The sequence below is a fragment of the Bactrocera tryoni genome, chromosome 1 (assembly GCF_016617805.1).
Source record: "Bactrocera tryoni isolate S06 chromosome 1, CSIRO_BtryS06_freeze2, whole genome shotgun sequence".
Lineage (NCBI taxonomy): Eukaryota > Metazoa > Arthropoda > Insecta > Diptera > Tephritidae > Bactrocera > Bactrocera tryoni.
Window position 1 is genome coordinate 36,198,421 of NC_052499.1, and position 72,089 is coordinate 36,270,509.

Genomic DNA, 72,089 nt, shown 5'->3' on the forward strand with positions numbered 1-72,089 from the left:
GGCGTAGACACCGCTTACGCGATTATAGCCGAGTTAACAACAGCGCGCCAGTCGTTTCTTCTTTTCGCTACGTGGCGCCAATTGGATATTCCAAGCGAAGCCAGGTCCTTCTCCACTTGGTCCTTCCAACGGAGTGGAGGTCTTCCTCTTCCTCTGCTTCCCCGGCGGGTACTGCGTCGAATACTTTCAGAGCTGGAGTGTTTTCATCCATCCGGACAACATGACCTAGCCAGCGTAGCCGCTGTCTTTTAATTCGCTGAACTATGTCAATGTCGCCATATATCTCGTACAGCTCATCGTTCCATCGAATGCGATATTCGCCGTGGCCAACGCGCAAAGGACCATAAATCTCTCGCAGAATTTTTCTCTCGAAAACTCGTAACGTTGACTCATCGGTTGTTGTCATCGCCCAAGCCTCTGCACCATACAGCAGGACGGGAATTATGAGCGACTTATAGAGTTTGGCTTTTGTTCATCGAGAGAGGACTTTACTTTTCAATTGCCTACTCAGTCCGAAGTAGCACCTGTTGGCAAGAGCAATCCTGCGTTGGATTTCCAGGCTGACATTATTGGTGGTGTTAATGCTGGTTCCTAAATAGACGAAATTATCTACAACTTCAAAGTTATGACTGTCAACAGTGACGTGAGAGCCAAGTCGCGAGTGCGACAACTGTTTGTTTGATGACAGGAGATATTTCGTCTTGCCCTCGTTCACTACCAGACCCATTTTCTGTGCTTCCTTGTCCAGCCTGGAGAAAGCAGAACTAACGGCGCGGGTGTTGAGGCCGATGATGTCAATATCGTCGGCATACGCCAGCAGCTGTACACCCTTATAGAAGATGGTACCTTCTCTGTTTAGTTCTGCAGCTCGAACTATTTTCTCCAGAAGCAGCTTGAAGAAGTCGCACGATAGGGAGTCGCCTTGTCTGAAACCTCGTTTGGTATCGAACGGCTCGGAGAGGTCCTTCCCGATCGGAGTCAGTATTAGTTTTGCGGGGATACCAAATTCAGACATCGCGGCATAAAGGCAGCTCCTTTTCGTGCTGTCGAAAGCAGCTTTGAAATCGACGAAGAGGTGGTGTGTCGATTCTCCTTTCACGGGTCTTTTCCAAGATTTGGCGCATGGTGAATATCTGGTCGGTTGTTGATTTTCCAGGTCTGAAGCCACACTGATAAGGTCCAATCAGTTTGTTGACGGTGGCTTTAATCTTTCACACAATACGCTCGATAGAACCTTATATGCGATGTTGAGGAGGCTAATCCCACGGTAGTTGGCGCAGATTGTGGGGTCTCCTTTTTTATGGATTGGGCATAGCACACTCAAATTCTGTCACTTCTCTCGGTATCTATCCCATCCCGCACGTGTAGTGGTCGATCGTAACGTTGCGAGGTAGGCAGCCTGTTTTCTCTCCGCTGCGACACGGCACTCCTCGTCGTACCAGCTGTTCTTTTGCTCTTTCCGAAAACCAGTGGTTTCGGTTGCAGCTGTACGTAAGGAATTTGAAATGCCGTCCCACAATTCCCTTATACCGAGTTGTTGACTAGTGCTCTCAGAGAGCAGTGGAGTGCAAGCCGAGTAGAAAACTTTTCATTGGTATTGTTTTTTACGTGGCGGGTCCCAAGCCCAGCGCACAACCCTATGTAGGGAATGTTTCGCCTTCTCACATTAGCTCGCCTTCGAACGGATGTTCTTAGGCTACCCAGGGGATACTTGGTCAAAGACCGGAAGTAGTGAGCTGCTTGAGCCATGTGTAAAAAATCCTTTCTAGCCACTCCCAAGTGATCAGAGAACTTTCCTCACTTGCATGAACTTCTACACATGACTCCATCCTCCAGAACCTCCAGAGAACGTGTTTACGGTGTATCATTGTGCCTAAAATATGTAGATAATTTGAGCGAAAACTTGACCTAGCCGCTATATAATTAATCTCAGGATTTTCGAACATCCGGCTGACTTCACTCTATACGATTGGATTTACACTTTAAAGTATTTCCCTGGCTTTGATTCTTGCAAGTTGCAAGAGTATAAAATGTTTGGTTACACCCGAACTTAGCCCTTACTTTTTTTTTTTTTTATTTTAAGTGTATATCGTACAAAAAGTATACTCATACTGAACCCCGCCGTAAATATAAATATAATAGGTTGTCAAAAAAGTCTTGCGGTATTTTCGCTAGTTGACGCTGAAAGTGCGAAGCTAGTAGTTCTAGTTTAATATCTGATTTTTCGCATAGAGAGCAAAATAAAGAGAAAATACGGCATATTTTACAGTACTACTACGGTAAAGGCAAAAAATGCATCTCAAGCCGCCAATAAAATTTGTGCAGTTTATGGACCTGATACAGTTTCCATTTCTACCGCACAACGATGGTTTCAACGTTTTCGTTCTGGTGTAGAGGTGGTCGAAGATACGCTACGCTCCGGAAGGCCTGTCGTCGAAAATTGCGATAAAATCACTGAATTGGTCGAAAGAGACCGGCATAGTAGCAGCCGTAGCATCGGTCAAGAGCTGGGCATGAGTCATCAAAAATTCATTTCAATTTCAAAAAAAAAAAGATGCAATAAAAGTATCGCAAGACTTTTTTGACAACCCATTATATTAATTACATTTGTTCTCACAAATTGCTCCCTTAAAAGCCCAGCGCGTCGTAGCTTCTCTCAGAAACCTCGTTCGCACACGAATGTATTGTTGCGGATGCATTTCAGTAACGGTAAACGGCAATTTTTGCCCGACAGTTTTTTGTGCTCTTTTTTACCGGCGTATCCACTCAACAATGCCATCAAGTTAAGTATTAAATTGATTATATGGAACAACAAAATTTTCATCGGCTTTCGCAAATAAAACTCTCTTAAAACGAACTTCAACTCTTTTTACTGCGTGTATGTCAATAACAGTTTAACTTGATCATATTCTGGTATCCTGGTTGTCTATGAATAAATATTTGCCCAAATAAGCTCAATAGACATGCCGGTAAATAACACCACTGCTTTGAGCTGGACTAATTCCGATTGGAAGCGTTTACTCAAAAGACGAAAGTGATTGCAGATATTTTAAACAGCAAGTTGCAAAAAGATAAAAGGCCGTGACACTACATACATATAACTGAAAAGACACGTGTATTTATCACAGCTGGTAATTGATGGCTGCCACATTTCTGACAGCTTGTAATAACCGCAATTTTCGGCGCTCTGTTGTTAAACAAGCATTAAAAACCCTACAGAAAAATGAATAAAACAAGTTGAACACAAACGTAAAAACAGATAAAACCAGAAGTGAAACACATATGAAGAAAATATTGGGATCATGCAGTGCAATCGTAACAACAAGGCAGTACAAAAATTTAAACTGTTGCATAAAACTCATGCAATACATCAAGTGTATTTTGCCTGTAGCAATCCTTTACTTCAGAAAACACTTTCACTTGAAAGTAATTCAAAAGTGCATAAAATCTGTCATTTACCTAAGTATGAATTTAAAATTCTGTAAATTGCTTTATAGTGATTTTCCTCTGTACTGTAAATGCAAGGATGGAAAGAATAATACTATATTTTATTTCTAGTTTCATTCCCACTATATTTAAGTCTATTTATTGTTACCAAAAAACACAAATGTAGAATAATTTTATTTTAAATCTCTCTTGATTTATTTACTTAAACTACTGAAATGATTTTAGTAAAATTTAACCCACTAGTTTACATCTCAATTATTTTAAAAGTCAAAACAATTCATGAATAAAAAAAAAAGTTCCCAAGAAAAGAATTTTAAAACACATACAACAAAAAATATTAATACAAAAAGTATAACTTTGAACCAAATCCGAGAAAAAAGTGGTCAAACCTCAACAAACGGCACAGTGGATACTCAATAGTCAAACGTCGTTGAATAGATTTTTAGAGGGTGGACCATATATAATGTGAAAGGCTATTGGAAGAACAACAGCGCCTAGTAATCCACGCATAACTAGTGTCGCTCAGTAGCGCGTACATTATACAAATGTATGTACGGAAGTATGCAAAATTTCAGATCGATATCTCAAAAACTTTGCGTGTATTCATAATTTATATACTTTGTAGGTTCTCTGACGTTAACTTTTGGGTGTTACAAACGATGTGACAAAATTAGGGGTATAATTATAAATATTATTGGTAAAAGTTAAGAATGTTCATATTATGTTATTAGCTAATAGCTTTATAATTTCATTTTAAAATTTCAAATAAAGGTCAAATTTCAATCCAGTTGACTTTAACGTCATCTTGATTCATATACAAAGCCAGATAATGAAAACTCAAATCGATTCAATTTCATTATATCACTCCAATTCCCTGATATAAACGGTTTAAAATAAAGTGGAAAGTCGAGAAAGAAGAACATTTTCCACGTAATTTTATAGCGGATGTATTCACTCGATTTTTAGAAGTCAATAGAGATGCTATCCTGAAAGCACTATTTGCATTTCGTCCGTTTTCACAGCATAACATCAGAAGTTTATAATAATGTTATCCACCAGATTTTGTTCAAATTGGCTACTTTCAACCAAATTTGGTGCATCGATAAGATTTATAAAATACGTACAGGTGTATGTAAAGTTGAATTAAGTAATGTATGGTACTGTATGGTTGCAATAACAAGAGATACGCCAAATAAAGTTTGATAAATATTTTTAGCGATTATCATTATATTACAATTGTAAATCTCTGAATTTTGAAACGCAAACCTACCGTAAAACTATTTCTACTATCTGTTAAAAATTACTAAGAATATTTATCTAATTGCACTAATATGATTTGGTCTTAGAAGGATTGAGTTCCTTAAACTATACACCTTTTACTTATAATTCATTAGAATAGACACAGAACCCAGTATTAAGCATTTTTGATGGATAATATTGGGTAGTCAAAAAAATCTTTTCGTATTTCTAATCAAACTTTAACTTATTTTTTTATATTTATAATAATAAATAAATAAACAAATAGATATGTACCATTCTATAATTATAAAACTTTCAGTGTAAATCAAAATTTCGAAATTTCCGGAATACAGCGTCGTTTCATTTGTGGTTTGTGCGGCATTCTTCTCTTTTTATACTCTCGCAACAAAGTTGCTAAGGAGAGTATTATAGTTTTGTTCACATAACGGTTGTTTGTAAGTCCTAAAACCAAAAGAGTCCGATATAGGGTTATATATACCAAAGTGATCAGGGTGACGAGTAGAGTTGAAATCCGGATGTCTGTCTGTCCGTCCGTCCGTCCGTCCGTCCGTCCGTGCAAGCTGTAACTTGAGTAAAAACTGAGATATCATGATGAAACTTGGTACACGTATTTCTTGGCTCCATAAGAAGGTTATGTTCGAAGATGGGCAAAATCGCCCCACTACCACGCCCACAAAATGGCGAAATTTGGCACAAAGGATCGCATTAGAGAGGGGCATATGTTGACGCAATTTTTTTGGAAAAGTGGGCGTGGCCCCGCCCCCTACTAAGTTTTTTGTACATATCCCGGAAACTACTATAGCTATGTCAACCAAACTCTATAGAGTCGTGTCCTTCAGGCATTTCTATATACAGTTCAAAAATGGAAGAAATCGGATAATAACCACGCCCACCTCCCATAAAAAGTTGAAAATCACTAAAAGTGATTAAAGCCCACTTATGGACCAAAAACCATATCTCGGAAACTACTCCACCAATTTCAATGAAATTCGGTATGTAATATTTTCTTAATACCCTGATGACATGTACAAAATATGGGTGAAATCGGTTCACAACCACGCCTTCTTCCAATATAACGCTATTTTAAATTCCATCTGATGCCTTCTCTGTATAATATATACATTAGGAACCAATGATGATAGCGGAATAAAACTTTACACAAATACGGTATTTGAAAAATATGTAAACGACTGATAATGAAATCTCGATTATCACTTTATCGTGCGAGAGCATAAAATGTTCGGTGACACCCGAACTTAGCCTTCCTTACTTGTTTATACATAAATTTCAAAATATAGCGAATTTCTTCATTATTTTCACTCACTTTTGAACAGCTGTAATTTTTTTTAAATTTTGCCGAATTTAGTTCGTTTTATGGTTTATGTGATTGGTAGCACTGGAGATATATGTACGACTGCAACGACATACAGTAGCGGATAGTGAAATCCGGACAACTAAAAAATCATAGTTTTTCCTTATTATTTTAGGGGAATGTTAAAATTTTTTATTTTAAAACAATAATTTATATTTAGTACATTAGTATTAAGCGTAAAAAAGTCAATGTTGTGGATTGCACTTATAAAAATTTTTTTATATTATTTTTAGATATTGTATCGTTTTGGTAGCTAGCATTATAAACAGTGATAAATTTGTTTTATTTACATTAGAGAAATGATTTTATAGTTTTAGTTAAAGGAATCATTAATCTATACAAATACACTCTTTTACTATTTTGTCAAACCTCCTTTGCTTTTAATAACGGCTTTTATACTCTCGGGCATTGAATTTATCCTGTTTTTAATTGTTCCTGCTCCAATACCGTTATACCATGCTTCTTGAAGAATTTCATCCAATTCTGCTAAATTCTTTAATCTCTTCTGTGATACCTGAGCCTTCATTATAAATGGGATTGAGATACGGACTGCTACCTGGCCACTCCAAAGTCGCGACCCCGATTTTTGATAAATAATTCTTCACCTTGAAGAAAGAAAAAAAGACAAGTATAAAATTTGTAATTAAAATTGTAGTAATAAACTCTAGTTGTACAAAATAACTGATACTTACTAATTTGAATTGAAGATATTAAATTTGTCTCAAGTCTTAGTCCCATTGACGGTTCTTTCTAGATATTAGGGCTAGTTGCCCAAGGCCATAGTAAAAAAAGCAACCCCAGACTATTCGGCCTCCACCCTGTTTAACAGTTCTTTACGCACATTCGTCATTGAACCGCTCAGCAGTTCTCCTTCTCTCGTAAGACATACCGTCGCTGCAAAAAATGTTAAATTTGGACAATCAAATTGAGTCCAATTTTAGTGTCCTTTGTCCATCGTAAACGGTTTTGACACATTTTTGACATTAAAAGTGGTTCTTTTGCGGCCCGACGAGCGTTCAAACCAACCTCTTGAAGCCTTTGACGGACAGTTCTTGCGCTAACTTCCATACCATTCAAATAACTCCACTATAATGTCTTCAGAAATTTTGAAGCGATCCCTCAAGTTAACGTTCTATCACCCGATCTTCCCTAGAACTTGTCTTTTGCTTTGCTCCAGAGCCAGTTTTTTCCTTAATAGACCTGGTTTCATCGAATTTTTTTAGAAATTCTACCATGGAAGGTTTTCTGAAGCCAACTCTAACACTAATTTCCCGAATCGTCAGATTTTCTTCTCGCAAAATCAAAATATTACCTTTTTTGCAATTGGGACATTTTTTTTTTTTAATTTTGGCATATTTAAGCTTTAACGAAGCACGAGCACGAAATAAACTTTTAACTATTGAAAACAAACTAAAAGTTGTTACAAAACGTGTACAGAGAACAAATTTATGTGAAAGAATAATCCTTTCGGCAGAAAATTACACTTGTCGGTTACAACCGTGTTTTAAATACAAGCCCAAGGTTATCCGGATTTCACTGTCAGCTACTGTATATTGACAAAATACGAAACTACTTTTTCGACTACCCAATATTAAAAAAAGTCAAGGAAGAAATTCAAATAAAAACTTTTACAGATCAAACCTCAAAATAGATTTCACTCTCGAAAAACTGGGCGTGCTCTCCCGAAACATCAAGTAGCTCTAAAATCAATGTTCCACATGCACAACAAAGGTGCAATCATAATGCGTTGCATAGGGCAAAGTACTGCAAGCGAAAAAAATTAAACTGAAAGACAACAAACGGATTAAGCAATGCGCTTCCGCTTACAATTGCCAACAAACTGAACCTGTTCGTATTTACAATAAATATATTTGCGCCCTTCATTTAAGCTTGTTTCTGAAGTATTTCGTCTCGGTGGATGCAATCGAAAAGAAAAGTTTGAAAGCTTACTCCAGCACGTACGGTGAATTGTTTCATTCGCCATTACTCATATTTAGCTTGTTTCTGCAGGTTATATTCACCTTACGATTGGCTGTGTGTCAGGTTGACCTTGAAAGTGTTTCCTGGTTCGGCTTTTGTATCTTTAATAAAATAACATTGCACGCGTCACGACGACGTTGCGGTGAAGAATGTGATTCAGAGAGAACGAGTTTCTTTTATTTTCGCTTAGTATTTTTATGCTTTAGTTCTTAAAGGTGTCTCATCTCCTCACTCAGCGCTCGCAGCTTAATCGATATTTCTTTTTATTTTCGCCGCACACCCAAAATGATTACTGCGAATTTTAATGAAGATCTTGTAGTTTCGTCATTCTTGCGCACATTCTCCGCTTCGAAATCTGCTTGTCTGACAATCTCGGGGTAATATTCATAGCTTGCTTGGGCCTGTGGCTCCTTCAAGAGTTACTTTGTTGTAAGCTATGCGACAACTCTAAAATTGAGTACCGCTTATCATACTTTCGTTACTAGTTGCTACAGAGTGTTATAGTTTTGTCACCTAACGGTTTTACGTATCACCTAAAACTAATCTAGGTAGATATAGGGTTATATATATAGAAATGATCAGGATGACAAGAAAAGTTGAAATCCGGGTGAACGCCTGTTTGCCCGTCGATCCGTGAGTAAAAATTTAGATATCTTGATGTAACTCGGTATGTGGTTCCTTAGTACAATAAAAATTTTGAGTTCGTAGATAGGTTTAGTCGGACTACTGCCACACCCCCCCCATCGCCATTAATCAAAAACTTATAAAAAGCCATAACTAAGCACTAAATGAGGATATGAAATTGTAATTTGGCACAGGGCATCATAGTAGCAAGAGGCACCTGCGGGTAAAAAATTTTGAAAAAGTGGGCGTGGCCACGTCCTCTAATATGTTGAGTGAAACCATTAAAGCTAAGACCACCAAATTTGCTGAGTACAAATCTTATAAGAACAACTACCGATAGTGTGAAATTGGATGAAATCTTCATATAACGGTACTGTTCTAAATTACTAAAAGCGCAATAAATCCAAAACTAATTACGCCAGAGACATAAAATCCTCCAAGATGGTATGATGACACTTTTTGGTGAAATACTATATCTTGCGATTCGACCAACCGCTTTCGACTAAATACAGTGTGAAAATGGCCAAAATTGGACTACAACCATATAACCCAGTTTAAAATTCCATTTGATTGTTTCACTTTCTAGTACACAAATGAGGAAGTAATTAATATAACGGAAGGAAATTTGCAGTAATAATAACTTTAAAGTATTTTGACCAAAAATTGTTTAAGTCCAATCAAAACTGTTCAAGACCCTAGGTAAAGAATATGTGGACCCCAGTATCTATAGTTGACTATTGTTATTTCCTCTTTTTTAGTGGAGAAGTTTACATTAATGAGGAAATTAAGAAATTGTTTAAAATTTCTTTAAACGCAAATATAGTATTTTTTATACTCTCGCAATATGTTGAACCAGGGGATATATAGTATATTGATTGATAGTAGGTGGTATTGCACATTAGCGAAATCGGACCATTACCACCCTCATAATGACCTAATCGAATACCCATAAAGTTCTGTAAGAAATTGTTCAGATCGGCCACTATAGCAAATAGCTGCCATACAAACCGAACGATCGGAACCAAGGGCTTGGATGGAAAACTTTCGCATTTTACGTGGTATCTTCACGAGATTTGATATGGATTACTACTTAAGATAACAATATAATCTCCAAAAAAATTGTTCGGAACGGATTACTATAGCATATAGCTTCCTTACAAACTGGACGCATAGTTACTATAAGAAATGCACTTGTGAAGGGTATATTAGCTTCGGTGCAGCCGAAGTTAACGTTTTTTTTATTGTTTTGCTTTAAAAATGGTAAAACTTTTACCGAAACGTTTCAATTGATGAACCCGTAGCAGAGTGCACGGGTGGTTTCAATGTTTTCAAAGGTCGTGAGGACATAAATGACGATCAACATGTGGGTCAATCAAAATCCGTGATAACCGGAAATTCCATCGAATCTGTGCGTGAATTCATCAAAAATCAGCCAATCTCATCATTGAAATTCATGGAAATGGAATAAACATCTCCAAAACATCGATTTATCGCATTTTTACCGAACATTTGGGCTTACCAAAGTGTGCACGGTTTCTTCAGCACAAATATTGTTGCACGATAATGTGCCGTCTCATCGATCGACGCTTGTGAGCGATTATTTGATCGAAAATCACATTTTAACTATTAACCACTCCCCGTATTCATTTGATAAGGCACCGTGCGGCTTTTTCCTTTTCGGAAAAATGCAGTTGCCCATGAAAGGAAAGCGTTATGCAGACGCAGAGGCCATTCAAAAGGCTTACACCGGCATACTGGCGGCCATACCGGCCAACGAACTAAAACACTCGTTCGTCATGCTTTTGGACCGTACAAAAAGTTATGTTGAAGCAGAAGAAGACTATCTTGAACAAAATAAACTGATTTAGCCGAAAAAACCATATGTTTTTTTTTTTTAAGTCCACCACATACTGTCTTGACTTGTCTCCAATTCGTGTCAAAAATATTCTGTTATCATTTGAGCGGCAGCGATTCTTATGCACAGCAACGTGCAGGTCTTGATCATCACGGTAGAAGTACGGCTCATTGACGCCGCCGGCCCATAAACCAAAACCTTAATTTTTTCGGGATGCAACGGTGACTTATGAACGAATGTACTTTCACAGAAATGAAGAATTATTTTCGAAAAATCCTGGAATTTCCTATTTTCATGTATGGCGTTGTATATTCTTAGGCATAAGTGTTAGGCTGGCTTGGGTGGATCACTGCTTAGGCCATCAAATAATTCATAAATTTTGCAAACAATAAAGCGTGTTATTTTGTATTTGCTGTGCTAATGGAGCGTCTCTTTGGTAATTGGACTTCCATATATGTACGTGTGTCGTGTGAAATATACTGAGCGTCACACACACGCTGTTGAGCTATGCAATGATTATGACTGTTTAATTCTCAATAGATAAGCAGCTGTTTAAAGTTAGAGAATGAAGCGTCACAGCAATCAGGCATTTCGATTAGCTCAACGTTTGCATCTTCGATTTCTCCGCTCATTGCGTGCACCTTACCGAGCATACATACATACATACATATGTACCATAAGCGTAGTTTATTTCGCTTATGTGCTGTTCGTCGCACGATTTACGCCGATTGAAATATCAATGTTTAACAATCAATTGATTCAATATTTTCTTTTCCTCCGCCGCGCGGGCTCTGTCTTTGAGTCACACGTGTAGCCTAAGGGTATATATACATGTACATATGTACGTATAAATACATACGTTTTCATAATTGTCAGACCTACCTGTGGGTGACACTCGACTTATAATACCATTCAAAATATGCAAGACGTGCATAATGCGCAGGCGCACTATCTTTAGCAATTGCTCTTTCCCTCCGTTCGTATAAACTCACGTGACGCGTGTATGCGCATAAGCTGAGCTTATAGAGTCGAATGTAGGCCAAAGAGTGAAATTGGAAATTCGAGGATTTAATTTGGTTGGCTTGTGTAGGGATTTGCTATAAATTGCAGGTCATTGTTATGATGACTTTTGTATTATTTTTCGTGGCTTTGCTCTCTCTCTCCCTTTTCATGTCGCTGTCATTGGCAACTTAATTGGGGTCTTCTCTGCACCAGTGGCTGCTGAACTTGCTGCTTGTTTATGATATTGCAGAGCTTACGCTTTGTATGTGAAAACGAGACTTTTATTACATTTAAGCAGTCAATAAATGACACATGCGATTAATAAATTTTTCAATTTTATATGCCTATGAGAATGTTACATTTATCATTTCCATTTCAAGGTGTCGTGGGCTTGGCGGAAACAGGAGAATATAAATTCAAATAGGAAAGTGCGCGAAAATCATTATCTTCAATATATGGGTGCTTGGAAAAGGTTTCACCCATCAAAAAACTCTCCCCATCTTAAAATTAAAACTACGACATCAAACAACATTCTTCCTAAAATAGCTTCATCGTTTAATTTTAATCACACATCTTCCAGTAGTTATCAAAATATAAAGATTAAAGTCATTCAAGTTTCGAGGTATATCAGCCGGTTTGAACAAGTTTTCGATCAGAGATATTGAAAATAGAGTAGGAGATGAGACGGGTTGCACCCTTCATAAATATAAAATATTCCTTATAAGTAGATTATTTTGATCGTTCAGTTTGTATGGAAGATATATGCTAATGTGACCAAATGATTTCTTCAGAGATTGCACTGATTCATTCCAAATTTTTTGAAGATGCCGTTCAAAACAATATTTCAAAGATTTAGGGAATAGTTTGCGTACCAGACAGACGGTCTTGGCTAAACCGACCCGACATTTCCTTCTAAGTGTTACAAACTTCGCGGCAAATTTAATACTTAATGTACTCTGTTCAGGCTTTGTGCGTATGTTTAGGTAATACAAATTTTAACGGCGACGGCAGCCGAGGGCTCATAACCTGCGTTTTAAACTATTTTTGGTTTTTGTGTTTGAAGCTCCAGACATAAATGCAAAACAAAAGCCACCACACGAAAGGCAAGGGCAAATATTAGTGTGGATCCAAGCTCCGGCACAAAAGTTGTAACTAAAGGACACAAAATAAAATTACAGCTTTACCAATAGATATCAGTTTGATGGCAGAAGTTATAACAATAGTGTCCACAGGCTGATGGAATTTTCTACTTTCCCAACTTGTCCAAACTATTCATGCATACTTCTTCTTTTTGACCGCTGTGCAGAGATGGAACGGAACGCATGCTCGAACACTCTATATATACACCCTTTAAGAGAATGTTTGTGTGCATATGTTGCATCAATGGCAAGCAAAAACAACTTAGAGCTGAACACCGCAAGTGCCAATATTCATTCATCACATAGCTTATTGTAAATACTTTCTTTCCCTTTTATTATTTGTTTTATTGTTTTCGACTTTGTATCCAAGTTTGTAAATGTTTGCAAATATTGAAGAGGGTCTACGCATTTCTTTTCAGTCATCACTTCTTCAAGTTCCACTACAAATTGACAACACTAAAAATTTTTAAAAAGTAAATACAAAAAGAAATGTGGAGAAATCAACAAGAAAAAAGTGAACTGACTTTGATTGAGTTATTTGGTGAATGGTCTATAAAGAAATCAATAATTATGTACATGAATATCCCATTATTTATTTGCGTTTTTTTCCGGGTTTCGCGCGATTTTTGTGTACGCTCACAAGCACAAGCAAATCACAATACCCTGTTGGAAATATTTCGAAAGAAAGAGACCCATATTCACTCCTCAAAAATACATCAGGAATGTGTTATGCTTAACAATAACAAGGCTTTGAATATCAAAATTTTAATTTCTAATTATTAAAATTGCAAGCATTGTGGCCAATTTTTTATAGTATAGCTCAAAATGGAACCAAATAAATTTTCTAAGCTTATTATTCATCGTTCAGTTAAGCTTCTAATAACTTTAATATGATAGCGAAGCAAACTCTTACACCATTTTGAAATCCGCCGTAGGGCAAACATTCTATTTCTGAGAGGTTTAATTAAATTCATAACAATAACAATATCAATTCCAAAAGAATGTTTAATGTGCAAAATGATCAGGATTCAGTTGGGTCCCGCAAAAAAAAAAAAAAATTCCTTACTTTAAGAATTATTTGAATACCACGTTTTCAATGGGTCGAGGTTAAAAGTGTAAGTTAGTGTGAATGTTATTTACTTATTTTTTTGGTTTAGTGTTTTAGCTTAAATCGTTTCAAGTGTGACATTCTAAACTAGATACTCAACCCATCTGCCGAACGGAACGGTTGAGACCACTTTTTGATATAATATGTGTTAATTATACTAAAATTACTCTTTCATTACAAAAGGTCAATTGAAAAGTCCCCTGCTTGACACATAGTTGGCACTACTTAAATTAAATCTATGTGATATTTTGTTCGCTCTAACATTCAAAAGATGTATAAGCCAGCTGTCGGATCATTAGTTTGTTAATATATCATTTTGAGCTTTTTGAAGTAAAAAAAAATTCAGTGGAAGCAAATTCGTCGATTGATATAACGTGGAGAATTTTAATATGGGATTTATAAATATTTGGAATTCTTAAAGGCACAGTTATCTTCTGCATTCTTATTAATTGAAGTTTTTCGGTTATAGACCTTCCTTTACTATCTCATCTATGATGATGATTTTCGCAATTTTCAATTATTCAACGAGTCTTTCTATCATAAAACCTAGCTAGTTTTATACAATGAAGTTGTTCGATATGCCAAAATTATAAAGAATAATTCTCTTTAAAATATAAAAATATTAAAGTAACGTGTAACGTCTAAAAAAAACCAATAATTAGTCAATGGTCAATATACTTTTTTTAGTTAAAAAGTAAAATTATGGAGAATTTAAAAATTCAGTATACCGAAAATTGTGAAAACTTTATTCATAACTGTAACGATGTATTAAAAGTCTACGAACTCTTTTGCAGCAACGAAATCGATGAGCCTAATTTTCGAGTACTTTTTGAATGTCATGAATAACACCTTCAATATTGGCTTCTACTACTTGCGTGGTATATTGCTAAAGACCAATGACCTCAAATAACACCAAAAGAATTACTCTAATTTTGGTATTGATGGTCTTGGAGAGAATTTAATGTCACAATTTCTTGAAATAATGGAATCTCCAAACTTTTCTCGCAAAAAATCGATTGTTGCACGTACTGTGTGGCACGTAGCCCCCATCTTGTTGGAACCGAAGGTTTTAGAGATCAATTTCATCCAATTGCGGCCATAAAAAGTTGCTTATTCTTCTTCTTCATTGGCGTAGACAACGCTTATAGCATTGACAGACGGCAGCGTTAAACCAGATTAATTGCATTTTTCGGGATTAATTCAGGAGTTACCACAGCTAACTCCGTTGCTGAATCCAAAAATAACTCTCAAAATTTTAGGGAGTTTGTGAGATTTTCGTTGGCAACATTTTTAAAAATGGCTTATTTTCATCTATTGTGAATGAAATACAAGCAACCCTGACAGCTGTTTATCAAATTCTCAATATAATATCAATAAAACTTCTATGTTATGATGCAGTTTTAAAAATAATGAGCCGAGTTAACAACAGTGAGCCAGTCGATTCTTCTTTTCGCTACGTGGCGCCAATTGGATATTCCAAGCGAACCCAGATCCTCCTCCACATGGTCCTTCCAACGGAGTGGATTTCTTCCTCTTTCTCTGCTTCCCCGAGCGTCGAATAATTTCAGAGCTGAAGTGTTTTCATCCATTCGGACAACATGACCTAGCCAGCGTAGTCGCTGTCATTTAATTCGCTGAACTATGTCAATGTCGTCATATATCTCACACAGCTCATCGTTCCATCGAATGCGATATTCGCCATGGCCAACGCGCAAATTACCATAAACCTTTCGCAGAACTTTTCTCTCGAAAACTCGCAACATCGATTCTTCAGTTGTTGTCATCGTCCAAGCCTCTGTACCATGTAGCAGAACGGGAATTAGGAGTGACTTATATATTTTGGGTTTTTGTTCGTCGAGAGAGGACTTTACTTCTCAACTGCCTACTCAGTCCGAAGTAGCACCTGTTGGCAAGAGTTATCCTGCGTTGGATTTCCAGGCTGACATTGTTGGTGGTATTTACACTGGTTCCCAAATATACGAAACTATCTACAACTTCAAAGTTATGACTGTCAACAGTGACGTGAGAGTCAAGTCGCGAGTGTGACGACTGTTTGTTTGATGACAAGAGATATTTCGTTTTGCCCTCGTTCACTGCCTTGTCCAGCCTGGAGAAAGCAGAATTAACGGCGCGGGTGTAGAGGCCGATGATATCAATATCATAGGCATACGCCAGCAGCTGTACACTCTTATAAAAGATTGTACCTACTCGATTCAGTTCTGCAGCTCGAATTATTTTCTCAAGCAGCAGATTGAAGAAGTCACACGATAGGGAGTTGCCTTGTCTGAAACCTAGTTTGGTATCGAACGGCTCGGAGAGGTTCTTCCCGATCCTGACGGAACTTTTGGTGTTTACACAACCGTATTAGCTTTGCGGGGGTACCAAATTCAGACATCGCGGCATAAAGGCAGCTCCTTTTCGTGCTGTCGAAAACAGCTTTGAAATAGACGAAGAGGTGGTTGTTGATTTGCCAGGTCTAAAGCCACACTGATAAGGTCCAATCAGTTTGTTGACGGTGGGCTTTATCCGACCATATTTTACAAAGAAGCTGATGTATGATCCTTATCGCTGAACAGCGCGGCTGGCAATCCATCGGCCTCCGATGTTTTGTTGCTTTTCAGGCGGGTAATTGCCATTCAAACTTCTTCATGGTCGGGCAATGGAACGTCTGCTCCATCGTCATCGATTGGGGAATCGGGTTCGCATTCTCCTGGCGTTATACTTTCACTGCCATTCAGCAGGCTGGAGAAGTGTTCCCTCCATAATTTTAGTATGCTTTGGGCATCGGTCGCTAGATTACCTTTGGGGGTTCTACAAGAGTATGCTCCAGACTTGAATCCTTCTGTTAGCCGCTGCATCTTTTCGTAGAATTTTCGAGCATCACCACTTTCGGCCAGCTTGTCAAGCTCTTTATACTCACGCAAAAAGTTGGTTACCATCCAAATATACCGCTCTCCATTGACAGTAACGGTTTCAACAGCTTGATTTCGAAAGGAGTGCGGTCCGATGATCCCACCAGACCAAAAACCACACCAAACTGTCAATTTATGTATGTAATTGTTGTTCATAAGTAAGTTGTGGATTTTCTTCTCAGCAGAATCGACAGTTATCAGATTAAAATTAGCAGCATTGGAGAAGAAGACGAAAGAGTGGACGGCCATCGTCCAATTTTAATCCTGTGTCCATTAAAGCTCTCTCATACTATCTTTCGGATAAAATTTTAGTTTTTATTAACCGTACCAACCATTAGGTGAAGAAAACTATTATGCTCTGTAGCTACACATTGTAAGAGTATAAAAATATTTGTTAATTAATTGTTTGAATACTGTGCCAATACTTTTTATCAAGCCTGGTCCAGATTACGGCTAAATATGGCTTATGTTCTTTCTTCCTGTTTTACCTAAAACTGACTGAGATAGATGTCCAATTATATATTGGATATTAGAATTGCGAAACAAAACGATTGCAGTATGGCTTTTTGCCCATCCGGGCGATAGCTTCAATAAAAACAAGTACAAGTCTCAAAGTATTCCATTTAAGATCTGGTATTTTCGATTTAAAAAAAAAACTCAAAAGTGTGTTCTGATTTGCATACCTAGCTAATATACCCGTACCAGTATTTGTCAATTTTAGCTGATTTAAAAATTTGAATGTGATCGTATTGTAAACTAAGTAGGATTGAAAGTTTGTCAAATAGTGTACATTATTGAAAATATTTAAATATTATCAAAATAATGTACAACTTGTTGACAAAACTAAACTAAATAAGCTGCAGGCGGTTGAACAGGCGTGAAGATGCTTTGAAAAGCTAGAAGGAAGAGAAAAGTTAGGCAGGGACGTTTACCACTTAACCATCAGTCAGTATGAGTGTGACAAGCGAATTGCAAAAAGCGCGAAGAGAAGTTTGTTTAAAATTCGATTAATCGAAAATGGAAAATGATTACTACATGGTCCTAAAACAAACTAGACTTAACTCGCGAAATGGGTGAATGGCTTCTGTTTGAAGCAAAAATATAATAGTACATATATACAGATATTACAAATATACATTATATTACTAATCCAATGCCGAACCGTGTTGAATTTTTCATGATCAGTTCAGTTGCACAGTGGTTTTGTGTAGTGTAGAAAAAATCTGTTTAATAACAGAGAAGAAGAATTTCAATACGGTATACAATCATATTCGTATAATATTTAAATCTTCGTTTTTTAAATTGGTGATGCAGCAGAATATATTGCAGAACATATGTGGTACGCGTTAAGAAGGGTCAGACGAAGAGTACAAAATTCCATTTCATTTCTAAAATGTGAGTATTGAAAATATGCAATATTTAAGTATTGTTTATTTTTTAGAGCAAGCCTCTGTATATCGTATATGGAAAACTAATTATAGGTGTTAATTCGTTAATGGTGTATCATTGCAGTGATCCATATGCCTACACTTTAACCGTTGTTTTATATTCTTAACACGCGCTTACGATTTCATTCAAATCGTGCAATTAATCAATTACTCCCTGGTTTACATTGCCTCTGGGAATCAGCTAAAAAACCAAACTAACAAAGTGAAAAGCAACATCAATATCTGTTTGTAGCCGGCACTGCGACGCTTTAGCGTTCCGCTGGGCGCACCTACTCTGCAATTCAGTAAGCAAAATGCAAACTGTCCGCTAGTGACAGCGCATGTGGCGACAAAAAATTAACGCTGCAGCTGTGCGACGTGCGAAAACAAAAGACCCAAGCGACAAACTCGGTGGCGTGAAATATTTGTTTGCGACACGTTCAATAACTGTTGCAATACGGGCAACTAAACGGCAGATTGTGGAGACGACCACACCGCCCAGCATTGAGCTGGACTTACCGTTTCAGTTAAAATACATTTCACTGGCTTTCGCCGACTTAAGCGCACATAAATTTGTCTTTATCGCTGTCGCCGCGCACTTGTATCCTTTCAGCCGCTTGTCTATAAATAACTAAAGGGCCGTGTGAATGCCCCTCTAAATTTGCGCTGCTGTCAGTTGGTGTAGTCTGAGCGATTTTTTTCAGTTGACAACTTCTTTTATACATTCCCAGAATCGTTATACTAAAATGCAGACTTACACCCTATTAGTGCCTCAATTAACGCCAATTGACTGACGCAACCTTTGTTAGACGCGCAATATCGTAAATGTTGACAGCAACGTCGCAGGTACCACTTCGACCGTGAACCTCTTGATTAACGCAAGGCTGCGCGATTTACTACAATTGTCGTCGTTTTGTGCACTAATTTGAATAAGCAATAGAAATAAAGAAGAAAACTGAAAAATAAAACCTGTGGTATACGTAAGTTAGGGGTGAAGAACATTGACCTCCCTTTAATTCTTCTTTTTTGAAATAATTGACTTTTTTTGTTTCATACAGAAGTGAGCAAAAACTCTCATTTTCAATGAGCTTACGGTTACTGTCTTCAAAAGATCGTTATCTAATCCTTTGTTGTTGATGTTGTTGTGCGTTGTATGCACGCTAATGGTGTTGCTCATATCACGCCTGCTCGTTCTAAGTCTAAGTCACAGTCAAGCACATAAGACCTCACATAGACATAATCATGCGTGGATGCACTTAATCGGCTTAACCTCATAAAAAGTGGTATTAATAGGGAAAATGCTAACTAAATGACTTTTAGGTTATAAGGTTAGGTTGGCGTCACCTCAGATTATTTTCAAGTGCAAACAATGAAATATGTATATTGAGATTTTTAATCGACTTTAACCAAAATCGAAAATATCAAAACATAAACACTGACTTTGTAAAGCTATATACTTGTATTTATAAATAAATTTATAGAAATTCATTAGATTAGGTAGTTAAATGATTGTGGTGTTTAGTTAGCTTCTTTCTAAGAGTAATCGAATCTTGATTCAGAACTTGCGTTAAGTAAAATATAGTACGTAGATAAGAATTTGAAATCCCTAAGATCAACTACCTTGGATGTGGAGTAGCTAAAAAGTTGATTTTTTAAAAACCGTTTATAGAAAAGTGATTATTAAACAAAATGATATAAAGTTATATATGTGTCAACCATCATATTATCTGTCTGTCCATCTACCTGTACGTGCAAGTGATAACTTGAGTCCCTGACCCAACCCCATGTCCACGAAATAGTTATACCAATAGTTGCTTTAAGAAACGCACCCGTGAAAGGTATTATAGCTTTGGTGCAGCCGAAGTTAAAGTTTTTACTGTTATAACTTTCATTTTATTTCACAGTTAATCAGTTAGCATGGAGTCGTGGTGTATTTAGTGAAGAAAATATTATTTTACAAACAGAAGTTAATTCTATGGAAACACTGATATTTACACAACTGTAAATTATAACCTAATATGCGAAATGACTTAACGTCACTTGTCAGGAGCTTAGAAGAGAAGGACAAGCGATGTGAAATAGAAACTATTCATGAAACACTGAACTAAAATTTGATTGTAAGAAAGTTTATTGTATAGAAGCTCTAAATGTTGTTCATATAAATACTATGTAATGTGATGCAGTGAATTGTAATAAAATATAATATATGTATATATATACAAGTATGTATATTAAAAACTCAATTTAGATAACACGTTCCGCATTTTAAGCGACTATATGTACTGTCGGAAGAATTTATTCAAATCAGCATAGTTAACTTCTAGCATAACGCACTTGGAATAGTTGAACAAACAAAAACTAATTACGATGTTCCACTGCCATAAAAGTGCACTTGAAAGATGTGTGTACTTCACGGAACAACAAATATATAGAACCGCGTTCAGCGACTACAGGCCGACAGGGACAAGAACTTCAGCAGCCTTCACATTTGTAGCACCAAAAGAAACAAAAAAGTGTGCAATTAACCTAGCTGCTGCCTAAGCTAAGCTATCACGATACATTATCTACATACATCAAACTTTTGTGGGGGTGAGGCGCTTAATTTTTCACTCAACGTTCACCGAGCTCACCGTTGAAGTTACTATTTTTACTGCATTGCGTTATCCGGTGCCACTGCTAATCATACCAATTACTCCCTATAATCGCTTATGAGCGTACTTTTTAGCCGAATAATCACAAATAATTATTTTAACGAGCGTTTGTGCTTGTTCCTTTATTCACAGTTTCTAGTGCTTTAGTTAATGGGATTGTTGCAAGTAATCACTCTGATTATGGAAACATCGATTTGCATTGTAGGCGGCTTGATTTGCGGAATTAAAAAACTTGCTGGCTGTGTTTATTTTAATAAGGACATAAATAAACTTTTCAACAAAATGCTTAAGGCGGGGATAAAGTTTTGAATGCAAGCGTCGTTTAGTTGGCATTTTAGTACCCTAAATAGAAAGTTTACAACGAAGTTTGTAACAGCCAGAAGAAAATATAAGATTTGAATTGAGGACTGTTTATTTGAAATAACGTGGCTGTTCACTTTTAAAACATCTTCCGTTAGATAAGAGGAGTTGGTCGATTAAATATACATATAATTTCCAAAAGAAATACAAGTTAAATTTTAGTTAGTGGAATTTAATACAGCAGGAACAACTATACCAAAATCAACCAAATTTGGTGCAAGACACCCATATATTCTTATGACATTATCTTTCTGACAAAAATATTAAAATCAGACTGTTATCACGTCTTTTACTTGTATAATATAATTTTTAATTCCATCTGATTCATTCATATTATTAGCGAAGCAACTTGTAGCGAATTCTTGTCAAAGGGTACCTTCAAAGTATGCCATTTTATAACGAAATATGGTTGAAATCGGATGTGCGCCTCAATGCCTAAGGATCAGCCTGTGGGATATAGAATACATGCTAAAGAAATTTAAGGAACATCTCTTCCTGATTGATAATAATGTGACCTTTTGTTAAAAATTGGTAAAATCGGAAAATAGCTCACTCTAAACTCTTTAATTGGAGGATGGAGTCATGTGTAGATGTTCACGCTAGTGAGGAAAGTTCTCTGATCGCCATTCACTTGGGAGTGGCCAGAAACGATTCTTTTACACATGGCTCAAGCAGCTCACTACTTCCGGTCTTTGACCAAGTATCCTCTGGGTAGCCTAAGAACATCCGTTCGAAGGCGAGCTAATGTGAGAAGGCGAAACATTCCCTACATAGGGTTGTGCGCTGGGCTTGGGACCCGCCACGTAAAAAACAATACCAATGAAAAAGTTTAAACAGCCTCGGATGAGAGACCCCCCTTTTGATGACGACCATGGCAAACGGAATAAGGACTACGATTTGAGGGCATGCACCTGGAATGTCCGGACCCTTAATTGGGAAGGTGCCGCTGCCCAGCTGGTTGATGTCCTCGCAAAAATAAAGGCTGACATCACCGCCGTCCAAGAAATGCGATGGACGGGACAAGGACTGAGACGAGTAGGTCCTTGTGGCATTTACTACAGTGGCCATATAAAGCAGCGCAAATTTGTAAAGAGATTTGTGGTGGGAGAGAGCCTCTGTCGCCGAGTACTGTCATTCACTCCGATGGATGAACGTCTAGCCACAATCCGCATTAAAGCGAAGTTCTTCAACACATCGCTGATTTGCGCCCACGACGGAAGATAAGGACGATGAGACCAAAGATGCCTTCTACTTTAACGCCAGGGTGGGCAAAGAAGGTGACTTTGGCACAACGGTCGGTAAATTCAGCCTCCACGACGAAACATCCCCAAATGGATCGAGGTGATTGACTTCGCCGGGGCCCGAAATACGGTAATTTGTAGTACTAGATTCCAGCATAAGAAAATACATCAATCCACCTGGCTGTCTCTGGATCGAAAATTTGTAGATGTGCGAGCGCTCTGAGGTCCTAACAACGAGCTCTGAGAGCACTCGTTAACAACTCGTTATAAAGGATCTGTGGGACGGCATCTCAAACTCCTTACGTGCAGCTGCAACCGAAACCATTGGTTTCCGGAAAACGCAAAAGAACCGTGTCGCAGCGGAAAAAAATCAGACCGCCTACCACGCAACGTTACGATCGACCACAACACGTGTTATATGGCATAGATACCGAGAAATGATGAGGGAAGCGAGGCGCATTTACAGACAGAAAAAGGAAGAGCCCGAAATGCGTGAGTATGAAGAGCTTGATAAGCTGGCCGACAGGGGTAATGCTCGAAAATTCAACGAAAAGATGCGGCGGCAAACTGAAGGTTTCAAGACCGGAGCGTACTCCTGTAGAACCCGCAAAGGTGATCTGGTGACAGATGCCCAGAGCATACTTGAATTATGGAGGAAACACTTCTGCAGGCTGCTGAATGGCAGTAAATGCATATCGCCAGGAGAAGGCGAACCCGATTCCTTAATCGATGACGATGGAGCAGACGTTCCATTGCCCAACCATGAAGAATTTCGAATAGCAATTACCCGCCTGAAAAGCAACAAAGCAGCGGGGGCCGATGGATTGCCAGCCGAGCTGTTCAGCGATAAGGAGCTTCTTTGTAAAATATGGTCGGATGAAAGCATGCCCAACGATTGGAATTTAAGGATAATTTATGTGTGCCAAATCACAAAAAGGGAGACCCCTGAGTCAATCTGCGCCAACTTCCGTGGGACAAGCCACCTCAACATCGCGTATAAGTTTCTATCGAGCGTATTGTGCGAAAGATTAAAGCCCACCGTCAAAAAACTGATTGGACCTTATCAGTGTGGCTTTAGACCTGGCAAATCAACAACCACCTCTTCGTCTATTTCAAAGCTGCTTCCACACAGCACGAAAAGGAGCTGCCTTTATGCCGCGATGTCTGAATTTGGTATCCCCGCAAAACTAATACGGTCGTGTAAACTGACGTTGAGCAACACCAAAAGCTCCGTCAGGATCGGGAAGAACCTCTCCGAGCCGTTCGATACCAAACGAGGTTTCATACAAGGCGACTCCCTATCGTGCGACTTCTTCAATCTGCTGCTGGAGAAAATAATTCGAGCTGCAGAACTGAATCGAGCAGGCACAATGTTCTATAAGAGTGTACAGCTGCTGGCGTATGCTTATGATATTGATATCATCGGCCTCAACACCCGCGCTGTTAATTCTGCTTTCTCCAGACTGGACAAGGAAGCAAAACAAATGTCGACGTTGAAAAGTTCTGCGAAAGGTTTATGGTCGTTTGCGCGTTGGCCACGACGAATATCGCATTCGATGGAAGGATGAGCTGTGTGAGATATATGAAAACATTGACATAGTTCAGCGAATTAAAAGACAGCGGCTACACTGGCTAGGTCATGTTGCCCGAATGGACGAAAACGCTCCAGCTCTGAAAATATTCGACGCAGTACCCGCCCGGGGAAGCAGAGGAAGAGGAAGACCTCCACTCCGTTGGAAGGACCAAGTGGAGAAGAACCTGGCTTTGCTTAGTATATCCAATTGGCGCCATGTAGCGAAAAGGAGAAACGACTGGCACGCTGTTGTTAACTGGGCTATAATCGCGAAAGCCGAGAAGATATACTTTCAACACAAATGAGACTATAACCTATAATATGCTAAATAAGAAACCAAATATGTCTAATCTAATTAAAATTTCTTCAAATGATGAATGTTGGATTCTTACGTAATAATTGTTAATATGAATTTTTGCCAACATCTGAAAGTTTTCCTTAGCTTTGTTCGGTTAAATCATATTTTAGGCCCGCCATAAGTTGCAATTGCCACGATAAAATACAATGATGCGTAGAGGCAGAGGCCAGAAGGAAGCGTCGGAGACCCTATAAAGTATATACATATATAAATGATCAGTATGTTGAGCTGTGTCGATTTAGCCATGTCCGTCTGACTGTCTGTAGGTCCGTCCATCTGTTTGTATATATACGAACTAGTGCCTCAGTATTTAAGTCATGGTTTTGAAATTATTAAAAATTATTTTATTTTATTCGAAAACCATGCGAAGTATAAATTAAAAATTCACGTTTCAAATTGATGATCAGGATGACGAGATGAGCTGAAATCCGAAAGCCTGTCTGTCCGTCCGTCCGTCTGTCTGTCCATGCAAGAGTTAACTTGGGTAAAAATTGAGATATCGAAATGAAGTTTGGTACACGTATTCCATGGCAAGAGTGGAGAACGAGTTCGTAGATGGGCGCAATTGAATCAATTTCACGCCCACGAAACGAGCACCTATGAAGTACTAAATTAATATATAGAACTGTAATTTAGCACAGGAGATTGCAGTAGCACATGGCATCTGTGGGATTAAAGTTTTAAGAAGGTGGTTAATGCACACCAGGCAGAGGTAGCTCGCCAACAAAGTTGTTAAAGTTTATATCCAGAAATCTCAGTAAGCAGTTAAATCGACTATAGTATTAAAAATAGAAAAATCTACAAGAGTCATCTCCAATTGTTGTTACAGAACAATAACGATCTACCACACTTTTGAAATTTTAAAGAGAGTAAACGAAATAATATTAATGCTGTTACTTATTAATAGTCAAGTAAAAAGAAAAGATGCTGAATGTAATTTTTATTATGACCAATAATAATGTAATTACCACCTTATACTACGGAGCATTGATTTTTATAACTTCTTACGACTGTTTATAAATTGTTGCAATTAAACAGTAGTTTAACAAAGTGTGTACGCATTACTCATGTGCTGCATAATGATTTTTAATATTTTTGTATGCACAAAAACAAGTACGGTGGGGCTAATTTCGGTTGCAACCAAATATTTTGTACTCTTGCAACTTGTAAGAATCAACGCTAGGGAAATAAGGTTTCCCTGTAAACGATTACATTAAATTTATTTTGTTAACTTTAAATTGTCTGGAGAGTTACGATCTAAGTTTTGTTTAAAACAACTTATGTATACTACTATATTGTTGCTATTCAGTGAGGTTTGTAATTCGTTAATTAAATCAATTTTTAGCATTTGAGCTAAAATATGGATGGATACGTGGATCGTATCTGAAAGCCAATCTACTACTATTAGCTAAAACTTGATTACGACCTATAGTCGTTCAAAAAGCGCATCAACACCAGAAATCATAGCCAAAATATAGGATATGGTTTTGGAAGATCGTCGATTGACAGAGATAGAATTATTAGAGGCTCTACACATCTCACTAGGCAGTGTGAGCCATATTTTGAGTGAAATTTTGGATTTTAGAAAGCTGTGTGCACAATGGGTGCCGCCTCCGCTTGCAATGGAACAAAAATACATTCTAATGCGACTTTCTCTGCAACATTTGGAGCATTTTAAATGGCATCAGTTTTTTGGGATGCGAGAGGAATTTTGTTTGCGGATTACTTGCAAACTGGTAAAACAATTAATTCTGAATATTATTGCAACCTTTTGGACCAGTTGAAGGAAAACATTCGTGAAAAAAGGCCCGGTTTGAAGAAAAAAAATTTATTTTTCATCAGGACAATGCACCGTGTTACAAGAGCATTTTGACAATGGCTAAAATTCATGAATTAAAGTTCGAATTGTTGGAGCATCCACCGTATTCACCAGATTAAGCCCCCAGCGACTTTCATGTGTTTCTAGAACTCAAAAAAGATGTATGCGTGGCAAGCGTTTTCCATCAAATGAAGAGGTCATAACGGCTCTTGAGCGTATTTTGCGCACCTCCCGGATCGTCGCAGATTGGAGGATCGTTGGAGCAAATGTGTTAATGTTCAGAGAGACTATACTGAATAGTAAAATGCATTTGGAATAATAAAATTGTGTTTTTCTTATCAAACGACAAAACTTAAGGGGCACACCTAGTGTGACAGCGTAAAAAAAGGCATTTTTTGGATAAAGTGATTTTATCTAACTGCCGAGCGGCTACTCTTTTAAATGGCTGTAACTCAAAAACTGTTTCAGATATCGATTTGAAATTTTATTATGTTATTTTTAAAGGTATAACCTATCGAAATATGAAAAAAAACGATTTTTTGAAAATTTCACACTAGGTGTGCCCTTTGATGAACAACCTGGTGTTACGGGACATCTCCACAGGTAAAATATTATTTGAAGGTAGGCTGGTATAGTAGGTAATTACATACATAAGTATGTGCGCATTTTAATGAGAATTGTTGGTTAGTACCCTCAAATAGATCAATGAATATTCTGGAAAAACTATTGAAATCCGTAATTCTATACAATGTTGATATATGTATACATATAATAAATATTTGTATAAAAAATGCAATTTTTCGAATAAATAATAGCAACCTACACTTTCTTAATGCTCTTCAAATTTTTAAAAGGTTTAAGAGCTCGAACCTGCTCGGCGTCATTCTGAGAATGAACAAGAAAAACGTTAACTTCGGTTGCACCGAAGCTAAATACCATTCACAGGTGCATTTCTCTTAGTAACTATATGTTCAGTTTGTATGGAAGCTATATGCTATAGTAATTCATTCTGAACAATTTTTTTGGAGATTATATTGTTACCTTAAGCAGTAATCCATACCAAATTTCGTGAAGATACCACGTAAAATGCGAAAGTTTTCCATACAAGCCCTTGATTCCGATCGTTCAGCTTATATGGCAACTATATGCTATAGTAAGCCGATCTGAACAATTTATTCCGATATTACATCATTGCTTTAGAAAATAATCTGTATCAAATTTCGTGAATATATCTTGTCAAATGCAAAAGTTTTCCTTACAAAACTTGATTCCAATCGTTCAGTTTGTATGGTAGCTAATAAAAACACTTATTGTGACAAAACAATAATACTTAGACATATGCTGTCGCCACATTCTGTATAGATAATTAAATGATCAGCATATATGTAGTACATTACTTTGTTCTATAATCAATAGTTTTCGCAACGATTTAAGAAATTTTTTGGTCCCGACCAACTGATTTTAACTAAATTTATACGTCATATTCATTTCATATTCAAATATCACAGTGTGAAAAGGGGCGAAATCGGACTACAGCCACGCCTACACAATTTTTAATTCCATTTGATTCTTTCATTTTCCTGTATAAAAATTAAAAAGTAATTAATGAAACGTGATTCAATTTTAAGTAACAATTACTTAAGAATATGTCACTTTATTACCAAAAATTATCCAAATACAACCAAAACTGTTCAAACCCCTAGGTCCCAAATATGTGGACCCCAGTATCTATCGTTGACTTGTGACCGAAAATATCGGTCTATGTGTGAGATATACGATTGAGATTTAGACAGAAATTCGTTCCTGACAATAGTATTTATGTATACGAAAAGTGGGTTGAAGCCGGTCAATAATTCCCTGAGCCCTAATATAAAGTGTTTCGGACTTCATGGTGACTTTATGCTGGATGTATCGGTCAATATTTGAGTGAAAATTACAGAACATGTTTGAATCACAACAGAGTATCTTTGTGCTTAAAATAGTTACAATAGGGCGAAAACTTGAGCTACCCCTATTAGATTGGTGATTATATGTGAGGTACTTTAATGAAACCCAAGATAATAGTTAATAGATAAAATCGGGTCGATACTACCCCAACTGCCATATGATCCATTTAATAATTTTCGTTTTTCTAAGAAATTTTTGCCATATTTGTCGGTCGGTGTATGATTTATATATAGTATATATAAAATTGTTTAGATTCTGATCCTCAAGTTGACGTTCTACATCTTAAGGTATTTCCCTGGCTTAGATTCCTGCAAGTTGCAAGAGTACAAAATGTTCGGTTGCATCTGAACTTAGCCCTTCCTCACTTGTTTATTGTTTGTATGGAAATTATTCGTATATTGCGACGTTATCTTAGATAATAATCTAGGCTGAATTTCATGAAAATATCTCGTCAAATAAAAAGTTTTCCATACAAGAGCTTGGTTTAGATCAGCCACTTTGTACGGCAGCTATACGCTACTGTTGTTTTGGGCACTAATATAGATATCTTCTGAAATAAAAATGAGGTTTTGAACAAACAGTTAACAATAACATGTTCTGACAAGTGTTAAAGTAATTATTACACTTCATCTATTCATTAATCTAGACTGTCCTCTCTGCTGTTGGAGATTTATAAAACAATTGTTTTTGACACTGAAGAATACACATCGTTTAATATTTAATGGAAATAATGGAGGGAGTTTTTTGTTTAAGTGTCTAGCAATGAGACTAGAAAGTATGGAGCAAATTCAACAAGGTCTATTTGCACAAAGGTGTGTATATAAAAATGGACATTATACGTATTATAATATGTCCAAATATTTTGGGAAGTAGATTGCCAAGTGAATTTAGATGTATTGCTTTTAATTTATGTATTTGCTTCCCATATGGCATTAAATCAGAGTCGCACATGGGGATAAATCCAGTTAGTAAGATAATCTACTCAACACTCTAAATGATGTGATTAGGTGTCGGTTGGAACAAATCAAGAACTGAGAGCATACTTCGCGTATATAAAGACAGGCATTTCAAAATCATATATACAGTAGCGGACAAAAAAAAGAGGACACCTTAGAAATGTTTGATTATTTGATTTTATTTAAAAATGTGGACTTATATAAAAAAAATTTTCATGAAACTTGGTTTATATAAGTATTCGAAACAAAAGTAAATAACTTAGTTCAAAATAAATATTTCCATTTTTTATTAGAAGCCGAAATAAAATACTTCCGATATTTCAATTTCTACTATGATACTTATAAAAAATGTTCTCAAAACTAAACGCGATACAATGAAAACTCGATTTTTTTTTTTTAATTAGTAATAATAATAGAGACATCAAAATGTCTTGAATTAATATTTCGTGGCGCCTCCTTTGTTTTTTATCACGGTTTTTATTCGTTCGGGCATGGAATCAACCAACGACTGTAAAATTTGTGCCTGTATACCGTTATACCAAATGTCTTCAATTATTCGGTCAAGCTCTGACAAAGTTCTTGGTCTCTTCTTGGTTATCCGCGCTTTCATGATGTGCCAAAGGTTTTCTATGGGGTTTATATCAGGACTGTTCCCAGGCCAGTCCAGTGATAAAACACCCGATTCTGCTAAATATTTTTTTATCTGAAAAATATTAAACTGTGTATTAACTATGTCTTTGTAAAAATGACATGTTAATAAGGTTATGCAATATAAAAAAATGTTACTTACCGATTTGGCTCAATTGCATGGCGCAGAATCATCTTGAAAAATTATGTTGTCCATATAGGAAAAGTGCTCTTCAATTGAAGGGACCAGGTTTTACTGTAAGATCTGCTGGTATTTAATGGCGTTCATATTTCCATCAATCAAGGCCAAATGTCCAACACCATGATAGGAAAAACACCTCCAGATCATCCGACTCCCCCCCTGCCTGACCGTACGTTTGACGCATTCATTACTAAAACGTTCACCAACTCTTCTGCGAACATACGACATTCTGTCTGAACCGAAGATGTTAATTTTGGACTCATCCGAAAATATGACCTTTCTCCAATCTTCTTTGGTCCAAGTTTTGTGTAGTTTCGCCCATTGGAGGCGTTTTTGTCGCATTTTTACCGTCAATAGTGGTTTTTTGGCAGGTCGACGGGCAGTTAGTCCGGCTTCTTGAAGGCGCCGTCGTACTGTTCGCGTACTGATTTCGGTTCTATTTGATTCCTGAATTTCGCTTCTGATGTCTTCAGCTGTTTTAAATGTGTTCTGAATACTAATCCGCTTAATATGGTGGTCATCCTTGGTAGTAGTCTTCTTCGGGCGTCCGGAACACGTTTTGCATTTTAAAGACTTAGTCTTCGCATATTTCTGAAGGAAACCCCCACCGGAGTTTTGCTAAAATTTATTTTATCACTAATTTTACGTATACTCAAGTTTTTCGATCGCAAAGCCAAAATTGTGACTTTATCATTTTCAGTCAATTTTGGACTTTTTCCCACATTTCATTTTATTTGCAGCCATGTGTATTCACACGAATATAAACAACAGCGTTTTATTGTAGCTGAGTAATGTACTTACTAAAATAAATACTTACATGTATAATAAAGTTTGATTTGTTAACACTACATCGATTTAAAGTCACTACAACTATGTGTCCCGTTTTTTTTGTCCGCTACTGTACATAAAAGTACATATACGTATATATTATAACGTATGTGACCTTTCCTTCTGGGGGTTATAAAATTCATGGAAAACTGAATATACCTTGTTCAGAGTATTAAAAGCAATTACATGGAATTTATAGCCGTTGTCAGCAATGGAAGAGGCAAATATGTGTAGGGGCTGATATCGCCAAGATTCATTGCACGAGTTCAGACTATTAGTTTGATGTTTGTGTAGTGAATCATTTTAAGTGTACAATGGTTATTTAGACTTTCATAAAATATAGCACTCTTATGACTGATTCACGTAGAACTTTTGTTTCGCTTTGTGACAGGCATTTGTTTTGACACAAAAATTCTATCGGTGCTTTTGTATGAGAATCGCAAAAATCGACGCAAAATGTTGGGCAACTCTCATCTTTTTACGCTAAAGGTCGCCATTTTTATTGGAGAAAAACATTCTGGCATACCCTTTGCTTACCTTGATTCGTTGTTAAAGTATGCATTTTCAAGCAAAGCGAGAAAAAGTTATGAGTGAATGGGCAATTAGCGTTCATCAAAACACTGTACAAAACATTTTATCTATGGAATGCAATAGTATAAATATTTGCTTATTTCTACTCAGATTAGTACACATTTGCCTATGATATCATGAAAATTGGTTACCAGTGGCGAAAGTGGTACAACTTACAGCTGTTTTGAATACAGAACACGGGCACAAATGTAATGTTTATTAATAAGCCTGAAATTATAGAAATTTCATGTGAACGATACCGTTAGACATTGTAAGATTAAGAAAAGTTAAGAAAAGTAGAAAAATACGAAGATAGAGGAGGGTATGCATTAGCCGTTTAGTTCCACCTTTCTTCTACAAACAAAACGATAAAGAACGTTAAGTAAATAAGCCAGTTGTTCATATTAGCGTACATAATTTGCCGCTAATAAAAGTCTTTCAAATATTTAACAATTGTGTGAACGTCACCGGCTGTGGTGATACTGTTAAGAAATTTTCTGAAGTGTAAACTGAAGAATTTATTCGATTATTTAACCTATAGGTCTTGTTTAGGTTATTTTGCTCACGTTCGGCTGACTCATTGTAGTAATTCTAAAGTGGGACCTTACCGGTTAGTAGTGGTTTGTTGGTTGAGTTTTTATACTGTTATCGAAAGAGATGAGATCCAAGAAGCCAATTATAGTTGGCGCCAGCAACCTCTACTGCAAAGGTATTATAGAAGGTCTAAGATCGAAGTTGCCATTACTCACTCATTTAGTAAGTGTACTCGTAATTAATGATATAATTTTCGTTCTCTCACAAGTTAAGTATTATGCAGTAATTACAACAATATGCTTCCGACCATAAATTACAAGCTTTAGCACATTAAGCCAGGAGTTTCCAGTTCCCAGTAAACTTGATTTCAGCGTAATTATATCGATATGATATGTAAGTAAGTATGAAGGTGGGATATTACACCAAAATGACTTTATTCAAATTATATTCGACTAGCAACACACGTAGCGGGGCCACACCCATCATCAAATTTTTACAACTGTTCTATAAAGAACTTCTTTACTATCCTGTTTGTAAAATTTAATGCTTGTGGCTCGCTTAATCAGTGATTTAACATACTTTAAGTAGTTTTCAACATAACTGTGATATGGCACGGGTTTACCTAATTTTAATCAATTTCATTGCGTTGAAAGGGCTCCTCCTCAGCCAGTTTAGTAGAGATGCCTTTACCGGTACCATGTCCAATAGATATGTATATAAACTTAAAAAATATCTTTTCCAAAATAAATAAAAAATAATTAAAATATTAAAATGTATACATACATATGTGTACGTATATCAATATACAAGTATGATTTGCATTCCAAGTGTTCATTCATGTGAGTGCTATCACTTCATATGTTATATTTATTTCAAAAGAGTTGAAGGATTACGCTTACTTACGTAACCGGTAACTGTAATTTAAAACCGATCCCCCCTATACAATAACAGATCTGTATGCACTAAAGTGAATTTGCGTATTTGCAATTCGCTTTATCGCCCCTCCACTTGTTGTTTGTGTTTACCTACATTTCTTGCCATCCGCTTTACAAAATTACATAAACGTCATAGCGCCTCGTCTTCGTTACCACCAGCAGACACTTATTATTATGTATGGATATGTAAGACAGCCGGTTGAAGGCAGCGGTTTATTAAGTGCCTCTTTTCCAGTAGATCAAATTTCAGAAACGCAGCTGAGTGGAGCGACTGAGTGAGCCATTATGCGAACTGGTACGGAAGGAAAGGTACACTCTTACTGCTGGCTCGCCAGCTGAGGCAATCCGCGCAACAGTTTGGAATGCCCCATCACTCAACATTGCCACCAACATTGGCCTATACTTGGAGTTCCCGAAGTGACATGTCATTAATTGTTTCTTTAATTTCAACGCTTTTCTGCAAGAAATTGAGAAATTCGTAATGTATGAGTTTGAAAACCTTGAGATTATGAAAAAAAAAATAAAAACTTTCGATGAAACAAGTAAAGATTATTGTGCCAACCTTTAATACGCAATAAGTAATAAAAGTATATATATTGAGAATTAATAGAATTTAGAGAAAGTGAAATTGACCTAACTTTAGAGGAAAGCAAAATTGTGGATTGTAGTATTGTAAAACTATGGTGATTATAATAGAAATTATCTTTTAAGAGAAATGTCAAAAATCTGCATATTAGACCAGCTAATTTTTGTGAGAGATTGAGTCCTTATTAAAAAACACCAATTTCTCCGTTTTTCAAGGTTAGGTCCAAACGAACAATAACGGCATTTGGATTTCGAAATTGATATAATTGAAACCATTGTTATTAATTTCATTATGTTAGTTCCTATTAAAGCCACCATTTACGCTTTCGTCTCATTTCAATAGTATGTAACCTTTACCGGTGAAGCCTGACAGATGATATAAGGTTTCTAAATCAGTCGTTTTTATTCACCTAACGATTGTATGTATCGAGTAAAACTAATCTGGTCAGATAAAGGGCTATATATAAATAAATCATGAGGATGGTGAGACGAGTTGAAATCCAAGTGACTGTCTGTCTGTCCGCCCATCTGTCCCGCACACAAACTTGCACACATACCATATCGGCGCTGAAATGTACGCATCGTCGCGAAGGAGACAAAATTTCTATGAATCGATACTTGGCGACAATGTCGGCTAAGTGGTCACTTTTCTTCATTTTGCAGTGCTTCATTATTGGAAATTTATTTATGCACCTTTAAACTACGATTTTTACTCCGATTTTTCAATTGGGCTGCATTTTAATGGCATCTAATTCATATAAAGTGGGCTAAATCGAGAATATATGAAGTTACATATTAAGTAAACAAATAAAAACGCTATATGGAGTGTGCTTACAATATATAGAAGTAATAAAGGAGCTATAATAATGGAATAAGAAGTCATATAAATTACAATTTTATAATATAACTAGCTGACTCCGCAGCCGTTGTCCTGCGTGAAATTATGTGTTTTGAAATGAAAAGAAAGTTGAATTTATCATTTCACTTTTTTTCTCAATGTAACGCAGCTTGATAAACAACATTTTTTGGTTTCTGTTCCGGTGTACAGAAAAGATGGTTTTCCAACTCGTGAGCACGCCACGTATGTATATCTGGCCGTGCGAAAAACATAGCATTTCCAAATTTATGCCACACACTATGCGACTATCCTTGTGTCCTGTTGATTGTCATCTCAAATGCAATTTTCACTGTAAACTCAATACGTTTAAACTGAAATAGCAAATCGTTAGAACTCAGAGGAATTCGGAGAATCACGCATTCTGCCCCCCTTGTATTCGATAGCTGCGTCACAATCAGTCAGGTTCCAATACACAGTTCGGCGTTTGAAGATTGCGAAACATAATAATGACAGATCCAACTTTGAGACGCAAATGATGCGGTGGCATACTAAGCCTCTCCAAAGAATTTAGAAATTCCACTGAGCGCAAGTCTCCCGTAATTTGACTTTGAATCTTCCAGTTTAAGTCATTAACATCGGTACTTTTGGCAGCTATCGTAGTTGCAATAATTTGGCCAATGTCCGAACATTCGTGATGAGTTCATCTTTGGTAAATTGGTAAAGGGAAGATGGAATTGATATTAAACCACCGGAAGTATCAACCTGAATTTATCCATTTCCAATTCGTAGCGAATACGATGTAAAATGCCTTCGGTAATGTCATTTGTTCGTAACCCTTAATGACGCGGACTTGAAGGCTGATATGTTGAAATGATTATCGCGAAAAGTGTGCGAACTTCATTGAAAGCAGCTATCGCATCGTTCATCGTTTAGTTCCAGTGATTATCATGTTCTAGCAATTGTAATTGCTGGCATGCTTTTCTGAAATTTGCCCATACCATACCATTCGCACTACGCAATGACTCAAATAAAGTTGAACCGCGTACATTAATCAATAGCAACCGAACGAAGAAGCAATCGTGGTTTTTTCGGATGGATTGTGAAAATTCGTCTTAATGCATTAGTTGAGAACACACCTGGATTTCCATCTACTGGTCGGCCTTGCTTTCTGCGTAACTATTTCTTCGACGATGCATTCCACGTATAATATCAAGGTATTTCTGAATAGAGCAATGTTCTCGCAAACGGATCACTGGCGAAAGTTGAAAAAAAAACTCGTCAATGTTAATTTTGTTGCTGGTGGTTTTCCACTGTATTCTCTGGGTTGAAATACACTCTTTGGCCATTCTCCAAATTAACTGCGAGACGCACAACAGTCAGAAAACGTTCATGAATTGCAAAAATAAATATCTTACATAACACTTTATTGCAGTTCACGTATCGACCCATTTGATATTTGCTGATCTCATTTCTTTCAAGGCCAATAACCGCCATGTTGCTTCCTTTGGGGATGGACTTGCAAACGTATTTGATCGATTTCACCAAACTGCAATACTCAACATTGATATGAGTTTTCAATGTGAATTAGACAATAGTGGTGAATATAGTACGATACATGTGTTGTCAACTTCGATATTCACTCTTCTAAATTGAATGCTGAATGTTCTGCCATTGTTATCTGATGAGCGATTGTTATCTGATGATAGAGTGGATATCCATCATTTCCAGTTTGTGGTTCCGAAAGAAACCTGGATAGTGTTTCGTGCATTTATTGTCAGACATACAAACGAAGTGGTTTCGTGATGTCCGCAAGGTACATGAACCATATTGATTTTCACCGATTCGTATAATTCTGGATCTATCTCTGGATCAGGAATTTCCGCAGAAATGATTTCATCAATTTGGTCTGGTGTAACCACCATCCACCATCCAAAGAAGAATATGTGCGTGCGGCAAACCTCTCTTTTGCCACTCAACAGAGTACATCCAGCATCTAACAGCACCGCATATATGTACGTTGCTTCAAGATAAAGTCTATCAAACATCGCAACTGTTGTTTGAAAAGTCGTGCTTTGACATCGTGACGATCGCTTGCTGATTGACCGCGATCCATAATTTCATTCGTATGTCATCGCATCCTGGGAATACTCGTTCATGTGCCATGGGCTGCCAATATATGTTGAAGCCAAAACGAACGCCTACCGATATTAGCGCGACCTCTTCGTGGCATCGTAACAAATCTACACATAACGCTTTCACTGAGTAACTTCCAATAATTTTTTTGGAATAGCCGGAATAAATAAAGCAAACGACAAATTTGAACGATTCAAATAATTGAAAAACAAAGCAAAGAAATTGAAAAAAAAATTTTGTATGAAAAAAGTTACTTTTTGGAATTATCCAATTTTCCATAATTTTTTTCTCATAATTTTTTTTTTTTATTTTTAAACCTTCCCCGATCCACAGCGCACAACCTCTGAAAATTTCATCAAACTAACAAATAAACATTTGGGGTACTCATAACCCGGCGTAAATCGTAAAATTATAAAATTTTACACTTGTTTAAAAAAATTGTTGTTGGATTTCATACAAAAATGAGCCTACACATTTACAATTCTCAATGCAATGTTTTCGAATCGTTATAATTTATGTATAACTTTATGAGACTTGTGAAAACCCTAAGTCATTCGATTGTATGGGAAAAAGAAAATTGCTGTAGGGGTAGTAGGGGTTTTCCGGCATTTATTCGAATTTTTCTTGCCGTGGAAACCATCTTTGAACCTCAACGAACATTTAGAAAAAAGAATTGGCCAAATTGGTCTAGGCGATGTTGAGTTATGCGCTTAGCAACAGATTTTGCGATTCACTTTTATATATAAAATACATGATAAATATTTGAAGAGTCGGCAATATACCACGTTGACACATTTCTTTCCTCAAGTGAACATCAAAAAATTCTTCAATTTCTCGGCAACATGCACATTGAAATTCGTTTTTTTATTCAAAACAGAGGACGGACAGATAGACAATAACAATTTAGCACGTCTCTATTAATTTAATCAAAATTAATAAATTATTAACTTATGTACATACATATATTATAAGACACTTATTCACAATATTTTGCCATACCAAAATGACGGTTCTTAATCTCGTCTCTGAGGAGATTTGAATCTAATCTACGCGAAAACTCTGTGCGACTCTGATTTAGCACCATCTACTTGTCAGCAATGGAAATCTATTACATTATCACAGCTGATTTAGACACTACAAAGAGAAAAAAATTTAAACAAATGAATGAATTAAACGCAATGAATCTCAATTCATCTGATAATCGACTTTCCAAATAAAAAATGTGTCCTTTATTTTCATTATATGGAAAATATTTAAAAGAAAACGGCTTTTATAACAAAATACTACATATATAACAATGTTTTCTTTGAATAAATATTAACCGATGTAAGTTCTTGAATGGCACATCAATTTAAACATCTGTTTTATCATCTGTCCAACGGCAGTGAGAACGAGCTTGATTAGTGAAGAGATTAAATGTAATCTAATCACTTGAAATTTTTGGTGAGAACATAGTATTAGGCTCACACAGTTTCATTAGAACATGTTGTTTCGTGTCTGAAATATTTATTTTAAAGACAACCTAATTAACAAATATATATGGATATACAATATAATCTCAACCATATAGGCTACTTTAATATATTTGATTTTTGAGGAAAATAAAGACCAAATGGTGGGAAGTCATTATATCAGGGACATGTGGCTTAAGGCAGGGTGTAGACCTACTCCACATTGAGCGCTAAGCCATATTATGGTTAGTAAATCCAGACAATTTCATTAGAATATCGCATACTTTGACCAACATAAACGGTTTAAAGTCAATTAGTAAATCGGAAATCACTATATGGGTAAATTGGTTCTGAGGGGAATTGTTGAGTAATTGCATTAAAAGAATAGATTAAAAGTTGAGGAATGCACTGCGACCTATGTTCTTTTATGACCTCTCCTGTTATCACAGCACAGTCGAATAAAAGAGGCTTAGAAAAGCTCCTGCGTTAATGGTTGTAATATGTATTCTCACCGGATTAATTTGCTCGATAACCTCACTTCTTCTTCTTACGATGGCATGTCCTACCAAGGGGTAGGCAACAATGACCTATGTATGTATGTATAAAAAACTTACAAGCTGCTTTAGTTTGTTTCTGTGCAGAACGATTGGTTTCTTGAACCGTTTTTTTATTAAACTCTCTTGGAAACAGCCTCATCTGTCGAAGCCCGGGCACTTATTGCCGGAGGCGGCTTCAACTGGCCCTTTCCTCTTTTCGTCGCTCCTCCCATATAGTGTTGGCCCACTTATTTCGCGGGGAAATCGACTAGCTCTTTAACTAAAATCCACGGCATTGTTAGGCATTTCTATGCACTCACATATTATTGTTGATTTCATTTTAAGGGACAATATTGCCTGAAGTGCCTCTTGACTATTGCTATGAATAACAATTCATTCCCCGATAAACTTTTTCACTTTCACTCATCTCTGAACATCTGCAAATAGCATATATCTCAGCTTGATATGTGCTAAGAAACCTGTCTATGGACACTGACAATTTGGTTTGTGATCTCACTGTACCACTTCCGATTCCATCTGCAATTTTCGAGTTGTCTGTCTACGAAGGTACTCCTCGAAAAAAGAGTAATTTCATTCAGTACTGCACAGTGAAACTTTGAATCTTTTTTCGGAGTATATTCTGTCGGTAATATTGTATCTAGCAAAGACTGTCATCGGTACATTCTCTCCAATGACACTCTGTTTCTGGGCACGTATTACCCTATTCTTACCATATGAAAGTTTTGTACCAGAGATGGTGTGAAATGGCTTTATAGGAGCCCTTCGCAAAATTGGAGGACCAAAGGCTTGTGCTGGTCTTGCATAAAATGGGAACCAACAGAAATTGAATTATTTAAAGTATTTAGGCGGGCGCGCAATAAAAGTCCGTCTGATGAAGAGACCACTGCATCTTCCTTATAAAGAATACCCCCACCCCATTGATCTCATCAATATTTCTTCCCCTTGTCCTCAAGGAGAGCAGGTTCGTCTGCTCAGAATTCATAGAAAGCTGTAACTGAACATGGTAAACGAACAACTTCTAAACCGCCACCAAATAACTGTAAGTCAGGTAATAAAAATTTAGTTGTAATACTGCGGAATAAGTCAATTTTTATTTCAAGACTTGCTGCGGATACCACAGTTGATGACATAAAGAGTTATTATATCTTGTCGAAATTAAAAGCGGTCGATACAGACATCCGAAAATTTAATTTCAAATAAGACAGGGATATTTCGTCTTTTTAGATCGACATATCCGCTGACAATTTTCCATTGGTTCTTGACAACTCATTCTGGCCATCTGTGGTCTTTGTGAGTGAATTCGAACATAAACGTGATAAATCCAGTTTAGTTGTCACTAAAATCTGTGTTTAAGGGGGAATTCTTATGTAATCAGTTCGAAAAATCGTTTTTTTTTTATTTTGACAGTAAAACCTATTGAAAACATGCTGTGAAAAATTCAGACCGAAATTCATAATATTTGATAAGTTACAGTTCATAGCCGCCGGCGTGTCGTAAGCGACTGTCTACCAGGCGCCATGACACTTGAAACTTCAAAAAAAAAGTATTCAACTGGTCAATGTAAAAAAAGGAAAAAAAATTTTTTTTTTTGTACATTTCAAAATACAAATAAAAATGTATTAAAAAATTAAAATGATTGAATTTTGTTGTCGCATTAAAAAAATTTTCTTAAAAAGTGGTAAAATGTGTGCGTTCACATGAGAGTACCCCCTTAAATAGCTTTAATTGTAATTTTAAAATCATTGATTTCACAGAAACTTGGCTAAAGTCCCACATTGAATTTGAAATCTTTAGATATGACTGGCTCAACGGAATAGGAGTTGGTGTCCTGTTTGCTGTTCATTCTTCAATTCCATCTGAAGAAGTCGATGTTCCGCATGTAGACTTCATAGAATTTAAGTGCATTCGAATTTGCGTGGCCATATCTACTTAAATTTAGGGGGTATTCTAGTCTAGAAATGATATTTAACGGCATTTTTTAAAGTCCAATAAAAAAAAACTAAGTACATTTTTACTATCCAATTTTTTATCAGATATTTATTGATATTTTAAGAATACAAAAAAAAAAATGGGGTAATTTGATTAATTGCGGCGTGGCGGGGGTTGAAAATAAGGGTGCGCCCTTCCTGACACGATTCCAACACTTTGGGTGATCTGAACAAAAAAAAAAATTTTAATCAGTACAAATGCCGCTATCGTCTGAACTAGGATAAATAAATTTTTTCAGTAAATGGCGACTGTTTGAATTTTTTGCCCGTTTTTTGGCAAAGATCAAAATTTTTTAAAAATAGTGAAAATCAAAATTTTTTAATAATCCTAGTTCCAACCATAGAGAGATATATAAAGAAGGTCCACACCAAATTTCAAGTTAATCGGTTTATTAGAACTTGAGAAATCATGTCAGAAGTGTTGAAAATAGTAGTTTCGAGAAAAACGCGATTAAAGATTTGAGTCTAACTGCAGGTCTGCAGTCTAGCTGTCACTAAAATAGCTATAAGTCGGTAAATAATAGGAATTTTAAAAATTCGTTTGGGGAATATATTCTCAAAGGTCCAGTCTTTAAGAATATGCAAAAAAAAATCGATTTTTTTCAAAATTCTACACTAGAATACCCCCTTTATCTCATATACCGCCTCAAACGGACTTATCTGTATATATTCTGCATGCTTCCTTAATGAATAATGTTTTCTCCATAGCTAATAATACAGATTCCATGATTGTTTTGGGAGATTTCAATTTACTGTGTGTACGAGTATCATGAAAATCTATTGATGATTACATCATTCCTGTTAGTACTCGCTTATGATTTAACGAGTTCTTAGATGAAAAGTCGGAGTTAGGTCTTAATTAAATTAATTTATTTTCAAACAAGTTTGATAAGTTCTTTCATCTGTCTCACGTTGATAACGCTTCAATATTCTCTGTTATCTGATGTAATCCTTTGGTTCTGCCAGTTCATAATAATAGACAAGACTTTTAAACTTTTTAAAAAAGTAGTTTAGTTGTTGGCTATTCAAAATATTCTAAATTGCCTTCTGAGGAATTTAATACTGCAATGGCAACAATTACTTGTCTCGAAAAAAGTTAAATTGCGGTGCCCCTCATAACTCGATACTGGATCATCTACAATCAAAAATTCAAAGTGACATCCTTAGATAATGGCTTTGCTTCGGTTAATTTGTTTTTGTTAAATGAAAAATAATAACAAATTTCACAAACCCAGCGCTGCCTCATAAATTATGTATAGAAATAATGTTCCAAATTTTAAAATTTTCGTCCCTTTGTTTAAGTTTCAATTAAAAATAGGAAGTGAGAAAATTTTAATTAGTATAAATGCAACCGGTAATAAAAATTACAGATATCCATATGCATCTTCCCACAGCGCTAACCTCATGCATATAAAGGTTTTAATATAAATTATATATGACTTAAGCAGATTTATGAAATATAAACACGCTTGGGAACGAGGTGTGGGCTACAAATATTAGGTCAGCCATGAAGATTGAAGAAGGGATTGGTACGATGACAAGGAAATATTCTAAGCCATGTCAATAATTACATTCGCTGAGGCGTTACCTCGAAAATATTAGAAAGTTATAGCTAAAATCTTTTCACCTTCACAGAAGATAAGCTGTAATATTAATCGCGTCGAAATTGCAAATTTTTCTTTGGCCATAATAATCATAGTTATTTGGCTCTACAGCTCTTTGTGTGCGTTTAACTGCTGAACGATACGCCTTTACCTTTTAGTGTCCCGCTCCAGTTTTCCAGCTGGTGTTTCTATAGATATTCATTTGTTTCGTCCACGACAGATTTTAGTCTCTCCCATGCTGAAGCAGTTGTAATTGCGTGATTCAAAGTTGTCCAATTTTCCTCTAACCTTTTTGAAATTTCAGCATTGGAATTCCTTTTTCTCTCTCATATCCGTCCGTGTTGTAGTACTTCTTCCTTTAACTTTTGCGAGTTGGACAGTTTTTGCAGCAGTTTCACTCTAACTAAGAAGTGATTACTATCGTAGCTTGGACCTCTGAGACTTCGCAAACCTGTTATGCTGTTTCTTCTTCTTCTTTTGAATACAAGATCGTGGTTCCGGGAATATTTCATGTTCCTCTGTGGATGTCTTTATATGTTGTTTTACAATAGAACTTTCAATACATAATCTCTTACCATAATCTCATACCACTTTCAGATATTGTTTCGAGGTTCGAATGATTTCCAAATACGTTTATATGTCATAACCACCCAACGTAATATAATAATATAGTACGTATATAGCACATTTCCGTCTGTGCGAGACATTTTTCAAGTCAAACGCTTTCAGCACATTAACCATCGCTTATTATGCTACATACAAGGATTTTTAACAAACAGCATTGACATGGATAAAAATACCAATCAATCATTCACTCATCAGCCGTTATGCAAAACAAACTGACAATTTTAATAAAATCATCGTCAGCGATAACACCAGTAAACTGATATCAGGAATTTTTATGTTCGTTAATTGAAAATATCACGCTTGTAATTCGCTTGATCGTTAAACACAGAGACCAAACAACCACACACGCATAGTGAGTGAGAGTGCGTGGCTTCCGGGAGGCACAATTTTTAATCCTATTAGCGATAGTCGCTTCGATGAAGTGGCCTCCGGTAAATAAATTGTAGTATAGTACGTAGTACGTATATGTATATTGTATTGTAATTATAATAGTAATGATCTAGTAGCTCTTCTTTGTGATACGAGTATAAAAGTCTTAAATATTAAAGTGTTTATATAAATAGATATACTTAATTCAGAAAAAAGTACAATAAATGATGGAGGAATGAGAACTAACTGGAACGAAAATGCAAAATTGTTATAAATATGGCGTCTATCCTCCTCTGCAGATGGTTAATTGATAATAATATATGTATGTATATAATCTGTCTTCATAGTTTTGGTCAAATTTGGAGAGATTATGAAGGATGTTGTTTTAGACGTGTGGTTTTTGAGAAGAAATAAAGCGCATATAAATTAGTATTATGGCCAAGAATTTAGATTTATTATAAAGTTATGAATTTATTTAGATTTATTATAAAATGATTTCTGGTACGTGACCGCCGCAGCTGCCTCGAATAAATTCCAGCCAGATGCCCAATTTTTTGTCACTTATTGCAGAACTGGGCCATTATGTCAGCAATAACGCACCTGATTGATTTGTGGGTTGTATGGCATATAGTGCTGTCTTGTTGGAAGCAAAAGTCGTTCACATCCACATTTTCCAGTGCAGGTACTAACGGTAACGGTGTGGATTTCTGTACTCAATATGCGGAAAGCTTATTTAATAACGTACATGAATTTAATCGCTGAACAAAATTCCTAGTAAGACTGTTCACATGTTTGGAAAAAAAAAAACAAATTAAAATTTTCTGAAATATTTACATTTATTCTCAGGAAGGTCTTTAAAGGTTACAAAATCAGGTAACAGTAATCTTGTTTATTAATGAGAACACACCACACAATTAGTAAATATGTACATCTACCTATTCAACGAACACAGTTAGGAACTTCAATGTTAGCTGCAATTGATAACAGGTATCACCGATGCGAATGAAGAGACCCCATCTTAAATTGGAATGGAGCAAGTGCGATTAGTTGTTGTACTTTAATTTCTCTCACATGCTTTTGGTCATTCTGCGTCTGCTAGCTTGGCCTGCTCTTTTTAGTCACAAGCTTGTTACCGGCAAATTTTTCTCTTTGAAAGTAAAATTTCTAATCGGGGTTTGCAATTGCGATTAGGTGCCTAGCTGCCTAAGCAGGGGGTTATGAAATGCATGCGAGCAAACATACATAACCGCACATGATTGTTAACGATGAAGTTTTTTAAAAATTTGACTCAATAAAATGGGATTTTACAAACGTATAGCATTTATTTAACATCTGCCACATACATTATACATAAACATAAGTCAAATATTCTGCTGTGTCCGCAATGACTTAGTCTAGAAAGTATTGCGAATGAATTGTATGGTCAGTATGAAGCGAGTGTTTAACCTATTGACTTTTTTCTTTATATTGCTTAAAACCAGAAAACCCTTCTTTTAAGTCAAGCCCATTTATAGTAAACAAAATATTCAGTATTTATGGCATGTCAAAAAGTGTGCGTGTGCAACCCGTAATTCTTTTGAATCATTTCTATTTTTGCATCTTTGCAGTTGATTTTTAGATTGTGACTTTTGGTACTTGAGAATATAACATTTGTATGAGAAGTTGAAGTGGTGATTATAATTTCCACCCATTAATTGTATTATATGGTTTGTATTTTTTTCAGCAGGGCAATTGGTTTCATTATGACTTTATTGTCCATCAAAAACCTTGACTACTTTCGGAAAAAGTTAAAATTAGTGGAACTGATGTAAAATATGAAGTAACTGTTGTTCAAAAACAACGTTAAAATAAACAACACAGAAATTAAAAGACCCTTCAACTGCTAATATGACATATTTAGTTAAGAAATACATATATAGTCTATAAAATTTATAGAATCGTGAAAATTTTTGAGTTTGAAATATATTGTAAAAAGCTTAAAGAAGAGATGGTCCCAACTATGTGATGATATAAAGATTGGCTTGACCAATTTCACTCATTTTCAAAACAAAAAAGAAATTAGGCGGTTGGTATGCTGGAAGCTTTTTTTCTCATTCTTACTCGCTTTACCTATTATACGATCAATCCCTTATAAGATATTAAGATATTTATACCTATTAGTGGTAGGAAATAAGTTAATCCATTAAATTGGAATCTGAATAAAAGTTGTTTGGACCGTAATACAGTTTAACAGATCATTTTATCAATTCTGACTCTAAATACTACGAGTATCCGTAGTCAATTGAACATTTTTTTAAGTTTCTCATCATGCTCACTCAGAATTTGAATTTTTGCGGCTTTGGTTGTCTTTGTAAAAATTCTCAAACAGTGAACATGAAAAATTTCCAACAATAAAAAACCTGAAGTCGACGAATGCACCACTATAGCTCATTCATGGGCACACTGTGTGATGAATATAAATACCTTGGCAATTTTCTTTCAGTCTATCAAGACTCTCGGCCGTTTTCTTAATGGCGTTCGCTCCTTACGTCACTCACATAATGTGCAACATTAATCAAGAGATCTAGGAAATCTACGAGTTAAGGCGTTACCAGCTAGCTTGTCGTCGTCGTTGTTGTGTCTAGAAGACATGAGCTCATCTAGCGATCAGTCGTCAGTGAGTCAATGTTTGTGGTATGAACAACAATCGCTAGCTTTAATGCTACATTGTTGTTACTTTCTAGTCACAGCCACGATTAAGTAAATCGTTGGCATCAAAATGTGTCCATGTCAGGCAACGGTTTGGCATTTGTAGCATCTGGTATTTCCATAGATGGCTTTCCAAGCGAAAAGGAAGCATCTGTCGGAAAATTGCGCATGCTCCGCGTGATGATTGATATGTTGTACAATCATTTTTCTGCAGTGGTTTGAAATCGACTTGCTATTGTTCGAGTTTTGTTTTTGCTATTTTCTACACACATAAACAGAGATGTATCTGTTTCTGTTGATTTCATTTCATTAACAAAATGCTTCAAGTGCCACAACATTACTTCGTTGAACAGTTCTTTTACGTTTCTCTGCTCTTTGCGAGCTGACGGTATTCGTTTCAACATATGTATGTATGTATTCTCACTTTTACTTTTATACTCTTGCAACATGTTGATGCGGAATATAATAGTTTTGTTCACCTAACTGGTGTATGTATCACCTAAGACTAACCGAGATAGATACGCGCATACATACAAATGATCAGGATGGCGGGGAAAGTTGAAATCCGGGGTACTGTCTGGATGTCCGCCCGTCCGTGCAAGTTGTAACTTGAGTAAGAATTGAGAAATCTTACCAAATAAAAGAACGAAGTTGTCGATGGGCGTAATCGAACCACTGCCACGCCCACAAAACGCGATTAACCGAAAACCTATAAAGTGTCATAACTAAGCACTTAATTAAGATATACAACTCTTATTTGGCACGTATATCTGAAATTGCTTGGATTCCTATCCTGTGGTGGACGTTTTACACTTTCAGGTATTTCCCTGGCTTTGATTTTTCCAAGTTGCAAGAGTATATAATGTTCGCTTAAACCCGAACTTAGCCCTTCTTTAAATGTTAACGTTTATTTTCATTTTATATGCAAATTGGCTGACATCCTATTTGTATTACTCCGAGAGTCGCCTGCGCTTGCTTGGCGCTGTCAATATCGACTTTATTGGCAATTTACTTGGCGTGTTTTTAGCTTCGAGTTTCGCAAAACTTTTTGATTTTTTGAAATTACATAGAAACACATAATAAGTGATGCATTTAGCACGAAAATAAGAACTATGGTAAATAGCCTTGTATTGACTTGCCGAGCATTTGATATTTTCACTAACACTAAAAACTCACACTCTGGGCTACATTATAATTTCCAAATTTAAGTTCCTTTGCAAAACCAGTGAGCAGTGTCTCTGATTATTGAGCAACTTGAATTTGACTGAATTCTAATTTAACGATAGTGACTCCATTGGGAAAGTTTGAATAACTAGTAATTTCTGTTAGTTCAACATGACCAAACTAGTTTTTGCTTCTAAATAGGTGGCAAAAAGATGCCTGTATGATATTCGTCCACGCTTTCCCCAAACCTTCATATCCTAATATAATTAATTTCGTTCCAGCTGTTGGCCTTATGCGATGTATTCCAGTCAATGACAGGTTCATAGTATTTTTATACCTATTTACATATGTCTTTGTACCTGAGTGCTTCCTTTAAGTTCCAGTACATGTTTTAGGAATACTTAACAATCTCCCTCGGTATGCTAAGAGAAATAAAAGTTGAAGTCAGTATAAAAGGAAGGAAGAAGAAGCTTCTACAAGATACAATTTGGAGATTTTCTTGTTCTATTCTGTCACTTTATTATTATAACCTCAACAGGATACAATAAGTATGCCAGAAAGTTTACAACTGAAGAAAACTTGGAGACCCTACAAAAGGTATATATAGTATATATTTATATAACTGATCAGCATGACGAGCTGGGTCGATGTAATCCGTCAATCTGTCTGTATATACGCGAACTAGTCCCTCAGTTTTTGAAATATCGATCTGAAATTTTGCGCATGTCCCTTTTTCTCCAATAAGCTGTTAAACTGACTGATCAAAACCAAGTTCATGTATGGACATTTTTTTATTAGTGAAGTGTATCATAGTTTCGGCTTAACCGAAGTTAACGTTATATCGTATTCTTTTTCAATTTTCTTCAAGCTTAAATTAAGTATTTAATTTATATTTTTAACTGAGTTATCATACTAAAAGAAGTGAATTATAATATACTATATATTGGATCGTTCCCTAAGTAATTTCCTTTTTTGGTGCAATTTAAACACGATTTTTTATTGTGTAAGACATTTTATGAAATTATATCTTTTCCATTTTGAACCAATACTTTTGCATTCCTTCAAGCAAGAAATCCATTCCACGCTCATAAAATTTCTGATCCTTGCAGACAAAAAACTGGTCCCGGTGATTTTCGACGTTCTGTTTTGAGGAAAAGGTTCCCGCAGCCAAATAATTTGGCAGAACAAGTAAAATTCCGAAGGTGCCAAGTTTGGAGAATATGGTGAGTGCGATAACAGATTCCATTCAAGCTGCAAAAGCAATTGGCGAGTCATCAAACTTGTAAGAGGTCTTACTATCCTGGTGGAACACTACACCTTTTCCTTAGATCAATTCTGGTCTCTACTGTTTGAGTGCATCTCCCAATTTATCCATCCGATCACAATACACTTCAGAATCAATCGTGGTATTGTCGATCCCTTTGAAACAGGCAACCTAACCTGTTTTTGATGGCTATCGGCCTTCGAAGTGGTTTGAGCTGGTTCATCCATTTTAAACCATGATCTATTGAGTTTTACATTCTTGTAAATAACACATGTTTCGTCACCACTAACAATACTCGTACACTCCAAGAATGGATCACTTCTTTAATATCTGATAAATAAATCACAGTCCTTAAGGCGACCAAGCAGATAACGTTCTGTGAATGATCGCATTAGACAAATTTAATATTTTCGCAAACACTCGAGTTATTATTGAACAATTTGCATCGACCAATGTTTTTATTTTCTTTTCCATTGGTACTGGTTTTTACGTGGCGGGTCCCAAACCCAGCGCACAACCCTATGTAGGGGATGTTTCGCCTTCTCACATTAGCTCCATCTTCTATAAGAGTGTACAGCTGCTGGCGTATGCCGATGATATTGATATCATCGGCCTCAACACCCGCGCCGTTAGTTCTGCTTTCTCCAGGCTGGACAAGAAAGCACAGAAAATGGGTCTGGCGGTGAACGAGGGCAAAACGAAATATCTCCTGTCATCAAACAAACAGTCGTCGCACTCGCGACTTGGCTCTCACGTCACTGTTGACAGTCATAACTTTGAAGTTGCAGATAACTTCGTCTATCTTGGAACCAGCGTAAACACCACCAACAATGTCAGCCTGAAAATCCAACGCAGGATTGCTCTTGCCAACAGGTGCTACTTCGGACTGAGTAGGCAATTGAAAAGTAAAGTCCTCTCTCGACGAACAAAAGCTAAACTCTATAAGTAGCTCATAATTCCCGTCCTGCTATATGGTGCAGAGGCTTGGGCGATGACAGCAATCGATGAGTCGACGTTTCGAAAGAAAAATTCTGCGAAAGATTTATGGTCCTTTGCGCATTGGCCACGGCGAATATCGCATTCGATGGAACGATGAGCTGTACGAGATATACGACGACATTGACATAGTTCAGCGAATTAAAAGACAGCGGCTACGCTGGCTAGGTCATGTTGTCCGGATGGATGAAAACACTCCAGCTCTGAAAGTATTCGACGCAATACCCGCCGGGGGAAGCAGAGGAAGAGGAAGACCTCCACTCCGTTGGAAGGACCAAGTGGAGAAGGACCTGGCTTCGCTTGGAATATCCAATTGGCGCCACGTAGCGAAAAGAAGAAACGGCTGGCGCGCCGTTGTTAACTCGGCTATAATCGCGTAAGCGATGTTATTATTTTATCTGCAACGGCTACAAGAGCCCTCCCTCTCATCCTCAAAATCGAAATTGCCGAAACGAAATAGTTTAAAAAATTTTGTTATTGGCGTTCGATCAACACATTTTTTCCGTACACATCACATACTTTGGACATTGTTTGAACTGTATATTTACCCTTTTGATGGTAAAGCAGTAAAATAAAAAAGTGCTGTTGCATAAAACAAAAACTTTTCCAAATTTTTTTTTTCAAACTAGTCAAAAACCTTATCAGCTCTTAAAATATATAACGGTAAAGTGGTCTTAAGTTGGCTGCAAAAAAAATTTATAAAATCAGCTGTTGCCATCAAACGAAACTACTTAATGAAGAACCCAGTATATCAGCTTGGACATTAATTATAAAGAAAGAACATTATGCTATGCCAAGTGCTCTTAAATATCATTTAAAGGATACTTACAATGACTAAACCATATAAAGTAACAAATCAATTGAAAACTCCCCGGTCTGAGACATAGATGGCGCTACTAGAATTTAATCCATATTATTTGCCTTAACATTCAAAAGACATGTGTATAAAGACAGCTATCGGACCACTAGTTTGTGATTTATATCATTTTGAGTGAAGCAACTTTTATTATTGTGAAAAAATGGATAAAATAAAAATTAATAAAATATTGCTTTTTGCAGTGGAAAAACACTGTTGAACTCAAAGTTTCGATTTATCAATATTAATTGGACTCTGCACCAGGAAAATCAACTATTGAGAAGTGGTTTGACGTCTAAAGCGAAATAAGAACCGAGGGCAATGAAATCAATAGACGCTTTAAAGAGGTTATTACTGAAGAAAGCATTAAAAAAAAGTATCCAAAATAATTTCAGTTGCCCGAAAGCTGAAGTTGTTCGAGTTAGCGGGTACCCTAGCTCAGTTACCGAAAAGATATCAACTGAACGTGTACGAAGAAAGTTTCGTCGAACGGAGTGGTGATCACCTTTACTGCAGTCTCTTTTGAAGCAAAAGAGAAATCGTACTATAGCATGCAGGGAAGGGCTAAGTTCGGATGTAACCGAACATTTCTTGCTCTTGGAGGGTCAGTGTACGTGCGTGTCACCTTTGAAGGAACTAGGTATGTTGAATAAACCAAGCTAATTTTGCAAACGAATATATTTTGCATTGGTAGGCCGTGAACTTTTTTATTGTCCTGATATGTAGTTATATAACTCATCAAGATGAAATTGTATATCTTTATCTTCTCGAATTTTGCTATAAACTACTGACCGAAAAATCGCTAAAATCTCAGTATAAATTATATATATATTTTAAACCCTTTTACCCTATAAGAAAGGAAAATGGAATGGGTATTACAGCTTGAGCGCGGCTGAAGTTAACGCTTGTTGTGCATTCTTTTTTATTTATTTTTTTTTGAAGCTGAAATAATAAAGCAACAGAATTTGTATGCCATCTAAAAGCTCAAAATTTGTTAACGATTGGCAAACTTGTTACAAAATTACGAATTCAAAAATCAACAACGGTGAGAAGTTGGCGAGACCGGGCGTACAAGCCTCCTAATATGGACAGCGCTCTTTTATTAATGCCATGAAGGTGGCTTACGAGCATACTGTACTTAAAACACACAGCTTTAGCTGATCGTTTTATTGGCAAATACGTTCAGTTTTATGACACCATCGAAAAGCCATAATCGCACTAAATTTGGTAATAATAGGCGCCATTGTTATTGTTATTACGGCAAATGTCTATGTGATTTTGCAAAGTAGCGGTGAATCACTCACTCAAACTTGCAGAAATTTTAATGCAGGACATCAACAACGACGAACGCAAAGCCGCTGACAATTGCTAGCCATTATGTGTTCAATAAAAAACTGAAATTATAATAATTATGCGGAAATGCGGTCGAAAATTGCACATAAGGCAAACGCAATTTGTTATTGTTGTTGCTGTTGTAGTAAGTGTTGTTTTCGTTTTGGTATTGTTGCGTTTTTGCTGCAAGCGATATTGTCAATTCAATTTGCAGTGACTGAAAAATTGCGCATGTGCTGGTGTCGAGCTGTCACCATCGGCTTCACCGCCGCCGCTGACGCAAAACTACAAGGCAGCAAGCAAATTGTGCAACATTACCAGCAGCTATTTATTTGTAAAAGTAAAAATTACTACGCTAGCAGCTAATAACAAAAGGCAGTTGTTTGCTTGCGAACATTGCATGCAACAATGGCGCTGCCACCAATGGCTCCAATGTGGGTGCAAATGCCCGCAGCTATTGTTGCTTATTTTGTGAAAATTAAAATTTCTTATTTGATAAATTTGGGCAGACAGCATTTGTTTAATGACATCATGCAGCCTGCAGCTAAATCCCCAACACACACAGCGCCACATGCGCAACTGCATAATGTTGAAAGCGACAGCAGAGCCGATGAAGAGGCAAGGAGGTCGGCGCTTCAGTGTACAGAACTCGGCATAAGACTTAGCATGTTCTGCCTTCTAAAATTGTTTTGATGTCGCCTTTGTCTTGGTTTTTAACTTACTTGGATACATACTTACATATTTTCCTCTGAATCTTGTCATAATTTGTACACTATCATAGCGCAGACTATAATAACACTTTTGTTTGTAATACCTTATACTGCTCAACATACGAGGTGTGTTCAAAAAGTATCGCGAATTTTGTGTTTTTTCAAAAATGATTTATTTATTCATGAATATCTATTTTGTCCCCTTCAAAGTAATCCCCAGGAGATATTATACATTTGTGCCAACGGTTTTTCCAATCTTCGAAGCACATCAAAAAATCATTTTATTTATCTTCTTCAGCTCCTCCTTCTATGCAGTCTTTATCTCGTCAAGAGAAGCGTAACGTCGTCCTTTCATGGGCCTCTTCAGTTTAGGGAACAAGAAAAAGTCACAGGGGGCCAGATCTGGGGAATGCGGTGGCTGCGGCATCATTAGTGTGTTGAGCAGGGGCAAAAGCCAATTTTTGTTCTTCCACAAATTCCGGCGTTTCTGGCGGATTGCTTCGCGCAAATTGCGCATAACTTACAGGTAATATTCCTTATTGACCGTTCTTCCCACTCTTCTCTTCTGACCGTGATGCACCGCGCCCCTGCAATCGAAGAAAACGGTCAGCAAACTGTCGCGATACTTTTTGAACACACCTCGTATGTAAATTAGTATTTATATACATAAATATATAAGCAACACTGGATGAAAAAACTAAATTTTTTCATATGAAAACTCATAAAATTTTCTTATGAGGTAAAAACTTTAGCTATATTTCGCTTCTCCATTGAGGTAATTTTCTGATGGAACATCTCGCTTTGTTAGTTATTCACAACACCCATGAGAGTCCAGCATATGCTTTTCAAAGATATACATTGTGATAAAAAGTGCCCGGAAATTGTAAATAAAATGCAAAATGTTTAATTATTCATCAACTCAAGATTTATTTTCTCACCTTCAAAGTAATCCCCATTAGATGTAATAAGCTTATACCAACTATTTTTTATCTATTGTTTTATCTCTTCGATCGACTGAAAACGCGTTCCATGAAGTGGTCATTTCTGTTTAGGGAACAAGAAAAATTCACTCGGAGGTAAACTTAGGGAATTTGGAGGTTGACCGATGGTACTCATTGCATTTTTATACTCTCGCAACAAAGTTGCTAAGGAGAGTATTATAGTTTTGTTCACATAACGACTGTTTGTAAGTTCTAAAACTAAAAGAGTCAGATATAGGGTTATATATACCAAAGTGATCAGGGTGAAGAGTAGAGTTGAAATCCGGATGTCCGTCCGTCCGTCTGTCCGTCCGTGCAAGCTGTAACTTGAGTAAAAATTTAGATATCATGATGAAACTTGGTACACGTATTTCTTGGCTCCATAAAAAGGTTAAGTTCGAAGATGGGCAAAATCGGCTCACTGTCACGCCCACAAAACCGAAAACCTATAAAGTGCCTTAACTAAGCCATAAATAATGATATTAAAGTGAAATTTGGCACAAAGGATCGAATTAGGGAGGGGCATATTTGGACGCAATTTTTTTGGAAAAGTGGGCGTGGCCCCGCCCCCTACTAAGTTTTTTGTACATATCTCGGAAACTACTATAGCTATGTCAACCAATCTCTATAGAGTCGTTTCCTTAGGGCATTTCCATATACAGTTCAAAAATGGAAGAAATCGGATAATAACCACGCCAAACCCCCCAAACAATGGTTATGTTGAAAATCACTAAAAGTGCGTTAACCGACTAACAAAAAACGTCAGAAATACTAAATTTTACGGAAGAAATGGCAGAAGGAACCCAGGCTTTTTTAAAAATTGAAAAAATCAGGAACTACTAGACCGATTTCAATGAAATTCGGTATATAATATTTTCTTAACACCCTGATGATATGTACGAAATATGGGTGAAATCGGTTCACAACCACCGCCTTCTTCCAATATAACGCTATTTTGAATTCCATCTGATGCCTTCTTTGTATAATATATACATTTGGAACCAATGATGATAGCGGAATAAAACTTTACACAAATACGGTATTAGAAAAATATGTAAATGACGGATAATGAAATCTCGATTATTACTTTATCATGCGAGAGTATAAAATGTTCGGTGACACCCGAACTTGGCCCTTCCTTACTTGTTGGCTTTAAATTCGGTCACAATTGTGGTCGGGGGTACTTTTTGTCACATGTACATTGTTAATGAAGGTGTGTGCCAGTGTAATCAGAGGGGAAAAAAAAAGTTGAACTCGTCCGTCCGACTTTCCGTCTTCGAATGTAAGCGGTAACTTGTGTAACAATTGAGATATCGTGAATCAAGTTTCAGTGCATGCGAATAGAAGTTAATATATGTAAGTATTCAATATCTTACGAACCTCTAGAGTCATATCGACTAAACTTGCTAAGAGAAACCCTCGATGGAAAAATTAGACAACAGGCATGACAACTCCCACTCTTAGGTGAAATTCTATATCTCAGGAACTATTGTACCAATTTTAAACAAGTTTGGTGCCTGATATTATCTCGGCATTTCTATGTTATATTGTCACGACATGATGCTTTCACTTTACATGATATAAAAACAAAGACCAATTACACAAAACTTTGAACAAAAATTGCCTTCGGCTAAAATGGAAATCGTCGAAATCAGTAAAGTATATTTGAATGTTTGATTTTGTAGCATCTGCCAAAATAACTTGCGCAAGGTTGCCAAATCGATTTGCATAACGTGATTCGGATATAATCGAATCAATCCAAACCCTAATCTGACAATTTTTTCATTAACGTAATTTCTGCCTGTTAGTGAATGCTAAAATCTACATTTTTTACAGCAAAGTTTTTCAGAAACTATTCGCGCAAAAGGTGTTAGTAAGCATTTGTTCCCTCTGTTACTCCTTTAGCTTAAATTAATAATTTTTGTGAAAAGCAATGAGACAATTTATTAATCTCTGCTGGTAAACAAATTAAAAAACTGAATCCATAGCAATTTTCGCGTCTTGTAATTTCTCTTCCGCCACAATGATGAATTTCTCTCATACATCAATTATGTTGCAAGCACATGAGTACGCGAATGTGGCAGCGCAATCAAAGTGGCAATTTGCTATGACAGCATCAAGCTCAGTAGCCAAAAAGTTGTGTGGGAGTACACAAATACCTACAGACACTAATAAACGCACACACTCCAACTTACATGGCTTTTCCTTGGCGGCAACTGGGCTGTGTCCATAGCATAAAACAAAATTATTCAGCCAAACTGGCGACTAACCCACAGGCACAACTCGTAAAGATTGAGTAACTTTGATTGTTTGACTGGCAAAAGTTAATCAAAAGCGTCACTAAATGCTGAACGCTTGACACTTAATGTTTTGTAGGTGCCAGTCAGCACTGACTTTTGGTGTTTGGCTTCACTGGATGTTATTAAATCTCTGCTGTACACGGAAGAAATGCCGCGCCCGTTCAGGCTCTTGTCTGTTATGCAGCGAATAATTCAGTCACCATGCATTTTGGCTCCAATTTACCAGTACATATGTCGTCTGGAGCTTAGGTACCACTGCTGCACAGCAGTCATTATAAGTCATTTCAAATTATATAAGTGCATGAGCGAGCGAGAAATAAGTTATTCCTATAATAATTATTTAGTTCTTTTAATTAATGCTATTATTATTATTGTTTTAGTTATGAAAGAACAACTTTTATAATAATTAAAAACGCTCTTATAAAAATAAAAATATATTTAGGGGTTTCATATAGTCTCATAAAGTTAAGAGTTTTAACGAACCAAAAACATAGCGTTGAGAATTTTAAACAAGTGTAAAAATGTATGATTTTACTAGTTTACAATACACTATTTGTGAGTCCCCTAATCATATTTTTTGCGTAGTTCTACAAGACAGTCAATAATACAGTCAGTATAGAATTATTTTCCACTATTTGGTTTGAAGTGCTTTAAAAGTGTGTTCTTTTTTTTATCTATATCTTTAATTGTACCATTAGGATGTACAAACATAATACAAACGTTAGGAATTAAATTTTTGTTCAAAACGGTAAAGTTGTTTCTGAACTTTGAGAAGATGACGAATTCGAAGATTTTCCATCTTGACAATATATATGTACATAGCTGTCTACTGTAGTCTTACTGGAGAAATATGATTTATGGTTACTGTATTTTGGTAATGTTCATTATGGAGAATTATGTGACGCATCTATTGTTACTGTCTGCACCAAATCAGACGAAGGAGAATTACTTACAAAACGTTGACCACCCTGCATCACTCGCACTGGAAGAAGGAATAGGTAGTATTAAAGAATTGAATAATTGTTAGTCTAAATTTGCACCGTCTTTCATTTTTAATGACTAAGAGTCACTAAGTGGAAAGCTGCATCGTTGCAAAGTGATGAAATTAACAAGCCACTTTATCGTAACAACAGTTCTACTACACTTTAAGGTGTTATAAACAAGAAGTTGGTGGACTAAACTATCACTATCTTTACTATTGTTAATTGAAACAAATAAAAAGATGTTTTCAATTTAGCGAAACCTTGCATATTCCTCACATAATAAAGATTTCTCGCGTATATGGCGCTTTTTTCCTCTCATATTATAAAATATTATTTCGCTTGCCGGTAAAATATTTAACACCTCAAACGAATTGCTCGTACAAAGTGAGTTTAGCGCTGTGTGTAAAATAGTATGAAGACATTCCAACAGCCACTTGCATCCCATAACTCTGAACGTCTGTCCACGCCCAATAAGGCCAACCTGTTGCTGACTGCCTGCAGCGCTCCTCCCATTGACACATTCTCATTTCATTTATCTGCATATCAAACTGCTCCCAAAGCCGCGTATTTGTCTGTCTGTCTGCCTGCTGGTCTGCCATTTATTTCACTTCGCATAGATTGTATTTTTTACCAATCCATTTGCCGCATTCCATGGTACAACACGCTTGTCGAAATATGCCACAACAACGCCGGGCCATATTTCTTCACACTCTCCGGAAGTTGTTGGCCATTTCTCAAAATCACAGCCGATTAGTCAGGAATTGGGCCACATACTGTGCTAACCTGGCCTAATCGCTCATCGATTGCTGTCAAGGCTCCTACGAATCGTAGTAGACGCCAGCAAACGTTGGAGAGAAATGGAGTGTGTCGATATGGGTGGAGGGTGGAGAAACAGAGTGTACAGACAGTGACAGATAAGAGAGGTGGCAACCAAGGCAGTATTACAAATTGAGTGCCTAACATTATTGCACTCTTGTCAAAATATTAGAAAGTATCGCATTCTACAGAAATGTGTTTGTCTGTAGCAATTAGTGACCACCAACAATTGCAAATAACAAGCGAATACTCGCCGCCAACTGATTACTTTTGTACGCTGTAGTAGTTAGTGTTTTTGGGTAATTGTGCGGGTCAAATATGAGTGAATTGAGAAATTTTTGGAATTCTTCGCCATAAACAACCCACATAAAAAGTGTGCCAAAATTGAAAACTTCAATTTGTTTTTATAAGAAGTCATCATAATAGTAAAAAATGAGTTCACAAGTTGTAAATATCCATGCATGTATATGATATCGCACACACCATTCAAAACGCTTTGCTACTTTGGTATATTTTGTGTCAATTTGCCATTTCGTATGTGTGCATGTGTGCATGAAGGTAAGTGGCGAGTTTACTTGAACTCAATGAGGCAAAGCGGGTTAGACGCAGTAAAGTCATTAATCGTCGTATCATTTTGTCCGATTACTGTTGTCACAAACAATTTTCCATTAAATCCGTCAAGTTGCCATTCACATTTGACGGAGAATCTTGACATTGCGGAATGGCTAATGGAGAGGTTAGAAGATGTAAACTGCGTCTGCAGTGTGCCTCTAAATTGATTAATGACTATTAATTTTGACCTCTTAAAGTCTAAATTAAGTATAGCTTTTTATTTTATTTATATTTTGTATCTCCTTTATAAGAAGGTGCATTATAGTCATTATAAGTTTACTACTCTGAGGAATATTGGTTCTTATAAGCACTAGAAAAACTGTAAGAAAGATATTGTAAAACTACAAATATGCGCTTTTGATTTTGAAATTCATTCTTGTCGCTCATTTAAGTATTGTTTTGTTTATTCCTGGTTGCTCCATCTTAGATAATAGATTCTTATAAAAGGTCACCATGGTTATCGCTTAACTCCGAATTTAACTAACTCAATCTTTACTTAGTACAATTTATAATAAATCGCTTATTTCAAAAGTATATTTTTTACCTAAAATACCTAAGGACTTTTTAGTTTTCTCTTAAATTTTCAGAAATGTCTTTAATTAATATACGTTTATGCGTTCTAACAAGGATTATATTGAAATGCGTCAATTCATCGAAGTTTTATTTTTTCTTTAGAATGAAACTGTGGAAGCTATTTAATGGTTTGTAGTTTGCATAGAATGTGTCTGCCAATAAATTTAAAATTGTATACTTTTTGAAAAGAATGACGTTACTAGTAACCGTGCTCGAAGAAATGGTTGCTATAGTGGTAGTTTCTGCCTTCCAGTAGCATCTAGAGGACACTCTTGAAATTCTTGGAAGAATTAAAACGACGCACTTTAGACACGCCATTTGCAGCGGAGCTTTAATATCTTCATTATAAATCAAAATCTTGAGGCTAAACCGCTACCCATCTAACGCCCTTTCGTTATGGTTTGGACACACGGAAGCAATTTGTTTAAGTGCCGCACAATTTGAGATATCACACAAACAGGGTTTGGATATTGATCGCAACAAGTGAACGCCGATGCTGAGCTTTGATTCTTTTGAAACAAAAACCAAACGCACCTGGAAAATAGTATCGGAAATGTATGGTATATGCTGAATAATAAAAAATAAATCCGCAATAACATATGATTTTCTTTAAAGTAATTGTCATCATTATAAAAACAGTTTGACATTTTATCATAAAGGGTTTTTTTGCAAAGGCGGATGTCCCTCGAAACAAAGGGTGGTGTCGACGCGGCGCAGTGTATCAGCGAAAGTATATAAAACGAATGTGTTAACTATCCTGTTGTCTATCTTTTTTGTTGGTTGGGTTGGTGTACGAATGTGGTGGGTTGTGTACAGATGTGGTGATTCCAGTGGTATGTATTAGGGTGTGCCCTTTTCATGACGGGTAGAGTTGTGAGGAAAATTAGGGGAGAGTAGGGTAATCTTTTTCCAATTTTATTTTGTTTTTGCATTTTCTGGTCCCTTATACCCTAAGAATTAATGTAGAAACTGACTTGACCATTGGAAGGTTTCGAAAAAGGCCCAAAAAAAAACATTAATTACTTTTTTATTTGTAAACATTTTTTGATGATTTTAGTAGAGACGAAAACGATTCACGTACTATTTAAGAATAAATTGGGTTTTTGTGTTTCAGATGATCCAAACATGAGAAATCGTGTCCGCCAATGAAAAAACGTATCACAGTCACCCAGCCATTTCTCCGACAGATGTCATCAAAAAATTCGGAAAAAATTCGGAAAAAATTTGTTTATACACTTATGTGAAAAAAGTTCTTTTGTAGAATAAAAAATATCAAAAAAACAGGTCAGATTACCCTACTGACCCTTTAACTCATTTAAACACTTCGTATTCGCCTAATCAATCACAATGTGACTATTTTTTATTTCAAAATGTGAAAAAAACGAGAACGGAGCATTTTGAGGTCATATCACAGTCATTCAAGCAGCCGTAACAGAGGCCCTGAAGAAAATTCCTGTTAATGTCAAAAAAATGTATGTATGTGCTGGTTGATCGTTATATGATTTTGATGCAACCTATTTGGAGTAAAGAATAATTTTTAAAGCTAATATACGCATTTGATAACCAAATCCGATTATCATACGCTGAACAGGAGAAGGAAAAGTAGAATAGACATATAAATGAATAGTTAAGTTGATTTAGCCAAGTCTTTCTGTATGTTCTTTACGCATCTAAACTGGTCAATCAGTTTTAAAGATATCGGTCTGCAATTTTTTAAGTTTATTCTTCACAAGGAGTGGCTAATTTGCCGGGACCGGTGATATTAAACCACTATAACATACAGTGTCAGATATAGTACATAACGATTGGAATGAATTCTTTGTTTTCAAAACTTTTTAATGTAATGAGATATCTGCTAGAAATTTGGCTTCCTGCCCAAAATCAAGATCCTGTAAGGAATATTTTGTATATGTAAAGAGTTCGGTGTAACCGAGGTTAACATTTTTTTTTTTTCGTATTTGTATATATGTATATGGGTTAAGAAGCATAATTAAATGTGCGGCACATTACAAAAACAAAAAACATTTAATTGCCTTAACTGAATTGCCATCAATACATTCTGTCTATCGAGACCAAAAACTAATTTAATAATTAAAAATCGCTTTATTGTTTTACAAAATATTCTTCATTAAGATCTATAACAACCACCTTTTCAGGTGGCGAAAAACGTTGACCTAGTATTAGTTTATATTTTACCAACAGGAATAAAACGAAGTCATTCGGTGCCAAGTTAGGGCAGTAGAGAGGATGAGTTCTTGAATATTCCCTGGACCCACTAATGCCTATAGTTGTCCTAATCTTAGAATAAGTAGGTCACATGACAACCTTTCAATATCAGTTTGCGCACAGCATTAATACCATTCTTTCCAGGACAACTACTAATTTTGAACGACCTTCACGAAATTTGTCTTGGAGTGATCTACAACCTCGACCATGGATTCAGCATACAATCGATAAACATTTGTCCTTGATAGAGCTCCATCGCCAAAAATGCTATTAAGTTCATCGGTACATTGTTCCTGAGATAATCCAAGTCGAAAGTTTTAAAAAATAACAGCGCGAAAATGTTTTCAATATTATTCCATTTTTTAGTCGAGAAAAAAACATTTTAATTAAATCCCGAAATATAAAAGGTAACCTGCGTATTGCATAGTTTCATCAGTTTATTTAGAAGACTTTATTTGAAAAGTTTCGCCGAATTTCCTTATACAATATTTATAAGAATATTTAATTTTAGATAGCTTACTTGTATGAATCAGAAATAATTATAAACATTTACACTACACGAAGGCTAGCATTCGAAAACAGCAACAAAACTAGTCATCCGCCTGTCTCTCTTTTACATCTTTGCACTTAAAACCTAACTACGATTTTAATTCCTTGTAATTAATAATAAACACCGTAAAACTTTTACGGCCGATTTCAATTAAAAGTTATGTATATGTGAAAGAGCAACAAACCAATTTGATTAATTGAAATTTCCGCACTTAACCGCAGTAATTGAGAACCGCGGCATACTTTGGCTAAGCGCTGACTCTCTTCATATACATATCTACATACATAAATACCACTTAATGGGACAGACATACATACTTAAGTGCAAAGTCTTATGTTCAAATGTTATAATAAATTGCTCTAGTTACGCTAACTAATGAAACAACAATTCCAAACGTGATTCCAAAAAAATACATTTGAAGTGTGGCAACGGAGCGCAGCAAAGCCCGCATGCCCTTGAATTTTGATTCAGTCATCGCATATGTGTACATACATATATAGTCAAACATATTTTATAACATGCACGATTGTGTTATGAAAAATTAAATCGTTTTACCTCAAGTGATTTTACGCGCTCGCAGCGCTCACAAAGCAATCGAAAAATGCTGAAGTGCATACGCTGCACCACCACTTCTGAACATTAATATAAAACTTACATACCAAATTATATTTTTAACACAAAACCTACACATCAATATATGTATATGAATGCAGAAGATAGCTAATATGCAGATCGACTTCTGAAAAACTGCTTTTTAAGAAGTCAACTGGCGATGTTGTTCCAAATGCCGTATTCATCAATGTAAGTATGTACTTACATATTTATAAGTATATACCGATTCATACAAAGAGTGTTAAAAAAATTATACTATAGTATATGTATATTAAAAGAATGTCTGCGTCAAAATATCGAAAGAAACATTGTCTAGGAACAGTTTTTTTAAATCCAAGCTGCTCATGTATGTACGATATGTACAATATTCACATAATAAACAAATGTACGTAAAATAAATAAATGTGAAAGAAAAAACTGGAGATAACAGAGAATAAAGACAAATTAGTTTTGCAGCCTAACAGGTGGTAGCGTTTCTGGCGTTAAAGAGGCCAGTGGGCCAAGTTGCATTGACCTTGAGACAACTGCATATATGTATACATGCACAGGCCTAAAAATGCATATATGAAACCTCAAGCTTGTAAAGCATTTACTTTCGGGTAGACTAGGCACAGCAGTGACTCTATGGCGTTTGGAGGTGCACCTACAGTTCGCGCACAGTTTGATTGATGATTCAAGTGATTGAACACGTTAATTACGACCTTGTTGTTTGGGCCCAGGAGCATAAGGCGGCTGGTGATGTTGATGAGAAAGTATGCATCTTACATCGCTACGATTTTATTTCTATATTTCAAAGCGTTTACAGTATTTTTGTTTAAATATTATTTAAGTAAGTTATTCAGCCAGCAAAATCTTTTCTATGTTAAAGTTACTGTTCGGCGCAAGCTCGTGTTTGTTATGTGTACGATTTCAGATATGCTAATTTGTATGCTAATGATAAGGAGGCCTTTTTTTAGAATTCTCATGAGGCAATAAAATTTGTTTCTTTCCTAGAGTAACGATCAATAAATAAGTAGTTAAGCCATTGGTACTTAGAAAAACAGGCTCCATGTAGTGTTAATTACTGGGCGCATGCTGGACCAGAGTGTATTACAACAAACTCAAAATCGTGCCTTCACAACGACATAACCACTATAACTAACCCAAAAGTGTGGCTCAGAGGGCAGGCGGGCAGGCGGACACTGTAAGAACAACAAGCAACTACATCTTTATACTTACATCTAAATTGCAGAAAAACATTTGGTGCAGTGTTGTAGAAGTAGTAAAATGAAATGTAATTAACTGGGTTAAAAGCGCAAAAATAAATGCAAGCACGGAGGCATCAATTGAAGAGGTAACTACAGAAAACAAACAACTATAATGCTTTGCGGGAGGAAAAACTGGACGTAGCTCAGGCGTTTAATAAGGTTAAAAATACTCTTACTTTAGAATTGTATAAAACATTGGAGTCTTATTTAAATAATGGACAATGGACAGATCAACTTTTGCGGATGACACAGCTTTAGTGAGCCGTAACAAATCCCTCTTTGTAGCATCAAGAATATTAGCGGAGCATTTAAGTTCTCTCGAAGAATGACTAGCCACCTGGCGTACTCGTATAAATCTGAATGAACAGAAGTGTAAACATGTTACATTTTCGCTGATGTGCCCGCAGGTAAAAATTAACAATATTTTAGTACCCCAAGCGAATGAAGTAATTTATCTTGGTATTCACCTAGATAGAATACCACCTAGATAGGCTCCCTTGGAGGAAACATATCTCTAGTAAATAACTTGCATGAAGATTAGAGTTGCAAATTTAAATTGGCTTTTAAATAAAAGCTCTAAACTTAGCCTAGACTTTGTTAGTGCATTTATACAACGCGGTCATAGAACCGATCTGGAACCGATCTGGATGTAGGGTACGACCTGTGCAACTAATATGGATAAAATATAAAGGTTTCAATCGAAAATGCTAAGAACAATCACATGCTCACCATGGTACATGCGTAATGAAACTCCATTGGCTAATGCTTTTTACATACCTGCGTACTAAACAGCAACGTATCACCAAAACAGCTAATAAACAGAGAAATATTAAAAATATATATATAAGCTATAAGTTTAGAAATGGTTAAGTTAGCCAAGCCGGAGTGTCGAATCTAAGTATACAATCCCGCAGTCATAGCAAGTTTTTCAAAATAGACTACAAACTTGATTCATAGATCCATTGCGCAAATAATGCCAATTTTGTTTCAATACATTCAATGCCAATTCCCATTGAGCTGATAGCGAGGTGGAGGTGCTTAGGTTTTCCTCATAGAAAATTCTGGAGTGGCATAAAATTTTTCGAGTTATTAGGAAGTAGTGTATATATAGTATAGAGTTGTAAAGAAAATTTGGATATGGGATATAGCTGAGAGTATTCGAAATTATTATTTTTTCAGTTAATTATATATTAAGTTAATAAATAAACAATAGATTTTGTTTTAAAACCTTTTTAAATAAAATGTTAAAGAGCTCAAAGCCTCAAAGATATTAGAGGAACTTCTTATTTGTGTAGAAGAATAGCTAAGCAACTGACGAATAAATGTAAATTAAACAAAGGAGGAAGGTGTCAGTTTGGGTGCAACCACACATTTTATACTCTTGCAACTTGCACGAATCAAAGTCCGGGAAATACCTTAAGATCCAAACCATCAACCAGAGGATGAGAATCGAAGCAATTATAGATACAGTTGAACTTCCCTAACTCGAATCACCATAATCCAAAAAAAACTTCGAGTTATCGAAGGAAACCTGTATGAAATTTGCTTTCTATTATGCACATACTAATAAAATATTACCATCGCCAATTATTTGGAGTAAAATCATCCCGATCTATATGTCTGTTATATGGAGGAACTCCGAAAGTTCGAAAATCTTTATTTTAGGTATATGGAGGCTAAAGAAAGTATTGACCCGATTCAACCCTTTTTTGATATACAGATGTACTACTAACGGCAAAGAATTATTTATATATTTCAATTATATATCCCACATATTGACATTGGGGTCAACATATTCGATACCTAGGTGCTTGAACACTATTGGTTGCATTTGGACAACATAAGGTGGCATATTCGAAAGGCAGTTTTCGTGTAAACTTCCGTCCCGTTATATGACATTAATTGCTTCTTGATTTGTATACCGGAATAATCAAAATAAATTTAACGTTAAGTGGGGAGTGGGCGAGAAATCATGCGATTGCATTCTTCTTCACACTGTTGGCAACAGTTCTTATAGAAATTGTTGTAAGCGAATTTGGCTGTTGTAGTATACTAGGAGTTATGTACAGTAAAACTATTAGGAGGCGCGGCAACGCCCACTTTTTAACAGGTGCCCCTTGCGATTGCAATCCTAAATGCCAAATTAAAGTTATATATCTTATTTAAGTGCGCAGTTATGGAACTTTATAGGTTTTGGGTAAATGGCGTTTTGTGGGCATGGTAACGGGCCGATTTCCCCCCATCTACAAACTGCCATCTTTTTTATCAAAACATGTGCACCAAGTTTTACCAGGCTGTTCAATAAGTTTTGTCGTTTGATAAGAAAAAAAACTCAATTTTATGATTCAAAATACACTTTACTATTCAGTACAATCTCCCTGAACATTAATACATTTACTTCAACGATCCTCTGATCCTCGATTGACTGAGAGAGATTTAGTAGAGAGTCTACACATCTCACTAGGCAGTGTGAGCCATATTTTGAGTGAAATGTGTGCACAATGGGTGCCGCATCCGCTAGCAATGGAACAAAAACACATTCGAAAGCGACGTTCTCGGCAACATTTGGAGCATTTTAAAAAGAATAAGATTCTGTGCGTGCATTCATCACTATGAATGAGACTTGGGTCTATCATCTGATGATCCTAAATAAAAACGTGAGGCTAAAGAGTGGTGCGAACCCGGTTGTTTGGCTTCGAAACGGGTTCGGAAATCGGCCACGAAGGTCATGGCATCAGTTTTTTGGGATGCGAGAAGAATTTTGTTTGTGGATTACTTGCAAACTATTAAAACAATTAATTCTGAATATTATTGCAAACTTTTGGACCATTTGAAGGAAAAAATTCGTGAAAAGAGACCCGGTTTGAAGAAGAAAAAACTCCTTTTACCTCAGGATAGCGCATCACAAGAGCATTTTGACAATGGCTAAAATCCATGAATTAAGGTTCGAATTGTTGGAGCATCCACCGTATTCACCAGATTCGGCCCCCAGCGACTTTCATTTGTTTCCAGAACTCAAAAAATTTATCCGTGGCAAGCGTTTTTCATCAAATGAAGAGGTCAACTCACGTGAAGAAAGCACACATCTAGTTAAGTAACTAGCATGGAAATAAATAAATTAAAGATAAATAGATAATTCATAATTTTGTTGTGGCAACAAAGTTCCGTTAACAACATAGTCATAAAGTCAATGTGGTAGGATCGTACTGGTTCCAATCAGAAATCCTTAGAGCATTAACCGGTTCGCTATGATACTCTCATAATGAAAGTATGTGCGTAGGTGTTGGTATGCCTATGGCAAAATCACTTTTGACGATTGAAAACTATTGTTAATGTAAATTCGAAATGTACATATATTTTAGACATGATTGAGTACATATATGTACATTCGTTCTTGTCCAATTAAATATAAAATCAATAAAATGTATTCATACAAGCCTACTATAAATACGATGAGTATTTATAGCTTGGGATTTCCATCCTAAACAACATGCATACTATATATTCGTCATGAAGAAAGACAAATAGCTAAACATTCTCCAGAAATAATTTATTCTTAATATCCATCTACAAATAAATAAAGAATTGCAGCAATGCATTAAACAGCTGTCAAGAGGTTACCTACAATTTGTGAAGATTCTCAATTTCAGGCCAAAGCCAACATTAAGCCCTACCGGTTTAAGAGGATCTAATATTCAAACAATTAATCTCACCAACGCAGACTACAAAAGATTTAAGCTGCAAACTTGATTGCTTAATGTAAAACAAAACACCTACATAAAATTAGTGAATGCAACGCCAAATAACAAATGACACAACACAATGCTCCACAGTAAATGTTTGTTATCTATAAAACGTAAAAGTAAAATATTTAAGCTGTTAGACAGCAGCCGTCATATTATTTTTATTTAATGTTACGAAAGAGAGAAGAACCAAAACGGTTCTTGTTATGTGTAGATAAGTTCGCGTGTATCATTGTTTTGTGGCGACGGTGGCAATGACACCCATTTTTCTTCTACTTAACTAGTTAACGTATTGAATCACTTAGGCTCTTATAGCTCGTGGCATGAAATTAATTACGAGAAAGTTTAAATGCATTTACACATATATGCCATAACTGTTCATTGGTAAGGGAAACTCATCGAAATACCTATCGAGTTTTACTTGCCGTTTTATGGCCAAGTCAAATCGAATTGTTACATTGCCTTTTATGCTACTATTAGCATAAATACAACTATTTATATTTATGTCATAGTAACATATTTTATGAAAAGCTTCTGCTGATTTTACGTCTAGAAATTTTTTACAGTTTTTCTTTTAAAATATTTATTTACCAAAATTAATTTAACCACAATATAATTACCTTCTTGCTTCAGAAACTAAAATTTTGATTTTTTTAATAATTTGAAAGATGAGAATTGTGTACATCACAAATCAATCAAAAAATAAATAGCAAAATTTCATGAATTGAACTTTTTTATTTTTTCTTCCATTACAATCCCCAATCTTGCCCTCAGCGACTTTTCTCCTCTGTATTCAGCCATTGCCGGTTACGTTCTCACTGGCATAATTTTTGAAGATATAAAGCGATGATTCCACAGCCACAAACTACATCAAATCGTTTTTATTTTTGTGGATGAAACGACAGCTCTGAATCACATTAGGCTGCTCTTCGTCCCAAATACCGCAAATTTTTCTTGTTTATATACCCATTGATCTAGAAATGGGCCTCATCGCTGAACAAAATTTGGCTCAAAAACGTCGGCTCTTCTTCAATTTAAGATCTCGACGTAAAATGCACCGAGTCTTCGTAAACACTCTCAGTGTTCTGGACGTGATCTATTTGGTCGAATAATATCCAAAAATGAATGCTTCACCTCAAGGGAGTGATTGTGTTACAAATAATACGCTCAGTAGGCCGATTATTTAGACCATAAATTGAGCGAAGCGCACGAAAAGTCTTATTATTTACAGAACGAGAATTTTCGTAATAAAGATGACCTATTTGTAGGCGTTGTTCAGGCGTAAGTCTCTGAACAAAAATATTAAATATTGCAAAGAGTACCTCTACTTGGATCACCCGTTATATGGATTATACTGATTGTTGTTGTTTTTTTTACAAACCATATGCAACCGGCAGCTGCATTGCCAGGGATGGCGCTACTTTTTAGACGATGGGCGAACGATCCACAAACGTTCATAACAAAACAAAACAGAACATGTTATATAAAGAAAAATAGCGAAATAGCTACAAATTTGAGACAAAAGTTATCATGGTTTGAGATGAGCACATCTTGACAACAACGCAACAAATATATAATGCTAGCCCCGAATTCTTGGGTTTAGTTGAGTACAAAAAATATTCGACAAAATATCATGAAAATGGGCCAGAAAAATATCAAGCTACAAGGATATTTGCAACATTAAAAGTACTTCTTTACCGAAGGGATATACGAAATACTACTGAGAAAATGACGATATTATATTAATACTTTAAACTTAACAGCAATAAAAACATTCTATAAGTGCAAAGGAAAACTGTCAAAGGTATTACATCACACAAAAAAACATCATCATCATCTTTTGGCGCTACATCTTCTTTTGAGCTTTGGCCAGATGTAAATGCGTCCTTCAAACAACTCGGTCATTTGGAGTCACCTTATAATTTTGTATGCCAAACTTCTTCACGTCTTCATCGAGTTCATCAATCCATCTTGATCGCGGTCTTTCCCTTGCTTTAGAGATGAATGCTCTGGTCTCTACATTTTTATTCTGTGCTCTCTTGTTATCCGTTCTCGTTATACGAGGGCTGCTATATATATTCTGGCCTAGGGCAACACTAAGTGTTGCCAGGTGCAATCTAACATTTCCATTGGAAAGTTTGGCATTTTTTAGCATAACATCACTCAGAACGTTTTGTCATTTAATCGTGAATTGTTTTATTTACAGGGAATTAAAAAATTCATCTCGGCCAAAAAATGGAATTAACTCGTGAACATTTTCAAATGATCATTTTTCACAACTTTCGACGTGGATTATCACGACAAGAGTGCATCGATGAACTAAAATCTTTGTATGGCTATGAAGCACCATCCTATAGCACTGTGAAAAACTGGTACAACGAATTCAATCGTGGCCGTAGCTCTCTCAAAGACGAATTCCATTAAGGTCGTCCTAAAACAGCCGTTGTGCCAGAAAACATCGATGCCGTACGTGAACTGATAATGCAAGACCGTCATGTATCATACCTTCAGATAGAAATATTTCTTATACTGTATTGAGAAAGGAATTTTCGAGGTAATTTTGCAGTTTGATTTATCGCTTTTGTGTTTTTTAATGGGGATTATTTTTACTGCACTTCAATCTTCTGGCAGGAATTCATTGTATCAGATCAATGCCGGTAGTTGACGAATTCTTTCAATGAACTGGATGCTCACATTTCTTATGAGTTCAACGATTATATTATCCTCCCCAGGCGACTTGAAGTTTTTATGTGTTTAATCGTATCTCTCGATGTCTTTTGCTCATTGGTGAAGTCAGACACTGCGTGGTTCGGACGCCAGCATTCAACACCTCTCTGAAGTGTTCAGACCATCTCTCTGCCATTTGCTTCTGTCATTCGCCATTTTTTGTTTTTACATATATTTACTCTCTCACTATGTTATAGTGGTGATTGAAATTCTTTTTTTTTATACCTTAATTATACCCTGAACAGTGTATATTAAGTTTGTCACGAAGTTTGTAACACCCAGAAGGAAGCGTCGGAGACCCAATAAAGTATACATATAAATGATCAGTATGTTGAACTGAGTCGATTTAGCCTTGTCCGTCTGTCTATCTATCTGTTCGTCCGTCCGTCTGTCTGTATATAAATGAACTAGTCCATTTGTTGGAACTGCCGACATCGGACCACTATAACCTGTGAAGGGTATATTATCTTCGGTGCAGTCGATGTTAACGTTTTTTCTTGTTTTTCAATTAAGTTTTCAGGATTGCAATATAACCCTTACTAAATACTGATCACTGTCGCTGTTGGCTCTTCTTAGACTACGCACGTCGGTTTTGCAGCCTTTTCTTCGGCGATTGATAAGAACCATTCTGGTCTTTTCTTGTGAGGAAACGCAGTATTCGCAATAAATGTGTTGTACAATGTTCAAAATTACCGATACCTATGCCGTTCTTAGATGGTTTTTCATAAAGTGTTTAACGGCAATATTCTTGTTGCAACTTTCAATGCCTACTTTGGCATTAAAGTCACCTAGGATGATAGCCGTGTCGTATTTACTATAATTATGTATATTAATGGGTTGTCAAAAAAGTCTTGCCGTATTTTTATTGATTGTTTTTTTTTTTTTTTTGTAATTGAAATGAATTTTTGATGACTCATGCCCAGCTCTTGACCGATGCTACGGCTGCTACTATGCCGGTCTCTTTCCACCAATTCAGCGATTGTATCGCAATTTTCGACGACAGACCTTCCGGAGCGTGGCGCATCTTCGACCACCTCTACACCAGAACGAAAACGTTGAAACCATCGTTGTGCGGTGGAAATGGAAACTGTATCGGGTCCATAAACTGCACAAATTTTATTGGCGGCTTGAGATGCATTTTTGCTTTTATCGTAGTAGTACTGTAAAATATGCTGTATTTTCTCTTTATTTTACTCCATGTTTGCGACGCTATAACTCACGAACGACTTAAAAGAAACGACAATAAATCAAACACGTGTTAGCGCGTGAAACGAACTTTCCAAAAAGGTATAGCATGACCCGATGCGACGAATAAAACTAGAACTACGCGCTTTCAACGCCAACTAGCGCAAATACCGCAAGACTTTTTAGACAACCTATTATTATGTGTGTCTTCTAGTTTTGTATAGAAAGAGTCTTTCGCAAATTCGCTAGCATCTTCAGTTTGTGCATATGCTGTTTTCAATGTTAAGTTATTATAAAACCCATTAACGCGCAATTTAAACAGTATGTTGGTGACTGAGTCGAAGCCTAGTATTATATTTCTTATTTTGCGTTTGTCAAGAAATTAGTGCCATTTCCACACAATTTGTTTTTTGAGACTTTTACCAAAGTTCTTCCTGGAGGACAACGATGCCCATCTCACAGTTTGAAAGTACCGCAGCGATTTCATTCCTTTTACTAACTGGTAGCATAGTCTTTGTACTCTATGACTCAAGTTTCCATTCATTATAACAAATAATAACCGCCGAGTGAGTTGCCACCCTTTTGTCAACAAGATCGAATTCCAGCAATTTGATAGCTTGTTATAACTCCAGCTGGATATTAGGGTTATACCGTCCATAATCGGTCGTCAGAGCCTCTTTGGTTAAAGAAAGGAAAGGAAAAGATATTGTCACATATGTATGACAGAAGTCGAACGAAAGCAGACAATCTCTTAACTTTTGTTGTTTATATTGCATTCGCTTTACTATTGACACTTGGTATTTAGGCTACCACTAAAGATCATGATGACATTCCTCTTACAACACATTTGTGGCAGCAACTAAATATGACAATTGTAAGTCAGTCACAGTTGATTTAGGTTTCGTTAGAGGCGACGCCTCTCAGCGGCTCAAGTGATTGCAATAAAAGCACAGTCGCAGACAACCACTCGCGAGGTACTTGTATTTCATTTTCGTTTGTCGCATATTTCGCAATGTAGGTTTTCAATTTCTTTCGTTGCATTTGTTTTTGGGTTTTGTACCGTTTCTCTTCCAATATTTAATTTGTTGATTATTTCGCTAATTTTCTACCCTCCTCTGTGAACGTTGTGTTTATTAACTATGATTTAGGGAAAATGTGCCAAGCAACTTTCTTTGGCAAAGCAATAAAATGCCAGAATCTCAATGGAAAATGGCCAGCCATTGGCACCACGACTGAGCTTGGCATCTAATTTCAGCATTTCAACAACACATGAGCAAGAAAGTGAGATTTCTTAATTGCAAAGGAAATGAGAGAAGCAATTAAAATTAATGGCAGCATTGAAATTGAGAAAAAATGTCAGAAATTCTTTCCGAGAAAATGCATGTCGCTTCTTACTTACGAAAAACAAAAACGCTAATTTCGTGTGCACCGAAGCTGTAATACCCTTCACAAATACAAATGATGTCATAGAAGGGCTGGATTTTGAGCGATCAGTTTGTGAGGCAGCAATATGCTATAGTGGTACGATCTAAGCCATTTGTACAGAGATTATATTGCTGATTTGGGCAATAACCCTAGCCAAATGTCTCGAATATATTTCGTCAAATTACAATTGTTTCTCGTACAAGCACTTGATTGTGATGATT